Here is a 67,500-nt window from a genome sequence, read left to right on the forward strand (position 1 = left end):
TTACCCCTTGGACTCTTACCCCTTGGACTCTTACCCCTTGGACTCTTACCCCTTGGACTCTTACCCCTTGGACTCTTACCCCTTGGACTCTTACCCCTTGGACTCTTACCCCTTGGACTCTTACCCCTTGGACTCTTACCCCTTGGACTCTTACCCCTTGGACTCTTACCCCTTGGACTCTTACCCCTTGGACTCTTACCCCTTGGACTCTTACCCCTTGGACTCTTACCCCTTGGACTCTTACCCCTTGGACTCTTACCCCTTGGACTCTTACCCCTTGGACTCTTACCCCTTGGACTCTTACCCCTTGGACTCTTACCCCTTGGACTCTTACCCCTTGGACTCTTACCCCTTGGACTCTTACCCCTTGGACTCTTACCCCTTGGACTCTTACCCCTTGGACTCTTACCCCTTGGACTCTTACCCCTTGGACTCTTACCCCTTGGACTCTTACCCCTTGGACTCTTACCCCTTGGACTCTTACCCCTTGGACTCTTACCCCTTGGACTCTTACCCCTTGGACTCTTACCCCTTGGACTCTTACCCCTTGGACTCTTACCCCTTGGACTCTTACCCCTTGGACTCTTACCCCTTGGACTCTTACCCCTTGGACTCTTACCCCTTGGACTCTTACCCCTTGGACTCTTACCCCTTGGACTCTTACCCCTTGGACTCTTACCCCTTGGACTCTTACCCCTTGGACTCTTACCCCTTGGACTCTTACCCCTTGGACTCTTACCCCTCAAAACAAATTGTTAAACATTTTTACAATAAAAGAAAAATACATTACAATGCAGTTGACTGCATAAATGCAAAACATTTATTTTTCTCAAAACAAATTGTTAAACATTTTTACAATAAAAGAAAAATACATTACAATGCAGTTGACTGCATAAATGCAAAACATTTATTTTTCTCAAAACAAATTGTTAAACATTTTTACAATAAAAGAAAAATACATTACAATGCAGTTGACTGCATAAATGCAAAACATTTATTTTTCTCAAAACAAATTGTTAAACATTTTTACAATAAAAGAAAAATACATTACAATGCAGTTGACTGCATAAATGCAAAACATTTATTTTTCTCAAAACAAATTGTTAAACATTTTTACAATAAAAGAAAAATACATTACAATGCAGTTGACTGCATAAATGCAAAACATTTATTTTTCTCAAAACAAATTGTTAAACATTTTTACAATAAAAGAAAAATACATTACAATGCAGTTGACTGCATAAATGCAAAACATTTATTTTTCTCAAAACAAATTGTTAAACATTTTTACAATAAAAGAAAAATACATTACAAGTCAAGTCAACTGCATAAATGCAAAACATTAACATGTACAAAAGAATCCCACAGGAATACAAAACTGTACAAAATGGAACTACCACAAGGTTGAAAGTGCTATGAATAAAGAGGGAAAAGATGAGTTGCGGTTCGAAGATGTGGAGCTGGAGAAAGGCGTGACCAAGACGGGTTCTGACAGAGGGATCCACCACAGAAGAGATAACGGAAGGGAGCCCCAGCAGGATCACCAGGATGTAGGGCCAAGGCACAATCAATAAAAGGATGAGTGGACCTTTGGTGAATTGACCAGGCAGAACCAGGGGGACAACCAACTCAGATGGAGCCATTAGAGGTGGGGACCTAGTGCGAGCTGAAGACCCAAGGCAAGACCACAGCACTGGACAGCCAAGGCAGAATCATAGGGCCATGGAGCCAAAGGGGCACAACAAGGGTGATAACGGACCAAGGTGGAGCCAGAGGGACGAGGGAGCCCGATGTAGCTTGAGGGATGATGGGACAAAAAAGGGGCAAAACACAAAATGAGTATTAAGGGGGGATAAAAGGGACAAAGAAACGTCTTAAAGTGTATAAGTGGCCAAGCCATAAATACAAAAACTATGTGGTAAGGACAACAGACAGGACTGGGCTATCTAAACAGCTGGAGGGGACCAGCCAACACAGGCAAATGGGAACACACACACAAAAAAAAGAACATAAACCTGCCAAGTACTTTAAATTCATTCTGAAAACTTTAATAAAAGGGTTAAGATTTACAAATAGGGTGTTACAGATTACACTAAGGGTATATGGGCACAAGTACAATCATAAAGGGACAAAAATAAAAGGGTAGTAACAAAAAGTTGGTTAACAAAGGCTTTTAAAAAAAGAACATGGAAACATGGACTATATATCCAAAGTACAAAAGGGCTTTAAAATGAAAGCATAAAGAAAACAGTGTAACAAAATACAAGTTTGCAACTTTCATACAAAGTTGGATGAAAAAGGACCACATGAACGATCCAATCTCAGTGATAGAGATCATATCAGACCCCTTTAGATTTCAGACCTACAGAGAAAACAGAATAGTTAACATGATACACCAAATAAATGAAACAACAATAATAATTCCAAAATCTGTGAAAGTGGAAAAAGCGAAAGATACAAAAACTCTTAAAGACTAGCTCTACCTATACACATTAAATCTAAATCTGCATAACCTATTTTTAATGTTCATAAGAGCAGGGCACAAAAGGATTTTAAGAAATGAGATAAAAAGAATCACAATAAAAGCATCACATTACATAACCACATTACTATGATCAGAGGATCAAAGGTGCCATTACAGAACACAGATTTATCTTCTATTTTTAAAGACTTTTTTTCCTCTGATAAGATTCCAATGCCTTAATCTGGTTGACATTTTTTTAAACGTGCCACTTTTACTTGCTGTAAATAGCATAACTTACATCAATATTTTCCAAATGTTGTTTTCACCAAATTCAGTTTGCACAATTTCAGGGACAACATTAGTCAGGATACCTAACATCGAGGGCAAAATGGCTCTTTAGTCTGATTAACTGTACATTCAGCAATGCCATTAAAACACTGCATTCAGTCTGTATTGCAATTAATTTAACCCATTCTGATTCAACACTGTATAAAACTAACTATGTATTTAAATGAAAATATTTAAAACATTAAACAGAAATGAAATGTATGACACTTAATAAATTATGTGCTCGTAAATGCCTACTAAAAAAATACTACTTGGTTCAATATTAAGAACAAATAAGTTCTTAATTCAATGTTAAAATACTTAAGTAAATTGCACAGATCCAAAGTACTCATTTAGGATTAAAATAAAGCAAGTCCCTTTACACCTTTTAGGTACACATAGACAGTCCTTATTAGAAATGGTTCAAATTCAAATCTGAAGAGCTGTGTGATAAACAACCCACAAGCTTTGTGTGGGATGTAGCTGAATGTTACTCACCCTTTTCCAGTGACAATGAAGCATCTGAAAAACAATTAATAAAAACACCAGTGAAGACTAAAGAAATGCAAGAATGAAAAAATACACATATACAATATACCAAAACTAGACCGTTTCTTTTGAATCTCTTGACGCTCTTTACATCAGTGTCACACCATAAACTGTGTGCTCTCCACCTGCAAAAAAAAAAAAAAAAAAAAAAAAAGCTTCTGATTGGTTAATTACACTTAAACACAATATGAATATGTTATTTACATTAAAAATACAAATATAGGCAGGGTAAATTATCTACAAAACAAATTAAGCAAAGTGAAAAAGGACACAGACAGGGCTTAGATTAAGCCAGGATCAGGCCTTAGCTAAATTAGGACTTTTAAGTAGCTTTTATGAACATACATTAGGAAAAAAAAAGAAAAAGCATTACCATTTTGCATCTTGAAACAGAATAATGGTACTGACATTATGATATTTGTCAGTGCAAATTGCTTTCAGTTAAAACAGCACAAACATGCATTTAAGTCTGAGACTAGGCTTAAGGCCTTTCTGTGAAAGCAGAAAACATACAGATTGTCCACTCTCACTATTCCAACCTTCAGCAGCTTTCTCACTATTCCAACCTTCAGCAGCTTTCTCACTCTCCAGTTATCACCACAGACTGACCATCCTGTGCAAGTTCAGCTTGTGGGCATTTATACTCATGGGCACAACCATTGATAGACATACAAACAACCAGGAATTAAATTCACCAAACAACCAAATCTCAATATAAAAAGCTTTTTGTACATTCCCTAATCCACAAATTATTATTTAACAACCATTTATACATATTTGCTAATTGAAAAGCTTTTTTAATTTTTAAACAACAAACAACCCCCTTCATCTTCTACACTTGGTGTCTCCCACCTCCCATGATGCACCACAGCAAAGATATAAAAATGAATTGCATAAGCTGTTCTGGTTTTTCAGCTAGTACGAGCATGCTGTTGCATTTGGTGGTTTGTTTAAACTGTTTTTTTTTTTTTTTTTTTTTATTGTGCAAAGTAGCCAAGCTCAACTGACTGTAAGTTTTACTCTTAATTTGAAATTTAGAAAGATTTAATGTAAAAAGGAAGAAATTATTGTTTTTATCTTTTTTTTTTTTTTCATTCTCTTGCATCTCCTGAACCTGCTGCCCGTCCGTCATGTTTTTTCTCTGTCAGGATTTATATGAAAGGTAGGTTGGAACTTTCTTCATATATCTGATAAAGGGACTTTTGACTGTCCACATTCCGGACATTTACATATTAGGCTGTCCACAATGCATTTTGATTGAAATATAACACGGGGAGCATTAAATAAATCTTTGTGATCAGTTAAGATTTTAATTATCAATCACTCAAACCCCTTTCGATGGTCTTCTGATAAGAGCTCATGTTTATTGACTGATGATAGTGCACTGGAACATTAGCACTTGTGCTGTATAAGATTTGTCAGTAACTGTTGTAATTTGCCAGCTTTATGGATGCTAAAACTCTTACACAGCTATTTCACTTACACTGCTGACCATAAACAAACTATTTATTTTACTGCTTCCAGTATCACTCCAGAAGTCCTTCTGGTTTCCTTCCATTTATTTCTGGTCACTGAAAAATCATCACCTGGTTGATCCATCACTATTCGGTTCCTCTCTGCTAGAATGAGCTGAAAAACTCCAACAGATCCGCTGAAGCCATCACAACTTTCAACTTTCTGAGTCGCTTTGAATAAAAGTATCTGCTCAATGAATAAATCTAATTAGTTCTTCTATACTAAACTTTTTTATTTTTTAAGATTTGCACTGGACACAATTTAGTTTAGAATAATATAATCTAAACCAGTATGACTTTTTTTCTTCAGTGCAACACAAAAGTACAATAGGTATAATATTTCATTATGCAAACATGCTGCAGTTAAAGTGAACAGTGACTGAGGCTGCAAACATCTTTTGTGAAGGTCATATGGGTGTGGAATGATTTTTGAAAAATTACCATTTTTTGTTGGTGAATAATTGTGGAGATTTAAGTATTTTCTTTAAAAGAGTGGTGACGAGAATATGTAAGGAATATTGAAGTTCTCTTATTAGTTTGATCAATTCCTACTTTAATATTCTTAAAAGTTACATGCCACCTGAAATGCAAAAATGTACTGTGCAGCCAAAGAGGTAAATAGAACAAATGTATGCTAAAACTAGTTTGTCTTATGATTTAGTTGTCTAGAATTGGGAAGTGAAATGAATTTCTTAACACATAAATGTGTAATTGTTTGAGTCTCTTTGCTGCGGCTGAACTGTTTTTCTGCCGGCTGCTAATAAACATTCATGTAAAGATAAACTGGGGATTCAGGTCTGGTAATGCTGGGCGGTAATAAGAGAAGATCCAATTATTCACGGTGGTTAAAGCAGTGATAGTGACTTCTTGGAAGGGGCAAGGCCACTGTGTAATGAAGATGGGAGATCACCTTAAGTCAGATATAATATATACTTTTTGTATAAATGTATGTGACACAATCTATTGGGTCTGCCTCGTTGATCCTGCTGCAGCTGTTGCTTTGGTGTGCGTCAGAAAGCTTTGTATATCTTTCTGTTTTGAATCATTATTTACTATCATTCCTTGTTGTTGATACTGCTAAATATAACTTACTCAACATCACACATTAACCTGACAATCGCTAGCTTCAATCTAAATCGTTATTGCTAGCACAACACGCTAGTAATTCGCTAGCCTGTTAGCATGTCATCTGTGTGCTCTATATTTATTTATTTTTCTCGCTCGCCCTCACGCCTTTTACAAGTCCATCAAACAACTTAGATGAGTAGGATCAGTCAACAAACACGGTAAGTCATGTCATCTTCTCTTCTTATTGTTACTTGCACATCATGCAACATGTTTAGCGTATCCTTCTCTGTCTGCACAGGATTTACATGTGATTATGTTGTGGCCAATTCATGATCTTTGGTTCAGATCTTCAATGTCTGGTTCAGGTCTTCAAAAAATCTTTCAGAGTCGAAGTTTCAGGTCTCAGGAGAAATAACTTTATTGACAAGCAACAAAGTGAGAAGCCGGCTGGCCATCCGGACATCTGATCTTACAATGGTTTACACTTGGTCTTATACTTTTTTCTCATCACTTGGTGTCCAATTACCTCTCTTGGTGTCCAATGGGCCTTATGCACAGCTGCACTACTTCCTGAACTTCAGCCAGCTCCTTTGTTTCCTGTCTGCCATTATTGGACAAGCTGATTAATCCAGGTGTGTCTGATTATTGTTGTTGGTCAGACACACCTGGATTAATCAGTTTGTGCAATAATGGCAGACAGGAAACAAAGGAGCTGGCTGAAGTTCAGGAAAGAGAGAGAATATAGGGCGGCTTCTGTCACTTTGAGTGATTTATTGCCCCCTATAAAAAAGGTTCCCATGCTTGCCCCGCCCCCTTTTACCCCCTCCCTCCCACCTCCGGACAGGTCACGTGACCGTGGGAATTTTCCCACGGTACCCTTCCCTACAGACACCCCCACCCCACCCACTTCTGGACAGGTCATGTGACCTTGGGAAAATTTTCCCACGATCTGCATTAAAACGTTAAAACAACATGTATTAAAATTATATCAAGCAAATAGTTCTATTTTCTAATACATTTGAAGAAAAGTTGTACATTCACAATTACATAGTGTTTAAAGGTGTATAAAACGTTGTATAAAGTAAAAATATTGTAAAATTGTAAAAATACGTTGTTTTTACAAGTCCGTTTGTTGAAAGAAGAACAAAAGTCTTATCCAACTCAGCAATCTCCAAAGTTTAAAGATGTGTAAAAAAATTCCCTTGTGTAAAGTAACATCCTGGGAGCTCAATGAAACACGTCCGAACATGGGAGAAAGGAGTCAAGACTGGCAAAAGCTGCCACTGCACAGGACCCAGACCTAGGCTCCGCCCCCTAGACTCCTCCCACACTAAGACACTCCCACGTCAGGTGGTGAAGAGGCGTGGGAAAAGACGACAAACAGCTCCCACGCTTCGCTAAAGACACACACACTGTCTTTTACACATCAGTTTACTGTCTTTTTACACATCTTTAAACTTTGGAGATTGCTGAGTTGGATAAGACTTTTGTTCTTCTTTCAACAAACGGACTTGTAAAAACGTAAGTCAGTTTTTTAAATGTACGTATGTGTTTATGCGTTTGATATGTTTTAATATTTGTTTAATGTCTTAATACTAATACATTTTGATAGCTTTAAGATAATGCAATTTAAATTTTTTTATTAATGTTTTAACATTTTACAAATGTATGAACGCTAAAGACGTGTATTTTAACTTTATACAACGTTTTATACAACTTTAAACACTATGTAATTGTGAATGTAAAACTTTTCTTCAAATGTATTAGAAAATAGAACTATTTGCTTGATATAATTTTAATACATGTTGTTTTAACGTTTTAATGCGGATCGTGGGAAAATTTTCCCACGGACACATGACCTGTCCAGAAGTGGGTGGGGTGGGGGTGTCTGTAGGGAAGGGTACCGTGGGAAAATTCCCACGGTCACGTGACCTGTCCGGAGGTGGGAGGGAGGGGGTAAAAGGGGGCGGGGCAAGCGTGTGAACCTTTTTTATAGGGGGGCAATAAATCACTCAAAGTGACAGAAGCCGCCCTATATTCTCTCTCTCAGGAAGTAGTGCAGCTGTGCATAAGGCCCATTAGCTTTCATATAGTTATCTTTTTCTTCTAACTCCACCTCGTCCCTTCACCACGATTAGAAACACCTGCATTAATGTCCAATTCCTATTGGTGGCCATACTGGCGCATGCGCTTTATTAAATATGATTTCATATAGGGTCTTTTGGGTACTTTTCCACTCTTGTCCTCGCACAACCTTTTACCCAGTTTTCTGTCCTGTCCTCACACAACCCCTCTTCTCAGTTTTTTATCCTCACATGCTCTGCTGACTTGTTCACTGTGCTTCCCATCATCTTCTTTTGACTTGTTCTTCCTGTATCCCATCTCTTTGTCCTCTCATACTCCCAGGCCTAGTTTTTTCACTGAAATTACAGCATTTATTTAGGCCCATGTATAGGACATATAAAATTCTCCAACACATCCCCCTTTGGGACTCTCTAGTCCCACCTTCAAATATTTTCTTCCCAGAATGTACCTTCATGAGGCCACTCTTCTTTCTTCTATCCAATATGGTCAATATAGACCATCCATTTTTACCAATTAACCCCCATCACAAAGGTACACTCTGGAGGAATAATGAGACCAAACATCTCCACCCACATTTGGCTAGGGTGGAGTAAAAGATCTCACCTTCCTGTCATATCATCATTTTAAGGATGTGTTATGTCAAACATCAAACTTTCAATATTTTCAACCCATCTTGTTATATAAACTTGGAGTTTTATTATCTATCCATCGGTGCCAGAGGTACTGCGCAGGCGCTTCCGGTGGCCTGGGGTGCTATCTGGGTTGCTCCATCGTTGCCAGAGGTACCCCAGTTTCGCCTAGGGCGCTATCTGGTGTTGGAGCAGACAGCGGGTTTTTAAACCACCAGTTGAGTCAGCTCTTGTCTCTTCAACAGTTGATGACCTCGCTTACAAATAAAAAAGTTTCCTTTTTTTTTCTGCACCATACTATATACATGTTCCAATGGCCCAATGCATGCAATTTTCTGTCTTCTATCTTGTTACAGGAAGGCATGAAAACATATTCAAAATATAAAAGTAAAAAGTGAATAAAGTGCTTATTAGTAATAAAAACATTCTTATCTTTTCCCTTTATATCTGGTTGCATTACCTCGTACCACGGGCAATGACCTGCTTTAAACCTTCTATCGTCCCCTCTCATGCACAAATTATATAAATGAACAGTTGATGTGATTATATGTAGCAGCATTTTTATTAAGATTATATAGGTATAAGATTCAGAAAGATTATATGAGTAAATATTTTCAGGAAAAGGGCCCTTATGAAAAGAACAAAGAAATACAAAAACCCTTCTAACTAACTTCCTACTGTACCCATATGCTAATTACTCTTTCTATTTTACCCCAAAATAAAAGGGCTATCTCCCTCTCTTATCAAAAACAGAGTCATACATTTATTAAAAGTAATAAGGTACCCTTATTCCTTATTCTCCCATCCAGACCCTTACAAAAAGTCATCCAGCTCATCCAAACCTGGCCCAATTTGGTGCACTCTTGAGTTGGTGCATCCAGAGTTTAACTCCTGATTATCCTACTAACACATTGATTATCTGTTTGGCGGCCACGTTGGCTAGCATGGATCTGAGGAAAGGAACAACACAGCACAAAAGAAAACACCAAACACAAAATAAAAATGACAGCAGCCACAGCTATTATTATTCCCACCTTAATGAACCATTCTTTCCAGGACCCAAATATAGTCAAGTCAAGTCAAGTCACCTTTATTTATATAGCGCTTTTTACAATACAGATTGTATCAAAGAAGCTTCACATTGGTAAAATGAAAATAGTAGAACAAAGTTTGTTTCTAGAAGAAAATTGCATCAGTGTCCACCCTAATTAGGCAGATCAATAATATCGTTGAATATTAAATGTCCCCAACTAAGCAAGCCAAAAGCCAAGGCAACAGTGGCAAGGAACCAAAACTCCATCAGGTGACAGAATGGAGAAAAAAACCTTGGGAGAACCCAGGCTCAGTCGGGGGCCAGTTCTCCTCTGGCCAACGAGCGAACAGTGTATGATTATGATCCAGGCAGCATTACAGGTCAGAAGTCAGATTGGTTGTGTCGATGAGGCCGGCACTTCAGGGATGCGTCATGTTTGGGTCCACGTGCAGATCCACCATCTAATCTGGATACGGCCGGAGTCCACATCACTTCAGAAACGGAGAGACTGGTTCAGTTCTGCGTCGTCGTCGCGTCCAGGCGCAGGTCCTTCGTCTGATCTGGATACGGCCTGAATCCGGCGGACTGCGGTAAACCTCGGTATAAGCAGAGAGACTAATATTAACGTAGACGCCATTCTTCTTATGATGTAACGAGTACAGCAGGATTCATGGGAAGTGTTCCCGGTTCCGGCTGGCCTAATCTATGCAGCCTAATATGGAATTATAGAAGTCTATAATGTGTTATGTGAATGCTAGGTCAAAGAGATCTGTTTTTAGTCTAGCTTTGAACTGACAGAGTGTGTCTGCTTCCCGGACAATGTTAGGAAGACTGTTCCAGAGTTTTGGTGCTAAATAGGAAAAGGATCTAGCGCCAGAAGTCGATTTTGATATTCTAGGTATTATCAACTGGCCGGAATTTTGAGATCGCAATAGACGTGAAGGACTATAAAGCGGTAAGAGCTCGCTCAAGTACTGCGGAGCTAAACCATTTAGTGCTTTGTAAGTAATCAGCAATATTTTAAAATTGATGCGATGTTTAATAGGGAGCCAATGCAGTGTTGACAGAACCGGGCTAATATGGTCATACTTCCTGGTTCTGGTGAGAACTCGAGCTGCTGCATTTTGAACTAGCTGTAGTTTGTTTATTAAGCGTGCAGGGCAACCACCCAGTAGAGCATTACAATAATCTAGCCTTGAGGTCATGAACGCATGAACTAATTGTTCCGCATTTGTCAATGAGAGCATATGGCGTAATTTAGATATATTTTTAAGATGGAAGAATGCGGTTTTACAGATACTAGACACATGACTTTCAAATGAAAGATTGGTATCAAAGAGCACACCCAGGCTCCTAAACGACGACGAAGACTTAACACAGCAGCCATCAAGTGTTAGACAGTATTCTAGGTTATTACGTGAGGAAGATTTTTGTCCAATAATTAGAATCTCTGTTTTTTAAGAATTTAGTAGTAGGAAATTACTAGTCAATTTTTTATATCAGCTATGCATTCCGTTAATTTTGTGAATTGGTACGTTTCGTCCGGGCGTGAAGAAATATAGAGCTGAGTATCGTCAGCATAACAGTGAAAATTGATTCCATGCTTCCTAATGATATCTCCTAATGGTAGCATGTACAGAGTGAACAGCAGCGGTCCTAGTACTGAGCCTTGTGGTACGCCATACTGAACTTGTGATCGATAAGACATCTCTTCATTTACTGCTACAAACTGATAATGGTCAGATAAGTATGATTTAAACCATGCTAGTGCAATTCCACTAATCCCAGCATAGTTTTCTAGTCTATTTAAAAGAATGTTGTGGTCGATAGTGTCAAATGCAGCACTAAGATCGAGTAACACTAATAGCGAGATACAACCACGATCGGATGATAAGAGCAAATCATTTGTGACTCTAATGAGAGCTGTCTCGGTACTATGGTACGGTGTAACAGTATTAGCTGTTACTTTGGTATTTTTTCTTCTTACTCACCACTAGGGGGCGCATGAGCGTTAGAACCTCTTGTATTTAAAAGGGTAGTAGTATAGAAGAAGTCAGTTTGTTTGGAAGAGGGAAGCATGGGCTGCGTCCGAAACCGCATACTTCCCTACTATTTAGTATGGGAAAAAGAGTAGGCGAGTGAAAAAGTATGTACGAATTCAAAAGAGTAGGCGAGAATTACCTGGATGACGTACTAATTACCGCGAGATTCGGACTTAAGTGCGTCCGAATATGCCTACTTTCCTACTATATAGTTGGCGAAAACAGTACGTGAAGGAAGCAGTACGTCCGAAACATCAGTATTCATAAAAGAGTAGGCGAGAAGTTCCCGGATGGCTTACTGCTTTCGGCCAGATTTTCGAGTGCTCCACCGATGGATACTCTTCTATCCCAGGAGGCCACGCGAGAGGATACGTCATTATCAAACATCGCAGAGATCAGCGACGCGGTGCTTTCAAATGTGAGTAACACGGTTCCTTGTGCTAAAATCGCATGTGTTGAACTACTGTAGAGTAAACTGTTGAATTGTTGAAGGTGTAAAGACGTTACACAGTATAGTATAGTTGTGATTTTGCTGTAAAAACACGTTTTATTATGTATAACGTTAGCTAACAGGGGAGCTCCAGTAAGGACACGTAAGCTACGTCTCTAAAGTGGATTTACATAAACCATATACATCTTAAAGATGCTTATTTTAAATATCTATTTACATCTGACCGAAAAATCTTCAGTAAGTATTGCAGAAGAGCACATCACAACATGAAATAGACATCTGAGTGATGAATGTGTGCTATTATGTAGAATAAATCTATAAAGTAATAAACATAAGTTATCTATTTTATTTGTCCATTACTGTTGATAAATTGAGGAACATTTATGTTGGATAAAAAGTTAAAACAACCTCAACATGTAAATGTTGTTGAGTTCATAAATGGTAATGTGAATCTTGTCTGGATGTTACAGGGACAGATGAACAGATGTGTGTTTATCCGGTGGAGAGTGGCTCATGAAGCTGAATGCTGCCATCAAAGGCTTTGAGTGACACTACAGAAATGAATAACAACAACTATTTCAATATTAAGTTGTAGTTTATTTTAAGTAGTGTAATTTCAAACAGAGCTATTACAGCACTTTTCTGATTCTTGATTTCTGTGCATTTGCTGTAGATCTTTTGTGGTGGAGCAGGACCTGCAAGGAAAGATGATGGCGGCATTTGTGAAAAAAATCATTTTTGTCTTCTAATTAATACTGAAATCAAATGACATTGTGCGGTTAAAATGACTGCTTTTGTGTTATGTTTGTCAGCAGGCTGGTGTGAGCACTGAGGATGAGGAGCCCAGAGCTGAATCCTGGAGATGGTGCCATGGATGAAACCCTCCATCACTCCACCTGCCCTTATGAGACCCTCCACCTGTCCTTATGAGACCCTCCATCACTCCATCTGCCCTTATGAGACCCTCCACCTGTCCTTATGAGACCCTCCATCACTCCATCTGCCCTTATGAGACCCTCCACCTGTCCTTATGAGACCCTCCATCACTCCATCTGCCCTTATGAGACCCTCCACCTGTCCTTATGAGACCCTCCATCACTCCATCTGCCCTTATTGCCTCAGATTGTGAAGCACAACACATCACGCAGCAACCTCCGGCATGAAAGCACGGCTCACCTCTAGCGGTCAGCTGATTCATCAGAATAAAGCCGCAGAATGGGAACCGCTGTGTTGAGACGGCAGAAGGATGTGGTTCAGCGCCTGTAGCCTACATACATGATTGAATAAAGCTTTGTTTCATGTGTTGACTTGAATGCATTTGTTTATTGTGTGATGGTGACTTTCATTCATTCTTTTATTAATTTATTAATATTTCTCATTGTTGTCAGTAAATAAAATATAATAATTTAATTAATGCTTTATTTAATTGTTTGAATGAAAATGTAGATATGTTCACTATATACACATCTAGAGTGTATTCAATCATGCATAGCTATGTCATATGACATACATTACATTTTGTTTTATTGAATTATATCATTTTCAGTAAAAAGTAATATAATTAAGTATTGGTCAGCATTTATCGTTGTTATTATTGTATGTTTTGGGGTGGGATAGCAATGCAATTCATTCTGGGGTAATATTAATTTTTAATATTGATACTTAAATTTTTTGAGTAAAAAATCAACAGTTTTCTCCAAAGGCAAATCTCCGCACAGCTGCCCTTTGTGCAGACATTACAAACGCTGAGGAAAGCCGTTCTAGGTAGGGCTGTCGAGTTACTGATGTTATGAAGTGTGTATATATATATATATATATATATATGTATATGAAGAGTTTAGATGCAAAAGCCTCTAAGTGCCATCTGAAATTTTCTTCTAGAATGATCATTTTTATAAAGCTTACATAAGTTCAGTCATTTCACTTAAATGACAATTAATAGGTAATTTGCATTGCCATTTAAGTGAAATTATTGAACTTAAATATACAAGCTTGATAAAAATGATCATTCTAGAAGAAATTTTCAGATGGCACTTAGAGGCTTTTGCATCTGAACTCTTCATATATCATGGGTTTGCATACATAATATGAGATTTTTCACACAGGAAAAAAGAACCTAGTACAAGGTTGAATATCTTAATATATTTTTTCTTAAATAATTCATTATAATACATTTAAAAATGCATTTAAAAAATATATATATTTATTTATAGGCCTAGGCCTGAGGGATGAAACGAGAGTTAAATTCAACAAGAAAAAGAGGAAAACATAAAGCAGTTAGCCACTTTTGCTTGTGGATAAAAATGTTTGGATATAAAATAAAGAAATTAACAACATTCAAGAGATGACCATTTTGGGATTTCGTAATAAAAATAAATAATATCGTAAGGATAAAACGGTGGGTCACATTAGTAGGGTTAAATATAAGAACTTTAATCAAATGTATATAAATGTATTCACAAAATAAATGGGCAGCAGTTTCTTCAAAATAAGCAAGTTTAATCAATATCAAGATATTTACAGATAGATGAATTAAACGTGTCGTCTCAAATCTTTTAAGTTGTTGCGCGTGTGATAACGCGTCGTAGGTCACATGATAACGTCAACATGGCAGATGTCCGGTTCGCATTCATACTCAACGAGATTTGGCTATAAAGTACCTACTCTTTTAGCGCTCGTTAAGTAAGTACTCATTGAAATTAAGTACCTACTCATTGAGTATGCGGTTTCGGACGCAGCCATGGTTTTATCCAAGCACCTCCTGCAACACTTATTGGAGTCTTGATTGAGAAACTTTGTTTCCAGTTCAATCATGTAAGTTTTGTTCTTCCTAATGTTGTGCAATTGTTTCAATTTGATTTACATATTATATGATATATATCTTTTCTTTTTGTAGATGGACTCTTTATACGTTACTTTATATTTTGAGACTGTTTGAGACATGAGTTGCTAAGGCTCTACTGAAATGGACATCAAGTGGTTTCTAATGGATTGATCTCACTGCATTACCTTGTGGATTATCAAATATCCTAAGTACCAGAATGAGACTCTGTGGACTATTTTGTTTATTGTGGATTTTCTGTGATTACTGGAAGAGCATTTGAAGGTTTTTTTTGACTTGGACATCATACTCAAAATTGACTATTTCAACTTGCTTTGTAGTGATTCCATAATTGCTCAAAGAATCACTCAACTACAAGATTGAACTGATTAGATAGTTTTATTTATTTTCGTTTGTCATTCTTTTTCTATTGATTGAGTCTTTCTTTACAGACCATCTGTGTAGATACTGCTTTGTGTAGATTTGTTGAACTGGTTTCATTTCAATTCATTTTCATATAAATGCATTTTTCTGTTGTTTTTTTTTTTTTTTTTTTTTTTTGTTTCCTAAATTGATATAAAGGTATAAAAAGTGAATTCTTGTCTTTATTGTTGTGGCTACACACTGGGGAACATATTAAGATTTTGCAGCAATACATTCTTAGTTGGTGGGCCCCTCCTATTATTCAGATATATATATAGCTGCATGCCACTAAAGTGGACAGTGGTTATAACGGTCTAAATCCTGACTGAAAATTCTCGCAGATATCATTTCTTTCTAAAAAGGAACATAGTTGTGAAGATACTGCCTTTTCTAGTGTCTTTGACAGAAAAGGTAGATTCGAGATCGGCCTGTAATTGACTAATTCTGTAGGATCAAGTTGCGTTTTTTTAAGAAGCGGTTTAATCATAGCCAGCTTAAAGTTTTTCGGTACATATCCTAGTGACAAAGATGAATTAATGATATTAAGAAGAGGATCTGTGACCTCTGGAAGCATCTCTTTCAGTAGCTTAGTCGGAATAGGGTCTAACATACATGTTGTTGATTTAGATGATTTAACGAGTTTAGTAAATTCTTCCTTTCCTATAGCAACGAATGAATCAACTTTTTCCTCAGGGAGACTACAATGCACTGCCTGATGCGATACTGTAGTAGACGGTTGCATAGTTATAATTTTCTCCCTGATATTATCAATCTTGTTAGTAAAGAAGTTCATAAAGTCATTACTGCTGTGCTGCTTGGAAACTTCTGGGGTTGAAGCTTTATGTTTCGTTAGTTTAGCCACTGTTTCAAATAAATACCTAGGGTTTTGTTTATTTTATTCTAATAGGGTTGAAAAATAAGCAGATCTAGCAGCTTTTAAAGCCTCTCTGTACGCAATCGAGCTCTCTTTCCATGAAATGCGAAATACCTCTAGTTTGGTTTTCTTCCAATTGCTCTCCATTTTTCTGGCTGCTCTCTTAAGGGCCCGAGTGTGCTCGTTGTACCACGGTGTTGGACTATTTTCTTTAATCTTCTTTAAGCGCAACGGAGCAACTGTGTCTAAAGTGCTGGAAAAGAGAGAGTTAAAAGTTTCTGTTGCAATATCTAGTTCTTCAAAGCTATCCACGATGCTGAGATGATGAAACTGATTAGGAAGATTATTAATAAAGCAATCTTTAGTGGCAGAAGTGATAGGTCTAACATATTTGTAACACGGAGTCGGCTTTGCAGCCTTGGTTAAATGAAGTTTACACGAGACTAGATAATGATCTGAGATGTCATCGTTCTGCTGCAGAATTTCAACGGCATCAACATTTATTCCGTGTGATAATATTAGATCTAAAGTATGATTACGACGATGAGTAGGTCCTGACACGTGTTGTCAAACTCCAATAGAGTTCAGAATGTCTTTAAATGCCAATCCCAATGCGTCTTTTTCGTTATCCACATGTATATTAAAATCACCAACAATTAGGACTTTATCTGCAGCCAGTACTAACTCTGATAGAAAATCAGCAAATTCTTTGATAAAGTCTGTATGGTGCCCTGGTGGCCAGCACAAATGTTAAACGTGATTTATCATTTACATTAGATAGTGTTACATTTAGCAACAACACTTCAAAAGAATTATATTTAAAACAAGACTTCTCAGTAATTCTGAAGATATTACTATAAATTACAGCAACACCTCCCCCTTTGCCCTTCAGACGAGGTTCATGATTATAACAGTAATCTTGCGGGGTTGACTCATTTAAAGTAATATAATTATCTGGTTTTAGCCAGGTTTCTGTCAAACACAGCACATCTAGATTATAGTCAGTAATCATATCATTAACAATAAGTGCTTTTGAAGTAAGGGATTGAATATTCAGCAACCCGAGCTTTATCATTTGTTCATCCGCATTATATCTGTTTTTTATTTGTTGAACATCAATTAAATTTTTAACCTTAGATGGGTTTAGGAGTTTTTTGAATGTCCTAATTCGGGGACCAGACTTCGAGGCTTCGTTTGGCCATAGTCACGTGACATGGGTGTTTTGAATCACGCTTCGGATCAGTGTTTCGAAACATCTGCGCTTCGGGATCTCGCAAAGCTTCGGAACGACTGTTTCGCGTCAGCCATCCTTAAAAAAGAGCCGTTCTCCCGTTTTTGTTTTCTGAACCCAAAAACGAAAAATTCAAATAACGGTCTGATTTTTTTTTTTTTTTTTTTCCTTTTTTCATTTCTCCTTTTGAACGTAATAGTAAATATAGCCTATAAAAATAAAAGCCAAGCTTTTTAGAACGGCCATAATGCAGCACTAAGGTTTACAGTAAGAGTTACATTAGAAGAAAAAATCAATCAATCAATAAATAGGCTTATATTACGGTGACGCATTGCTGCCACATAGAATCAGGGTATCTTCCGTCCATTTCATTTCCTATTTGAAATGAAATAAGCAGAAACGAGAAACGGCGCCTTTATTCGTTTTTTCGTTTTTTCCAAAAAACGAAAAAACGAGATTTCGGCTTGATTTTTCGTTTTTTAGTTCACAGGCAAAAAACGAATAAATGACTTCAAAATTCGTTTTGCACATGTGGACGGTCATGAGGCGCCCCTGTCAGCCGATTGGTCAAGAAAATCTGAGCATGTGACGTCATCGGTAGTTCCCCAGGTTTATTCAACAAAATGATAGTCCTATGGCTCTGCGTACCGCATATTAAACTGTTCAGGGCAGGTCCTGGGCTTACTTATGTGCAACTTAACGCGTTTCAGAGAAATATTTATATATCAGAAATATTAAATATTAATCTGCACCCAGACGGTTTTATTAGCCTAAATCTGTCTGGTGCTGCGCTATAGGCAATGAAGCAATGTTCAGTCAAGTGCATACGCAGCAGTCATAACTCTTCTTTTAGACAATACGCTCAGTTTTGGACAAGGGGTGGTTATTGCAAATACTGTAATGCAAAACTGCTGATGGTGGTGGGTACCGCGATGATGGTAAATAACATTGTACTGTAACTGTAGCCGCGAGAGTGAGACAGCGAGATGATTGACAGGACAATAGGACATAGGATAGCGGAGGAAAAAGCGCAAGATTTTGTTAATAAAAAAATATTTATTTGTTTAATATAAGTGAGTTTGTCTTTGAAAACAACAACAAAAAGGTGAAATAACAGTGTGATCACAAAACTGAGCGTTCGTTTTAAAGGGAAAAATTTCAAATATATTTTATTTATTTGTTAGCCTATGCTCGCTGTTGTTATTCCGTCTTAATCGTTTTGTTAATTCAAGTTTAATACTATGCAGGAGTTTTTTTATTGTAGCCTACTATTTTATTGTTGTTGTGTTTTCATTAAAAAATAACAATGAACCGCATTCGTTTGAAAGGTTAATCCATATGTCTTTCATTTACTTGTGTTATCTCATCCGTCTTATTAGCTTTGTTAATAACGAATAGGCTAATGTTAATTAAAATTGTTCAAAGAGTGGAGGAAGATGTTGTCAAACATTAAACAAATCTAAAACAAGCGCTATATGCTGAACGTACCCTCGTGCACTGTTCGATTTCCGTGTAGGCTACTTATGGAGCGGGTCAAATTGACAAATTGTTTTGTAACCATTTTTAAAACCGTTTTCTTTTTATAAACAGTATAGGCCTACTGACTTTTTTGCATAATTTTTTTTTTACGTTTGAATTTTTTCTTATACATTTTATGCTTATAACATCATAACTGAACAATTAAATGTAGCTGTATAATGAAAATAATGTTTACTTTTCCTAACTTTCCCTTTAGTTTCCTATAGACATAGTTCCCTAGTTTCCCTAGTTTCATTCATTTTCTGTATCTTCAACAACATTTTCCTCAATCTCTGAAGCATCCTCTAACTCAGAAACATCTTCTTATCAGTATCATCAAAAACCTGTGAAATTACTTATTTAAATGTCAATCTTTGGGAGCTCATTTTTCCTGCTGTCTATGCCAAAGTCTGCCACACTAAGCAAAATTGTGGGAAAGCTCATTATTCACTCATATGGGAGTGAGAAACAAAACATAACAAAAACATACATCAAATAAATGTTTTTTATTTATTTATTGGCTCTGTAAAGCTGCCTTTGAAAATCATACAAGGTTAAAAGCTAGGTATTTCAGATATCTTGAATATAGAAATGAGAGCTTATTTGTTATCAAGCATGTTATCATCAGCAACTTTGCATGCATGATCATGATGATAAATGAAAAAAAGTCACAAAATACCAACAAACAAAGGTTTAATATTATTTCAGGTAGATTGAAACAATAAATGATGGCTCATTTTTACCATCTGTGGCTGACAAAATATTTTTCTGTGTTAAAATAAGTGTAAAAGCTAATTATAGCTTCATAAGGTTGTAAAAAAACCCAAAATAACAAAATATAACCAAGCAATTTTATTATTTTGGGTCAGTAGCCTACAGTTGCATTAGAGCGTTAAAATGTTTGGGTCAAATTGACCCGTGAACATCAGGAACGTAACCTATATTGTGCTTCACCACACAGATTTAACTCCGCACAGCTAACCGTCTGGGTGCAGATTAATATTTAACCCTTTCACGCATAGTGGTCACTGCAGTGGACAGCTATTAAAAAAGCATTTTCTTGAATTTGCACGGGTTTTTATGGCAAAGTTGCACATCAGCCTCTTCATTGGACCCTGGTGCATCATCCTATAAATTGCAATCAAGTGGCAAGCCTTTGTGTTTCGATTTCTTCCCCCTCCAAACCAAGATGGCCAAGGGTCAGTCAGACATGCCAAGTTGCTCCGGAATATCCACCCATTCCTTCTATCCTAGGAGACTCTTGTAGGTAAAAAAAATATTGCAACATCAAGCAATATCTAATGAGTCATATCACAGTAAAATTTTCCAAGTTTTGATTTTAGATTGAGAGAAAACTCTGATTAATCACATGTCCACTGTAGTGGATGTCATGCATCAACTGCTATATTTTAGCTACAATTCATAATTATAATGTGAATATTGTTTTTGAAATTTAAAACTTAAAAACTTAATCTGCAGTGACTTTTTTTACTGTAAATAAATGTACTTGTATTATTAGAATGTAATTTTCATTGACATCGAAAAAAGTCATGTGATTACATAATGTATGACACTTGTAATGCATTACTTTACTTGTTAGATCAAAAAGTAATCTGATTTTATAATGCATGTTATTGTAATGCGTTTTTTTACTAATAACATCAAAAAGTAATCTGATTACGTAATGCATGTTATTTTTAATGCGTTTCTTTACTCATAACATCAAAAAGTAATCTGATTATGTAATGTGCGTTATTGTAATGCGTTTTTTTACTCATAACATCAAAAAGTAATCTGATTACATAATGCATGTTACTTGTAATGTGTTTCTTTACTCGTTACATCAAAAAGTAATCTGATTACGGAATGCATGTTACTTTTAATGCGTTTCTTTACTCATAACATCAAAAAGTAATCTGATTATGTAATGTGCGTTACTTGTAATGCGTTTCATTACTCATAACATCAAAAAGTAAGCTGATTACATAATGCACGTTACTTGTAATGTGTTTCTTTACTCGTTACATCAAAAAGTAATCTGATTATGTAATGTGCGTTATTGTAATGCGTTTTTTTACTCATAACATCAAAAAGTAATCTGATTACATAATGCATGTTACTTGTAATGTGTTTCTTTACTCGTTACATCAAAAAGTAATCTGATTACGGAATGCATGTTACTTTTAATGCGTTTCTTTACTCATAACATCAAAAAGTAATCTGATTATGTAATGTGCGTTACTTGTAATGCGTTTCATTACTCATAACATCAAAAAGTAATCTGATTACATAATGCACGTTACTTGTAATGTGTTTCTTTACTCGTTACATCAAAAAGTAATCTGATTATGTAATGTGCGTTATTGTAATGCGTTTTTTTACTAATAACATCAAAAAGTAATCTGATTACATAATGCATGTTACTTGTAATGTGTTTCTTTACTCGTTACATCAAAAAGTAATCTGATTACGGAATGCATGTTACTTGTAATACGTTTCTTTACTCATAACATCAAAAAGTAATCTGATTATGTAATGTGCGTTACTTGTAATGTGTTTCTTTACTCGTTACATCAAAAAGTAATCTGATTACATAATGCATGTTACTTGTAATGCATTTCCTTTCTCATAACATCAAAAAGTAATCTGATTATGTAATGTGCGTTATTGTAATGCGTTTTTTTACTCATAACATCAAAAAGTAATCTGATTACATAATGCATGTTACTTTTAATGCGTTTCTTTACTCGTTACATCAAAAAGTAATCTGATTAGGTAATGCACATTACTTGTAGTTAATTACTTGTTAGATCAAAAAGTAATCTGATTACGTAATGCATGTTACTTGTAACACATTACTTTACTTGTAACATCAAAAAAGTAATCTGAATGCGTTATGCATGTTACTTGTAATGCGTTACCCCCAACACTGATCATTTCAGATGAGATTGAAAAAACGTATCGCTAGGTTTTCTCAGAGGAGGGCTATGATAGAAATGTGCATGTCCATCTTGAACATAATCAGAATTATAAGGTAATAAGGGTAAATCTCCATACTCTGGTGCACTGGAGGGAGCATCTGAGTGGTTTCCACAGTTGTACCTTGACAGACTGTAGAAAATTCTGATGGAATCACGTCCTCATGTTCTGATATCATAGATACGCGAAGTGCAACTTGTATGAAGTTGTATGAAGCCATTGCAATATTTTGCATTTATATTTTTTGTATATATTTTATAGTTTTCACATGATTTGATATAATTGCATTGATTAGTTTGTTAAATTCACATACTTTATCGGTTTGATTATTGTCTTATATTTAATACAGTATATCTTCAGTTTAAACACTCAAGTGGACATCTGAAGATCTCTTTGAAAAATTTGTAAAAAAATAAAATAAAAATCAATTCTTGTTTTTCATGCCCTAAGAGCAATAAAAACACATAGGAAAAAAATCCTGACTGAGGGTATCATAATTCATGCATGAAAGGGTTAATATTTCTGATATATAAATATTTCTCTGAAATGCGTTAAGTTGCACATAAGTAAGCCCAGGACCTGCCCTGAACAGTTTAATATGCGGTACGCAGAGCCATAGGACTATTATTTTGTTGAATAAACCTGGGGAACTACCGATGACGTCACATGCTCAGATTTTCTTGACCAATCGGCTGACAGGGGCGCCTCATGACCGTCCACATGTGCAAAACGAATTTTGAAGTCATTTATTCGTTTTTTGCCTGTGAACTAAAAAACGAAAAATCAAGCCGAAATCTCGTTTTTTCGTTTTTTGGAAAAAACGAATAAAGGCGCCGTTTCTCGTTTCTGCTTATTTCATTTCAAATAGGAAATGAAATGGACGGAAGATACCCTGATTCACATAGGCTACATAATTTTCCCCCTCAATTATGTCGTGAGATCTTAAAACGACATATTTTCTCGTAATAACCGTCCCAAATTGTGAAGCGTTACAGGTCCGTGTACTTTTTCGTTCATTCGTTATTCTATTTCGGAATGAAAGATGAAATTTAAAAAAGGGTGCAGCTTGGTTTTTTGTTTAAAAGAAAAAAGCAGAAATGGCTGTATTTTGTTTTCCAAATGTATTGTTGTCATCAAATAATATATTAGAAAATTGGACGACATTTCCGATAGTTGTTTAATTTGTAATATTTATTTGTAAGTTTATTGTATTTCATTTGACTGATCCTGATCCTGGTTTGAAACGACAAACGAAAAAAAGGTGGATCCTCCTCGTTATTTTGTTTTGTGGTTCAAACGAAAAAACAAACTATCAAAACGTACACGGACCCTATATTAGCGGACAACAGATTGCAGACTAAAACTGAACTAATATAACGTTTTTTAGTACAACTAAAGTAGCACTGGGTGTGAAAAAAACACTTTAGTTAACTGAAATAAATTAAAAATAATAAAATAATAACTCTGGCTCTTAGGGAGAATTAAACATTTGTAAGACCATTGGTGACCTGTAGATCAGATTAAGACAAGTGAACTCATTTTATCTTAGGATAGCAGGTAGCCTATTTATTTATAAGTTTCTATTATTTAATTCACATTTTAGTTTTGCCCTTCTTGCTATGTGGAAGCTCAACCAGCAGCTGAGATGAGCTGAGATGAGAACGACTGACATCTCTCTCTTTTCATACAGATTACATAAACTTAGAATATTTGTTTTTTTAGAATAATTACTTAATTTAAAAGAAGAGAATTCAAGCTTCATGCCGGTGTGTCAGTGTTTGACTGAGTATTCGCTGAGTTATTGTTCATTTTCGGACGCGTTTCAGAATGGACTACACTGACAGAGAGAAAGCAGAACTCACATCATGTTTATTTTTCTTTATTTGGCAAAAAGCACAACACTTTGTTTTTATTGTGAGTATACACAAAAATAATACAGACTTAACAGGATCGATTGATGTATGACACAAGTAAAAAATAAAGATAATTTTTCATCTCTTTTGCACTGATATGAACAAAACCGAGCCTATCGCGCCGGCATGATCGCCGACCTCAGGGGGTTAAAGTATAACTGTGCGTTCACACCGCCGTTCACAGTCTCTTTCACGGCCATCATTTGCCTTTTCACAAACTGTTTGCTCAAGCGTAGCGTTTTTTCGGAGTTCACTGTGTGCTTTCTACCATGCACAAATAAAAATGTCACTGAACTTTTGCTGTGTAATTGTAACAATGAGCACTCAAACACACCAAACCAACAATTACTAAAAACACACTCAAAAACTGATTTTGCACGGGCATTTTGCACGGTTTTTATGGTTTCTATGCTGTTTATTTGCCAGAAAATATGAGCATGTAACATAGACTATAGGCTTATTTATATATATATAAAAAAAATTTTTTCCCAAAACCTGTAGAGTAGTGGTCTGGGTTCAAACATTCAGACACGCAAAGTGAAGCATTCACGTGACTGGAAAGAAAGTGAGGCTTCGTTTTTCATTGATCACGTGTTTCTCTGAAAACAATATGGCACGAGCTTCATGAGAAACTTCACTGTGTACTCGATACGCTCTTTAAAGCTTCAGTGACAAATGTAACATCACTAATCCTCTGTAGTCTAATGATCATCTAATGTTAATTATTTATTGTGGAAAATGGTATGCTCTATTCCATTGTTAATGATTAATAATTGAAAGTTGATTAATGGTGTTGAAAATGGAGACAGTACCCAATATATTAAAAGTAGATCATGTTTAATTCAAGGGATAGTTCTCCTAAAAATGTGTTTCACACAAGAAAGTTATATGACTTCATGAAGGTGAGTAAATGGGTGGAGAGTCGCTTTACTAATGACCGAAATCATTTTGAGGTTGTTTTTTTTTTTTAGTCAAATGTTGAAATTTTAAAATTAAATTTTTCACGCTGTAAAATGTGAATGTCAATGAGTTGAGTACAATTCCTGTAAAACTGCTTTGAAGCAATCTGCATAAAGTACTATATAAATACAAGTGACGTGAGCAGGGAAGACTGAATCACTTGCAATGTTCAACAGTACAGTACCAATCTATAGTTAGGATTGGAATCTGGAAGTGGACCTTGATAAGAAGCTTGTGTTTCCCTCAGAATTATGAGAGGAAAAAGAACAAATCTTCCGACCTGGCAGCCGCAGCATCCCAAAACCGGCTGGAAGACCAGCTTCTTCCCAGTAGAGGTGGGATGCAGGGGATTTGTTGCCACATCTACCACCAGTTTGCTGAGAGAAATAGGAGTGAAGGTCGCTCTCTCCAACAGGCCATCAAGTCCATGTCAAGCGCTGCCGAAACAAGCAGTAACTGGCTCTGGGTCAGGCGTAAGGATAGGGTTAGGGTTAGGAACGGGAACACCTGATGACCCCAGTGACACACCTTACCCTCCTCCACACTGACTGCTGCTGTCAAGAGCTTCCTACTAAAGGGATTGAAACATCTAGTTCTATTAGCTTTACTTTACTGGGTTGCTTTAAAATATATATATATTTCCAGTTACTTTTGTCGAAACTGACATTCACTGTCAGGACATGAGTTTGCTGTACAGTATGAGTGTTTCTGAACTTTCAACATTAGCACACTAAAGTTTTTTTACCGATATAAGGAAGTCTTTACTGATCAAGTCTTGATAGAAAATCAGCGAATTCTATAACTAAATCTCTGTTTTTTAGAGATTAACCCTGCCTGGTTTAAATGTTTATAAAAGATTACCAGTTGAAAACTGGTAAAACTAGAAAAGTAATCAAATGTAATCAGTTACATTATGAAGCAGTTACATCTTATCCTGTTTAGTAAATTCAGAAATATAAAGCAAGTAAACATTTCAAATTTATTTCAAGAAACAACTGTACAGACAAGACAATAAACATTACCACAACAAATTTCAAATCAAGAATACAAGCACTCATACACAAAAACCAGCTTTAAATCTACAGGAAATGATAAGATGCTGATTGAGTTTCAGTGTTGATTGAACATGTTCCAGTGCTTTAGTTTCTGTACAGGAGCAGATGAATCTCTCGCAGATCATGATTCAGATTCTCCAGCGAAGTTCGGGTTAGTGAATGCCGGCTGTTAACAGATTGAATCTCTTATTCAGATTAAACTTGCAGAACATGGTTTGGTCACGTTGGCTAGAATGAGATGTCAAGTGGTCAAGTCAAAATTAATGAAACTTACCACATCGATATTCTTGGCTTCTTGTTTGAAGATGCTGATTTGTCCTGGTCTTACACCCTTCACACTGAAGACGTAGTACATGACGGCCAGTATCAGCGCCGCGCACACAATAGCCCCAATAACAGCCCCGGCGATCAGACCGCTGTCCGCTGCGCCACAAACAACAGATTCAGGTACAAAAACAACAACAACAACACAGTTTATTTCAAAAGCAGTCTGTGTATGAACTCACTGGCTGATGCGTCAGTTGGGATGACGATCCCATTATCATCTGTCACATAATCTGAAAGCAAAAGAAAGACAGTATGGGATCAGGTTGGTCTGGATGGCGTTTTCTGTCTCGTCTCTCTGAACTGTGTTTGTCAGCTCATATGAGCTAGGTCTATCTTAAGGTTTTAGATACATCAGAATTTTGATGAACTGGTGTCGGACTGAAAACTGATTCCAAGTCAGAGCGTGTGAATGATGTGACGTACACTGCCGGTGTCGGCACACGAAGCCTCTCTTCTGCACACAGTTGTTGTCATTCCAGGTGCCGTCGTGATACATCTCAACGCAGTTCTCTTTGCCAAAGTCGCCATCGTGAACGGCTTCATTGGGTTCTCCAGGAGCCCAGTTGGTGAAGCCCAGAGATGTCAGATCCGTCCAGCCCCATCCAACTACAATCACAATCATCAGCACATGATCAGCGTATCTTATACAGCATCTACAGCTCATGCACATCAATGAAAGACTCAGATAAACAGCTCTGTTGCGTACATGAGCGATCTCTGGTCAGGCCGATCCAAACATAGTGGTACTTGGTGTAATTGATATTCCTGATGAATTCCACCTCAGCTCGACTGTGAATTGAGGCTAATTCGCCCCCATTCACCTCTTGGCAGAAGTGTCTCGCCTCTGGCCATGAGAAACCCACTTTTCCGTTATATGCAAAATAGCAGTGACGTCCGTATGTCCACCAGCCTGGCAAACACTTCCCATCACCCGGAGCCGGCGTCGCCGGAGGCTTTTCTGCAGAGAGAATCCAGACAGACATTTGTAGTTGATTTGAAAGGCTTGACGCTTGTCTGTCAGCATCTTTTCTCAGCTTTACCTTTAGTGATTTTGCAGATGTAAGGCTTGGCATCATCGCAGGCCGTGTCATTCCAAGTGCCCTGGATGAAGTGTGAGGGCGCGTGCATGCTGACACACCCTTCTCCCTTGTGATTGGTCGGTTCTCCTGGACCCCAGTGAGTAAAGAAGACGGGCCAACCATCAGACCATCTGTACGAATCGCTGTCAGGCTGAAGAAGAAGAGCGACAGCTTGAGGTCTGCTCACCGTCTGCTGAGTAATGTAGTTACTGTATGTAATTATCATCATCTACTGTACCAGTCGGCGAAGTCCGATCCAGGCGTCCGTCTTGCCCTGCTGCACGGCTCCAGATATGAAGGCCTGGTCATAACTCATGTCCACACTGGCCAAGTTTCCACCCTCCTTCACACAGGCTTGCTGAGCTTCTTCCCAGGTCTTGGGTTCTGAAACAAGCTTATAGCAGTTGCTGTACCAGGTGATGTATCCGGAGGCACACGGCGAGCTTGTGGGCGGCGGGACGGGAATGCTGCTCGCTGCGGAAGACGGCAGGAGATACAAGCGTCAAAACTTAGAGGAGATCTACTGATATGTGAAACAATTCAGATCGCTAACTCTTTAAACTCTTGTCATGTTTCCCCGCCCTGTTCCTGGAGCCTGGAACACATGACTAGCACCGTTTAGTCTCACACAGTAGATTTGAAAATGAAGACATAAGTACATTTCTTCCTAGAGCACACCCATCCTCGCTCGTGGTCACATTGCTCATCGTTCCAGCGGCCCGTGACCAGGTGATTATGGGTGATTGAAGTACAGTGTTCCTGAGAGAAAGACACCAGAGTTCAGCATCATCTCCACTTCAGCTACCATTAAATACTATAATCATTGACATTCATTATATCATAGTTCAGTCATCAGTATCATTGAGATGATTGCCAAATCATTTTTGGGGAACAGAAGTGAATGGAAGTAAATTAATTGAAGGTTAAATTCAATTTAAGTAACTAACTATTTTTTAGCTGGAAAATGAAAGCTTACTGAAGACATATTTTGCAAGATGGGCTGAAAAGTTTTCAGGTTTTATAGGTTTTATTCAAATTCAACATCTTGTGGGATTTGGCAAATTTGATTACAAATTCCAACTCATGAACTGAAAGAATCCAGTTGTCAAATTCTGAATTTGGTCCCCATATGGATCTTCTCACCTTCCCGTCAGCGTTGTTTGGCTCCTTATCGGCCCAGTTTGTGTACAAGACCGGACTGACTCCATCACTCCAGGCAAACTTCCCTTCATGCAGCGAATCGGATAAACCAATCCAAACGGGCACAACCAGATCCCTGAGATAACTGGCCACAAAATCTGAGAGAAATTTGAACATGATCTAGACTTGAGTTTCCTGAAGGTTTTGCCATCATAATAAAAAGAGAAATTTTAATTTAGGGCTCACCTTGGAAACACTGTACTTAAAGCTCTTTTTATTACAATTGAAATCATATTAACAAATACTGTAGATTATTATGAGATCTCATGAAGTACCATTTTCGTTCTGATCATCGATGACGGCGAGATCTCCTCCCTGTTGTCGGCACCAGTCCCGCGCAGAAGTCCAGTTGGCCTTGATCTCAGACTGATGGTGGTGGTTTCCTTTGAATATGTAGCATTTGTTGCGGAATTTCATCCATCCTGGGAGAATAAAAACCACAACGTCTTCAAAAATCCCTGAACCATCACCAGATTAGCCTGTCCTTGATTCATATATGTTGCTTTATAGCAGATGTACCCTCGGGACAGTTTCCTTCCCATGATGCCGTTGGAGGTGGAGGCGTGTGGTCATTTCCTGGATATTTCTTACACACATAACCAGCGCTGGCACGTCCACAGTTCGCATCGTTCCATGAACCTATTGAAAAAACCGAAACCGTTCACATTTAAACCACTTTGATCTCGAACACTAAAAACATCATATGTGTTAATATACAATAAATAAATATACAGCTACACTTGATAAATGTACAAGTAACACAAGAATGAAGTCTGTGTGATCCACATCTGTCACTTTTTAAAACGAATCATGGTTCTTAAGCATCACACTCACACACACTCCTTTTGGATTGTGTTTTTTTTTCTTGTTGTTCATGCTGTATTTCTTGTACTGATTTCAGAAATAGTTTATAAATCTCATGTGTTACTTCTTTTGTCATTTGTTACAGAAGCATCCATTAAAAGAAACCAAGAAAAGGAGATGATGTTTGGGGTTTTCAGCCGTAAAATAAGAACATCAATAATAACAATTGAAGTTTTAGATTCTAGTAAAGTTCAGTATTCATAAGGCATGTCAAAATGAAGTACAATAGCGTGTACATTAAATGAAGGGTCTAGCATGAAATAATAATTGTGCATGAACTGCACCTGGATGTCTGTTCATCTGGACACACTGTTCTTCTCCGTTGGCGTCGTTGGGCTCTCCGGGACCCCAGTGCACATACGTCACCGGAGACAGATCAACCCACCTGCACAGAGAAACAGCTGACCGTCATGCCGAAGAATATGTTAAAGACAAGCACTAATAACACTCAAATGTTTTAAGGCTTACAGATACTCTCCACCCGCAACTCCGAACATTCTCATGCCAATCCAGGCTGCCGCCGCCTGACCGGTGCCAACCTGAAACCAACAACATCAAGCCAGACAGACCATTACGACCATCCAAACCTCACTAATGCTTGACAGAGAAGAAAACAAAAGCATTATTGATCAAACATTCAAAAGCCTGGAGCAATAGAACAAACTGAAGCCGTACCAGGCTGACCACGTAAGACTGCTCGGCTTCATCAGCGATAGACACCAACTGAGCTTTTTCTTCATAACATCTCACAAGAGCCACGTGAAAGTCCACGATATCGGTGTCATTATAGTAATAACAGATGCCATTGTTCTTCCTCCAGCCCGGGTTCGATCCACATTCTGGAGCTGAAAGAAAATAAACAAACACCTTTTTTACAATCAAACCGTTCTTTCTCAGATTTCACAAATTAATAGCTTCCAATTTCCTAAACATATTTTCCAAACACGAACTCCAGAAATGGAGCACACAAAGATTTGCATTGGTCAGAATAGCTTCTATAGCTACCTGGAACGGGGGACGGAGGCACCGGTGGTATAATCGGTTTCTTCCCTTTAGCAATCATGCAGATCCAGTCCTGGTGGGCGTCGCAGTTCAGGTCGTTCCACCAGGACGTCCCGTTGTCGGAGGTCACCATCTCCACACAGTTTTCCCGCCCATTGTGATTATTCGGTTCACCGTGGCCCCAGTTTGTATGACTTACAGGCGTCCCATCACTCCAGTGGTAACCTTGGAGAAGGAAGGTTAGACACAGGTCCGCTGCGCCAAACTAAGTATTATTTACAGTACTTGAGCGAATCAGCAGTAAGCAAACAAACCTCCCTCCACCAGGCTGACGCTCAGTCCGATCCACTTGGTCTTTCCCTTCGAATAGCTGGAGAGGAAAATTTCCTCCGCGGGATTGTGGATGCTGACCAGATCGGCGCCGCGGGCGAGACAGTCTTCTCTAGCCGCCTGCCAGCTCTTCTTCTGGGGAAAGTCCACTGTGAACAACTGCAGAAGCACAAACACAAATAGATCAACGAGAAGACAATTAAAACATGGAACTTTTAACATTCACCACGTTTGAAAACAGCTCATCCTGGACGTTCTCTCTGAAACACACCCACTCTCTCTCTCTGTCTAACCGGAGAATGTCGTTTATGTTATTTGATTGACAATGACAACAAAGGCACTAAAGATTCAATCTTGACCATCCAGACCATCGCATCCAATAAATGAAGGACCTGTTATACTAACTGTGGCGAGCACGACGAGGTCGAGGGCCGTGGGAGGACGGCGCGAGGCCGGTGGCGCGATTGATAATGAGCGACACGTGCGCGACGCACCGGTCTCGCATCTCTCACGGAGGAGCGGAAGCATAAAGGAGGAGCGACGACAGTGAAGAGCGAGAGAGGACAGGCCTGAATTTTATTTGATGTGTTGTTTCTGTTTTGTGTTTGCCAGCAGTCGTCCGTGAGGGGCTGCTGGCTTTTACTTTCATTTTTGTATTTGTTTATTTATTTATTAAAATGTTGAATGTTCGCCGGTTCCCGCCTCCTTCTTCCCATAACATCTGAACCCCGTTACACTAACATTATACACCAGTATCTTTAGCCCAATAATTAAAGGAAGGCCTTTGGATATCTTTCCAATTTAAGACAATTACACACTTGGCCTGCAGTAAACAAAGATTTATTAGCTTGCGTTTCTGGTGTGCATGTAACCATAGTCATTAAAAGACAAAACTGAATCACCCTGTAGCAGTTTCTGAAGTGAGGCTCTCCACCCCAGCCGCTCTCACATCCCGTCACCGGCGGCGGAGTCGGAGCGGCTGTCGGCGGAGTGATGCCGTTCCTGGGAGCTTCACACACAAATGGAAATGATTCTTCACACTGCTTGTTATTCCAGAATCCTGCCAGCGGGGCCGTCGTCATAGTGACACATGATCCAGCATGGTTATCTAGAGATACAATAAAGTCTGATTGGTTTGTGAATGATGATGTTATTTGTCTTGAAGTCTAAACAGCGCTCAGGTGTAACATCTAGGACAGAAAAGTTCAGCTGATTTACTCGGCTCGTTGCGGCCCCAGTTGGTGTAAGTTAGTAAAGCGTTGTTGTCCCAGTAATAGTCGACTCCCGCCTCGCCTCCTCTCGCCCGCAGCCCGATCCACCAGTCACCAGAGTATCGGCCCATCAGAGCTGTAAAATGAGCCTGTTCATACCTGTACAGAGCAACAGCAGCTTAGTTACTACAGCTATACTGGTACAGAAGCAGTTCATGCCTGTAAATGAACACACACACTCACTCACACACACACACACACTCACAGGTCCATGATATGCAGCAGAGTGCTGTTTCGACTCTCACAGAACACTTTGGCTTCTTCGCGGCTTCTAGCAGCTTCTTCAAACCAATAGCACGAATATTCAAAGACATCCCAGCCCTGCAGAACAGACACACACGGTCAGCTGGACAGGCCCAGAGTCACTGCTGTCCCCCCACGAGCGCACAGGACTGACCTGAGGACAGCCGTAGATGGTGGGCTGGACGGAGGGCAGAGGATAGTGACCTTTGGGCATTTTACAGATGTAGGTGTTTAACTCCGTGCAGGTGACATCATTCCATCGGCCCGTCTGAGACACAAAGCATTATGCTGACATTCATGCTCCAGTGTTTAATTCTAGAGGTGTGTTTGTCAGTGAACGGAGTGCAGTACCTGATGGAACATCTCCACACAGTCCTCGTTGAAGCCCAAGTGGTTGTTGGGTTCTCCGGGAGCCCAGTATGTGAACGTGACCTCGTGATGATCTGACCATGAGAACAAACCTGAGAAGCCCAGATCATTCAGACCGATCCACACGTCACTGGTGGCTGTTTTACGGAACAAAGAGGAAAGTCTTCACACACACACTCACATGTTTACTGGGTATGGTTTGCGCAGAGATAACGGATAATCGGTTGCACCTTCAAACCTATTTCAGGGAGTGCGTTCTCGAGTCACCAGGCACTGTTTTGTGCGGATGAGCGGCCGGAGCGCGATAAGGGTTTTCCTGTGAGAACGGTGTCGTGTTAGCGGCCCCTAAGTTAATAACTAATGATCTTCGCAACGGAAGTGAATCAATCAAAACTAACTTTATCTGGACAATAACTTTTTTCTAGAGCTGCTGTAAAGCCAAAACAATCTCTGTTACTCTAATCTCCTATTATCACTGTAAAGCTGCTTTGAAACAATCCATATTGTTAAAAGCGCTGTATAAATGAAGGTGACTTGACTTGACTACTGTATGTTGAAATGCGTCTCCTGTGAGCACTTGTGTATTTTGTTACAAGCTTCCCAGTACTTTGAACACGTGACGCAGCTTGCGAGCCAAAAAAGGAGGCTGAAAAGGATCCAGCTGCGATTTCAATCATAACTGGTGTTTATTTGTACCCAAACAAGCCAATAAACACATGTACCCAGATACAGGTAGCTCTCCAGCCAGCTCTGCTCTGTCATGGATATGATCGATGCCAGATCGGCTCCCAGCTGCCTGCAGGCCGTCCGCGCGCCATGCCACGTTTTCTTCTCTTCAAACGGCTTATAGCAGAACTCTCCAAACTCGTACCAGTCTGGACCAGAACACCTAAGCTCTGAAAGAGACACACCATTCAGAGCTGTGCAGTGTTTAATGATGTTAAGGCTAGTTAGAAGACTCTGTCTCACCTCCATCAGTAAAGTGGTAGGACACAGAGTAGAGCCCGTCAAACCTGAAACCCATCACACTGCATGTTTCACTCTATATCTGACTCGTCAGCAGGTGTTTCAGAGAAGGCTGAGGAGACTTACTGTCTGGATACGATGCCGTTCTTGGTGGATCCGCTGTAAAAGTTCTGACCGTCAGCTTTGAGCAGAGTACAGTCTCCTCCAATGTCATTCAGAACCACTCCAGCGTGGATCGCAGCCGCACAGATATTAGAGTCCTGATTCATAAGAAAAATCCTCAAATGAAACGCTTGGTTCATGTGTATTTAACGTGGTCAATGCTTACACTAGAATCAAGGGGTCAGGTTATAATTTATTATACTCATACCCCACGATACATATCTGTCCCAAACACAGAATACGTCTCTCTGGCACAACCAGCAGGGCAGTGAACCCTGGAATTAACAAGAACACAAAGAGAAATGCTTTTGAATGTGATTCAAAGTAAAACGTAAATCTAAAACATTTGCTCTTCAACATGCACTATTGAAGGATTTAGGTGAGTATTAGTTATTCCACAGCATTCTCTGTGTCCAGTGTTAGGGTTATCACTCTGTTAACAAGCTGATTATTTGAATCAGGTGTGTTAAATAATGGAGACACCAAATGTGCAATGCTGGAGGATGAACCAGGAGGACCAGTGTTTCAGACATTCAGAGACTCAATAATTACGTCATTCTGTCTATGGAGTGGTCCAGGTTGGGTTTTGCACTGCAAGAAACAGCATCTAAAGAAACAGCAACAACCCCCAAAAAAGAGGAAACAGACTGTTTTAATACACATTGAGAACATACAGGGATTATTCAGTTTAAAAGATTTTGTGTTGAACTCACAGTCCGGTACGCAGCCCAGAACGTCCAGCCGCAATCCTGCTTGACCGTTCCACTGCAGCGGCAGAATCCGAATGGACTGAGCGGAGATCGGCGTCCCTAACAAGCGCGTCTCTGGAGTCGTCCTGTCCACAGAACCCGGATACTCCTGTGACAGAATCACCATCAGCATTGCATGAACTCTATCTTTTCACAGATAGATGCATAGATGCTCCTCGGAACAACTATTAGTGTGTGTGTGTGTGTGTGTGTGTGTGTGTGTGTGTGTGTGTGTGTGTGTGTACGTGTGCACGTGTTTACCCCGCCGTCACTGCTGTAGTCATTCCAGTTCAGGCCATCTGAGCTGGTCTGGATCTTAAACTTAGTGACCCAGTGATCTGTTGATGGACAGCCCTGAATGACGACCCCGGTGATCTTCTTCAGCTGACCCAAATCCACCTGAATCCAGGAGTTGGCTGAAACACACAGGGTGAGCTTGAACATCAGACAGAAGTGGCAAAGGACTTCTTCAACTACCTAAAGCCTTATCATGGGTGATTCAAATGTTAAGGAGACAGACCAGAAGCAGAGGGCATCCAGCAGGAGTCCCCTTTCAGACGACCTTTATCTGGTCCTTTTCCACTGAGAGATGAGGATGCTGAGAGCATTGAATTCGAGATGTTTCCATCCTCCACACCTAACCCTCTCAAACACACTGGAAGCACACATACTCATCAAGTATATTGTATTAGAAGTTCTATTTCTCCCTCTTCACCTAAACCTCTTTTTAATTGGGATGATGTCACTTAAAAAATCAAAAAATGTCTTGTCATTTCGTTCATACACAGGTTTTCTCTCACCGTTCTGCTCGCAGCTGTAAACCACCTCCAGGTATTTGGAGACGGTGGGGCAGGGGTCAGTGTCAGCGTGTGCGAATAGGAAACAGAACTCTCTGTTATCGCAGCTCTTCCTGGCCAGAGCCAGCGTGCCCTCAACAGTGCACACACCTGAAAGTCCATCAGTACGTCAGAAATACTGTATTATTCAAACCTACTCATTTACACTCTTAGTACTGTGATTTACCAGAGGTTCCGTCTCCATACGGGCAGATCTTGTCACTGCGACGACCGTAAAAAGCCGACTGGATGTTGATGACACTGTTCTGGGAGCAGTGAAGGACCAAGCTGGAGTCCTGACAGGTGTATGCGGTGTAGAAACCTAGAGTAAGGCAAGCAAAAACTCAGAAAGGCTCTAGAGATGCGAGTCTCACAAAAAACAGAAGCCAAACATACCGTCATGTGGCGGAGGAGGCTCGGGTGTATTCCCTGAAAAGAGAGAAGACATATTTTCTAACTGGCATCAATACTTCACTACATATCATTTCTGTGGGCATGAACAGGGCAGCAGAACATACCACGACGCTTGCAGATATATCCTCTCTTATTCTCACAGTTATCGTCATTCCACGCTCCAGAGTTGATCAAAATGGACAGGCAGTCTTCATTGTAATAATCATCAGGGTTTCCTTTAACAGTAAATTAAAGTTGCAGATTATTTTCTCCATTTAACGTGAATCTGGATAAATGAAACAAAACTCTTTTGTCAGCATCACCTGTAGCCCAGTTTATATAGCGGAAGGGAGAACCATCTGTCCACGTCCAGCCGCCCTCGGTGATGGAGTCATGAGCTCCCATCCACAGAGAGACTCCCGTGGGAACCGCCTGGATCTGAGCTGAGTTGCGTGAATGTCAGAAGTGAGTGAAACGGATCTGTAAAAGTAACTCCAAATGTAACTGTGTCAGCTTACTTACCTTGGATGAAGCCCTGTTCAAACGGCTCAGTGATGCTGATCAGATCTCCACCCTGATTCACACAGTCTGCGCGAGCATCAGCCCACTTTCTCATGGACAGAGTAGTGAACAGGTAGCAGTAATCATTAAACGGGTCAGCGACCCAGGATCCGCACTTCGCATTCCAGCCTGACAGAGGCAGCAAATGAAATAACAAATTCAAGATCGGAACAATTGGACACTTACAGTCAGATGCGAAGAGACAGAAATGAACCGGAAGTAAAACTGAAAACAAGTGTGAAAACACTTCTCCAGCGTGATCCAAAGAGCATTTTTGTCATTCAATAGAAAAAAAAAACATCTTACCGTGTTGTGCACATTAGATTTACAAGCGGTAAATCTATAGTACCATTAGCTTTACATTTTTCTGGATCCTAAAATCCTGAAGATTAATGGGCCACTGTGCATACACTAAGGGGTTAACGATTTTCAGGATTTGAATACATTGATTATATAATCTGTACCTGGACCGGTAGTTGGGGGTGCGGGTGGCCCTTGACCTTTGGCTGCAAAAAAAAAAATCACAATAAATCAATATTTCACTAGAACAGTGCATTGAAAAATATGTGTAAACAATAAATTAACCAATTAATTAAAAGACTGATCACACAGGAAAAGCTCCCACCTTTCTGGCAGATGAAAGGGTAAGTGGCTGTGCAGGGCAGGTCGTTGATTTTCCCAGTATCGTGGTGCTCAGTTCCTCGAATGTGAACGCAGTCTTCATTACCCTGCCAGTTATCGGGCTGGCCTGTCTCCCAGGGAAGGAAGCCCTACCGAGAGCAGAGGAACTTCTGTTCACACATGCTCAAAATAAAGCTTTAAATTATTGCATCCAGAACCAGTGCTCGTTCTTCAGGGACAGGATTGAACTCAAATTAGTGTTTAGCATTTCTCAGGTAGGCACCAGAAGCTTTCTCAGTCAGACGTACTGGTTCATTTGATGAAGTTTAAGGTCTGATAACTTACTGCTTGAGTTCCGTCGGTCCACACATACGTTCCCTCTTTGTCGATGTCATTAAGACCCACCCAGGAAGACCTGCTCATGTGTGCTGTGAGATCAGAGAAACAAGACGTCATATACGGTGACGCTTCAACATTTGTCAATTCTCTCTATTTCGATATAAATTTGACCTACTTTGTTATTTTTTAACTAGATAACAAGAACCCAATGAAACAAATAACTCAAATACTTTATATTACCAACATTATGTTTTCACATATAATTCTTTTGTGAGCAAAAAACTGTGTTTTGGATGATCAATTGTTCTAAAGAGGTCCTTCTGTCTGCGTCGCACCTGTCAGAAAACTGACGGTCTCCTGGTCGTGGATGCTGACCAGGTGTCCGTTTTGAGCCACACAGTAACTTTCTGCGTTCTGCCAAGTCTTGACTGTTTCGGTCTCAAAGTGATAGCAGTGTTCGCCGAAGAGCAGATAGCCTTCATCACAGTGTGAGTCTGCAGAAAAACATTGAATGAACCTCCAACTTCACATGTATCAGGAAAAACACAACACTGACACTAATTATTATTCTAATTGAACTGCTTTCACATTTGATTTGACTGTTCAGACCAAAAACTAAAAAAACCGAAACAAGGGGTGCAAAACACAGTTCCTGAACGCCACAGCCCTGCAGAGTTTAGCTGTGTTGGACTTGAAGCGGTCGGTGTGTGACATCTCTTGCGGTACTTTAATGTCACACACCGATCGGCCTGTGCGGCGCCGCTTCAAGTCAAGCACACTTTTTAGCTTCGCACCGGATCCAGCTAATCAAGTCCTTCAGGGCCCAGTTTTTCAAAAGTAATCCAGTGGGATTTCGGATCACGGATTGGATCAAATCTTGGAAATGGGTTTTTCAAAAGCAAAAGAGGGATTCTGAACTAAGATCAGATCATGTAATCCGATCTTAAATTTGATCTGGATCAAACCTGCCCTTTGGGTTTTTCAGAACTTTGAACTCGGTTTGGGATCTATTTGATCCAAAAAAACAGGATTATCCTGATCCCATCAGAAGGGTGGATTCAGTTGTGATTTTTCGAACCAAATAAAACCAGAGAGGTTTTTTTTTTAAGTGAATGATCACAAAATCAATGTTTACTGATGATATATACATTTCTTCATATTTGAAGCATATATGAAGCATGTCACATCTAATGAGATATGGTAAAACAACAAAATCTGCAATTTAACATTATAACAAAATAAGGAAAGTAAAATGTTTCTGTTTATTACAGTGTTTCTGTGTCTTAAAATTAAAATAAACAATGGTTATTTGTGGCCACCGGTATTTTGCCAACTGTTGTTCTTTGGTAAGCCAGTAGGCTACACTGTTGGTTCCATTTAAGGCTCTAGTAAACAGGATTTGGTGATCCTGAAAAGTTTCTATCCAGATCAGATTGATCCAATCCAATGTTGCTTTGAAAAACTGGCTCAAAAGTAAGATGGATTACGTGATCACGGATCGCAAAAAAAAGGATTACTAAATCCGGATCAATTTTATCCGGATTAAACCTTTTGAAAAACCGGGCCCAGGTGTATCTGTGTTGGAGCAGGTTGGAACTAAACTCCGCACCGCTGACCCAGAGCCAAACACCAGTCGGTAAGTTCATCATTTCACTGCAGATCGTGACTGGATGACGTCATGCGAATGCTTGTGTCAGCCTGAACATACACAAACAGCTGTTCATTCAGATTAAAGGAGTGTGTGGGACTTTCACCTGGAGCTGAAGTGGGCTTCACATTCTGTCCTCCTGCCATCTTGCAAATGTATCCAAGATTTTTAAAGCAGTTGGTACTTTCCCACTTTCCAGCATAATTTCCTATTACAAGAAAGAAAAACTGATTCAGCTCAGATTTTCACTAACATTGTGACATTGAGTGTCTTCCTGACAACCGTGAATCTTACCGGTGTAAATCTGGCCACAGTCCCACTGGTTTGCTGTATTCTGAGGGAAATTTGGGCTCCAGTTTGAAAACTCAACTGCAGTTTTGTCCACCCACCTAAATGTCCCATCTTGGTCCTTATCTGATGGTGTTATAAATCAGAAAGATTGTTCACATACAGATAACTGATACAGATCATAGTACTTCTGATCAGAGACCATCTTTATTGTCTTTCAAGAACAACATTTTGGTTAAAATTCTCATTCTGTCGCTGAACTGTTTGTTTCTTTCTCCAGGGGTAGCATTTGACGAGCTTCGTTTGGATAAGGGTTAGGGTAAAATATTGTATTGTATGCATCACTCACCTGAAATCCCAATCCACAGATCAGGTAAATCTACCTGGTGAAAATCAGGCAACTGTGCATTAATGAAGAACTGCTCCGCCTCACTAGAGATGAAAACATACACTGAAAATGAGCAATGAATGTTACCCATTACAATCCAAGCAAATCTCCCTTAAACTTCAGCTAGTATTCTCACTTTTTGATGGTCACTAGGTTTGCACCCATGTCAAAGCACTTGGTCTGAGCCAGATACCAGCTGGTCAAGAGATTCTGGTTACTGACCAACCAGTAACAGTTTCCAGAGAAACTCAACCATCCAGGAGGACAAATGGCTGGAGGGACAGAAACAAAAGAGCATTTTTCACTCAACCCAAAACAGTCTAAGGCACATTTATAATGATTAAATGCCATTAAAAACAGAATTGTGCTAAATCCTTTATCTCGTGCACAACAGAGGGAATCTTACTATTCAAAGCTCTCTTGCACATGTAAGGTCGCTCATAACGGCAGGCGTGTGTTCTCCATTTCCCATAATCCTCTCCTGATTCTTTTATCATAGCAGTGCACACGCCGTTCGCTTTGTCACTAGATCCAACAGTGACAGTTTCAGTTATTAACATGAACATTTAGATGCTTTATTCATCATAGACAGACAGTGAAAAACATACTGATAAAACTAACCAGGTACCGTAACAAGTTTTAAAGTTGTCTTACGTGAGATCAGGTTGTCCCTCCGGCCAATTTAGGTACGTGGAAGTACTTGCATCAGACCAGCTAAAAGTCGTGGCATTTGGTTGAATTTGACAGGATAAAGTTGTGCATTTCTGTGAAAAGAAGGAGGTGATTGCGGCGCTGCTGTGCGTAAAACAATGCATCTATTTGAGCTATGATTATTTAGCATGTGACCGAACGCATGGCCCTTGTGTAGTCTATTTTTAAGAAATAAAATAGAATTGGTCAGGCTCTTTATTGTCTTTGTTGTTTATGGAAGACCTTGAGGTGCATGTGGTGAATTAGCTCAGGCGGTTCAGAGAAGATCTAACACGGACACTGATGGTTCTCACCATTGTGGAAAACCCGATCCAGAGGTCAAAGGCGGATGGGTCCAGACGGCTAGTGATGTACTGTTCCTCTTCAGAAGACGTGACCGACACCAGGTCTCCGCCTTCTCGGACACAGTCACTGCGAGCCGCCGTCCAGCTCTTCCGAACGCCGGCCCTTCGCTTGTAGCAGTTCGAGCCGAAGAGCTGCCAGCCGTTCGCCGTGTCACAGAGCGGAGCCGGGTTAGCTAGAGACAGACACACATATAAACTCAACATATACTGGGCATACATGTGGGTGATCTATGGAGCTGGTAAATACATTACACGTACGGTTTGGTCGTTTACAGATATACTGCCGTCTGGCGGAGCAAGTTTCATCGTTCCATTGGCCTTCACTGGCGCCCTGAACCTGCCCACAATCCTCATTATCTGCCCAGTTATCCGGCTGACCCTCCTTCCAATACCTGCAGTTCACAGAAGGGCTTTTCTGTCATGGTGGTGTGAACTGTTCAATCACATAAATTGATATAATATACTATAGATATTACTACTCTGTAAAAATGAAAAGATATTCGCTGGTCAGTGTGGGGAACTTCTGCATCCATTTCTCAAAACAGAAACAATGCGTTCCTGCAAGCACTCCCAAAAGCATGATCTTTTCACAATGCAGAGCTACACAACGAATACGTCAAGAAATGGGTTGAAAATGTGAATGTCTGACTTACGACAGGTAAGGATAGAAGACACTCCCGTCGCTCCATTCCCAGTTTCCCTCTGACGCCACGTCATTCAGTCCGATCCAGAAGATGGAGGTCCCGATCTGCGTCCGGACCCACATCTGAACACAACAGAAGTGTGAGCTCTCGAACGCATGTCAGTGTCATCTCTTCCTCATCTTACTGTGGTGTGTGTCTCACCCGCTCATGAATGTCCTGGATGCTCATCAGATTACTGCCCTTGCTGACACAATCCTCCAGCGCTTCGTGCCACGGCTTCATGTCGGAGGAGAAGAAGTAGCATCTCTCCTCATACGGCCGCCAGCCCTCCTCACACTCACTGAACCCTTCCACAAAACAGTGTGTTTCTCATTAAATCAGAAACAACATGAGGACAATGAGGAGAACTGAACGACTGAGCCTGGTTTCTCCCTGGTTTTTCTCCATTCTGTCACTGATGGAGTTTTGGTTCAACAATATTACTGATCTCCTGCACTGACACCATTATATGAGAACTGAACTGAGCTGGACGATAACATCACGGTTTACTCAGAGCGGCTATATATATATATATATATATATATATATATATAAATTAACTAAATTAATAACTTTTTTACAACAAAAATGAACCATCACTGAACTTAAGCTGGACTGAGACCATATTATATATATTTATATATTTATATGTTATATATTTTCTTATAAACAAACTTTGTTGCATTATTTTCCTGTTATCTCTGTAAAGCTGCTTTGAAACTATCTGTATTGTAAAAAAAAAAAAAACACTTTATAAATAAAAGGTGACTTGACTTGACAAGAATGGAAAAGAGAACAAAGGAGAGAATAGATGTGTTCCATACAGATTGAACTCGGTAATAAATCCATGAAACAGTTCCTCGAGGTCAAAGAGTGTTTTATAATATCCAGCAGAGGGAAAATTTCTGCTTGCAAAAAATAATGGTCAAACTTTCTATCATAAAAAGTCCCATGACTAAGATGTAAAGCTGAAACTTGAGTGTCATATGCACTGCTAATGTTTTACTGAAATGGTCAATATGTAAGTGTCATAATCACATGATTCAAATCAACTGTAGAAAAGAGTCATCATTTTTTCCATTTACTGTATTGTAAATGACCCTGAGAAATAAAACACAGCAGTAAAGACAGCACAAATACACTACACTTTTACACAACTACCAGCATTAGTTCTTGCTTAAAATGCCTACTTAATTTTGTTAAATTATTATTTAAAGTTTATTGGTAAAAGTTACATGGTTTTTTAAAAGATATTTAAGTACGTCTCCACATTTGGGAAAATGGTTGAAACATCTTCTAAATTATTTAGTTTGATGATTGTCAGAAAGTTAATTAACCTCTTTTCCACGTACCTTTTTTTGAAAACTGATTTTTTTTTTTGTAAGTTTCAGACCACATTTTGAGCCCTATTCATGGAAAGCGCCACATGTGGATCTATCGTTTATCGTTATATTTTTGTTATAGGCTTTAGCCATAATGTTAAATACAATTTTCAACAATTTCAGCAATGGTTCTATGATTCTGAAGGACGAGAGGAAATATTGCATTGATTTCCTTACATCACCTGAACTATTGAATTACAGAACCATTGATTGTGAGCTTTTGCCATTTCACAAATTGGTTTATTTGTTTTTTATTAAATTGACTATGAAAATTAGCGAACTTACCAGAATGGACGAGACCAAGGAGGGTGAAGACAAACAAAAACATTCTAGTTATGAATCAGTTTTAACCTGTAACTTGAAACAACATTACACGGGTTTATTTTCCTATCATTCCTTCTGTACGTCCATACGCCTGTTCTCAAAACATCTGCTCATCATCACACACCGAAGGATCTTTTCACCTTCATCAGAGTCCAAAGATTAAACTGTAAAACATACATGGTCATCTGATGCTGCACGTTAAAGTCCAACATATTCATTTGACATCAAACATCAAAAACACATGACATGTCATTATCTTCTATATGGTCACAAAATGGAATCCCAGAACTTCCTTAAAGTTTTTTCGCATTTCATGGAAAGAGAGCTCGATTGCATACAGAGACGCCTTAAAAGCTGCTAGATCTGCTTATTTTTCGACCCCCTTAGAAGAAAATAAACAAAACCCTAGGTACTTATTGGAAACAGTGGCTAAATTTACGAAAAATAAGACGTTTCCAAGCAGCACAGCAGTAATGACTTTATGAACTTCTTTACTTATAATATTGATAATTGTATGAAAAATTATAACTATGCAACCGTCTACTACAGTATCGCATCAGGGAGTGCATTGTAGTCTCCCTGAGGAAAAATTTGATTCAATCGTTGCTATAGGAGAAGAAGAATTTACTAAACTCGTTAAATCATCTAAATCTACAACATGTATGTTAGACCCTATACCGACTAAGCTACTGAAAGAGATGCTTCCAGAGGTCATAGATCCTCTTCTTAATTTCATTCATTCATCTTTATCATTAGGATACGTACCAAAAACCTTTAAGCTGGCTATGATTAAACTGCTTGATAAAAAAACGCAACTTGATCCTACAGAATTAGTCAATTATAGGCCGATCTCGAATCTACCTTTTCTGTCAAAGATACTAGAAAAGGCAGTATCCTCACAACTGTGTTCCTTTTTAGAAAGAAATGATATCTGTGAGGATTTCCAGTCAGGATTTAGACCGTACCATAGTACCGAGACAGCTCTCGTTAGAGTCACAAATGATTTGCTCTTATCATCCGATCATGGTTGTATCTCTCTATTAGTGTTACTCGATCTTAGTGCTGCATTTGACAACATCGACCACAACGTTCTTTTAAATAGATTAGAACATTATGTTGGCATTACGGGAAATGCACTAGCATGGTTTAAATCATACTTATCTGACCATTATCAGTTTGTAGCAGTAAATGAAGAGATGTCTCATCGATCACAAGTTCAGTATGGCGTACCACAAGGCTCAGTACTAGGACCGCTGCTGTTCACTCTGTACATGCTACCATTAGGAGATATCATTAGGAAGCATGGCATTAGCTTTCACTGTTATGCTGACGATACTCAGCTGTATATTTCTTCACGCCCGGACGAAACTTACCAATTCACAAAAATAACGGAATGTATAGCTGATATAACAAACTGTTACTGGATGACTAGTAATTTTCTAGTTTCCTTCTATTTAAATCTGAAAAAAACAGAGATTCTAATTATTGGACCAAAAACTTCCTCACGAAGAATACTGAATACTAGAATACTGTCTAACACTTGATGGCTGCTCTGTTAAGTCCTCGTCGTCGGTTAGGAACTTGGGTGTGCTCTTTGATACCAATCTTTCATTTGAAAGTCACGTGTCTAGTATCTGTAAAACCGCATTTTCCATCTTAAAAATATATCTAAATTACGCCATATGCTCTCATTGACAAATGCGGAACAATTAGTTCATGCGTTCATGACCTCAAGGCTAGATTATTGTAATGCTCTACTGGGTGGTTGCCCTGCACGCTTAATAAACAAACTACAGCTGGTCCAAAACGCAGCAGAACCAGAAGCCAAAAGAGAAGATTGTCCATGGCAGAATCTATCAGTAACTCCTGATCACTATAAGACACACCATCGTCCTCGGCTAGACCTGGAGAAACAGATCACACACACACACACACACACACACACACACTCTCACTCGCACACACACACACACACACACACTCTAATGAATAGTTTGCGCAGTAAACGCAGTTACAGATGTTTTTTAAAAGCACTAACGGAGGAAAAGACGGAATTGTTGGGTCAGGAATAATTTCACAATTGCAGTGACACTAATGCAGAAGATCAAATGTTGAACGGTAAATCCAAATGTTCATTCTAATGACAGTTCTGGATCTCAAAATGATCACATAAGCACCACAACCAAGATTTGATGATGCTGTACACATTTGTTAATTCTGTTTCCTTTGTCATTGTGAAAATACTCTAAAGTCCAAAGAGGTTCTTTCATAACTCTTACAACAGCACATATTTTAGGACAATATACTTTGAATAAAATCTTTTACTTCTGTGTTACTCTTTAACCTTTTTATAGCTGCAAAATTGTCAAAAAACAATAAAAAGCAGCAAATACAAAACTAAAATGCTAATTACTCTACACTGTCCATTAAACTGCAGTCGTGGACGTTTGGGTTGATGTTAGATAATCTGTTTAGTGCTGCTAAAGGTATTACAGGAAAGAATGTAAACAAACACTTCAGATTATTATATTCACATTTAAACTAAATGGAAAGCTCATGAAACGGAGTTCTATTTCTTACCCACTTTTGGAGCTTCACAGGGTTTTAGAAAGAGAAGAAACAGAAAAGGCGACTGGTTTTCTGTTTTTATTTAATTGTTACAAAGACAAAAGAAAGTCACACAAGAAAAAACTGAATGAAATAAATAAATGGTTATTGAGCAAAACAGTAAAGCATGGGTGAATATGCTATAAAGCGTCATTCCTCAGACAGGTCACGTTTGTTTAAGATAAATATCCATCAAATACACTGCATTAAAATCAGCAGGTACAGAAATGCAGTTAAAATAGTCTGTGCTTCTGTGGATCGGCAAGGATGTTATATAAATCACTATTTGAATATTATATTTGTTACAGTTACACATCACTGAATGCAACATGTTAAACATCTCTGACACCAGTATAATGTAAAACAGTTCAACAATAACAACATTTTAACAGCAGTTCATAAATATGATCAGATGTTTTTTATGCCACTGAAAACATGAACTCAAAAGTAAAAAAAAAATGCATTAGACAAAATAAATATTTCATATTCAGAATTCAGAGACTCAAACCAAACACTTCATACATACATATAAAAACTCAATGTGTGCCCTCATTGTATAAACTGATCTGTTTCAAAGGCAAACATTGTTTCACGTCGAACTAAATCATGTATAACGATGAACGCCACAAAACCAAGCCAGAAAAAGCTTTAAATTTGTAATACACATCGGTAACATATAAAAGTGTCTCTGAGCTTCTGTCTCGGCTAGCTGTTCAACTTCACGTTTGGCAGTGAAAAGCACAAGCCTTAATCACGTTAAACTGTTGAGCACAACCTAAAGCTGAAACCAGTCTAGATTCAGTTCTGTTGAGGATCTGCTAGTGCTCACCAATCTCTGTGATTGTACGCATGCAAACTAACACAGAACCATCTCTTTTTGATTGTTCTTTGGGTCCTGAAGTCACAAAATAGTGATTTTTAACCTTGTGCATCAAGTATCTGATGTCATTCAACGCTTTACATGAGGAACTGCTAAATTGCTGAATTCATGTCATGGATATTCAGAGACTGAACCTCAGCTCTGATTACTGAACACCGTAGTGTAGTTTACTGAACATTCCTTACTTCAGCAGAAACATCAGATCAGTGATCAAAGGGAAACAAACGTCTCTCGTTAGGAAACCAGAAAGCCACGGTAAAGCTGAACGTGGGTGTGTGGAGTGTGTGTCTACATGCAGTCGGCGACGTTACTGGAGCCCTGGCCGACGTCCCGAATCTGACTGATGTGAGTGGAACACACTGCGACTCCGGCTCCGGCCCGACAGTGAGACACCGAGCCAACCAGCTCCCATCTGGAGGAAAACACACACACACACACACACACACACACACAGCAGCTGAGTCCACCTGATTCAGGAAATCACACCCATGCCCGGCTCTATCTCTCACCTGTTCATGCGTGGCTCGAAGGCCTCCACTGTGTTCAGGTAGATGTTTCCGTTGTGGCCCCCGACGGCGAAGACACGCCCCATCACCGTGGCGACGCCGACTCCGCCCCTTGGTGTGGTGAGCTCTGCCACATACTCCCAGCGGCTCGTCCTGGGGTCGAAGCGCTCGACGGAGCTCAGCGGAGAGTTATCGTCAAAACCCCCTTCACACACACACACACACACACACACACACAGCCCGGGTCACATGAGGTCGAAAATTCAGATGATCAAATACACATTCTGATCTTTACCGACAACATAGAGGCATCCGTTGAGTTCGCTGACTCCGTTCCCAGCACGCCGCTGTCCCATTTCCCGCACATCGGTCCATTTGTTCAGATGAGGGTCGAAGCGCTCAACGCTGGACAGCGACGCCACGCCATCATTTCCCCCGACAGCATACACAAAACCCTGACCAACACAGCAAATCAACACATCACATCTCAAACCTGCAACACTCATGAAGAGAAGGAATAAAAACATTGTATAACGCGGGTCGAGGCTAACAGCGGGTCAGTGCAGGCCGAGGCTAACAGCGGGTCAGTGCAGGCCGAGGCTAACAGCGGGTCGGGGCTAACAGCGGGTCAGTGCAGGCCGAGGCTAACAGCGGGTCGAGGCTAACAGCGGGTCAGTGCAGGCCGAGGCTAACAGCGGGTCGGGACTAACAGCGGGTCAGTGCAGGCCGAGGCTAACAGCGGGTCGGGACTAACAGCGGGTCAGTGCAGGCCGAGGCTAACAGCGGGTCAGTGCAGGCCGAGGCTAACAGCGGGTCGGGACTAACAGCGGGTCAGTGCAGGCCGAGGCTAACAGCGGGTCAGTGCAGGCCGAGGCTAACAGCGGGTCGAGGCTAACAGCGGGTCAGTGCAGGCCGAGGCTAACAGCGGGTCAGTGCAGGCCGAGGCTAACAGCGGGTCGGGACTAACAGCGGGTCAGTGCAGGCCGAGGCTAACAGCGGGTCGAGGCTAACAGCGGGTCAGTGCAGGCCGAGGCTAACAGCGGGTCGAGGCTAACAGCGGGTCAGTGCAGGCCGAGGCTAACAGCGGGTCGAGGCTAACGGCGGGCCAGTGCAGGCCGAGGCTAACAGCGGGTCAGCGCAGGCCGAGGCTAACGGCGGGTCAACGCGGGCCGAGGCTAACGGCGGGTCAACGTGGGCCGAGGATAACGCCGGGTCAGCGCGGCTCGAGGCTAACGGCGGGTCAGTGCGGGCCGAGGATAACGGCGGGTCAGGGCGGCTCGAGGCTAACGGCGGGTCAGCGCGGGCCGAGGCTAACGGCGGGTCAGCGCGGGCCGAGGCTAACGGCGGGTCAGCGCGGGCCGAGGCTAACGGCGGGTCAGCGCGGGCCGAGGATAACGGCGGGTCAGCGCGGGCCGAGGATAACGGCGGGTCAGCGCGGCTTGAGGATAACGGCGGGTCAGCGCGGGCCGAGGATAACGGCGGGTCAGCGCGGGCCGAGGATAACGGCGGGTCAGCGTGGCTCGAGGCTAACCGCGGGTCAGCGCGGCTCGAGGATAACGGCGGGTCAGCGCGGCTTGAGGATAACGGCGGGTCAGCGCGGCTTGAGGATAACGGCGGGTCAGCGCGGGCCGAGGATAACGGCGGGTCAGCGCGGCTTGAGGATAACGGCGGGTCAGCGCGGCTTGGAGGATAACGGCGGGTCAGCGCGGGCCGAGGATAACGGCGGGTCAGCGCGGGCCGAGGATAACGCCGGGTCAGCGCGGGCCGAGGATAACGGCGGGTCAGCGCGGGCCGAGGATAACGGCGGGTCAGCGCGGCTTGGAGGATAACGGCGGGTCAGCGCGGCTTGGAGGATAACGGCGGGTCAGCGCGGGCCGAGGATAACGGCGGGTCAGCGCGGCTCGAGGCTAACGGCGGGTCAGCGCGGCTTGGAGGATAACGGCGGGTCAGCGCGGCTCGAGGATAACGGCGGGTCAGCGCGGCTCGAGGCTAACGGCGGGTCAGCGCGGCTTGGAGGATAACGGCGGGTCAGCGCGGCTCGAGGATAACGGCGGGTCAGCGCGGCTTGGAGGATAACGGCGGGTCAGCACGGCTCGAGGATAACGGCGGGTCAGCGCGGCTTGAGGATAACGGCGGGTCAGCGCGGCTTGGAGGATAACGGCGGGTCAGCGCGGGCCGAGGATAACGCCGGGTCAGCGCGGGTCGAGGCTAACGGCGGGTCAGCGCGGGCCGAGGATAACGCCGGGTCAGCGCGGGTCGAGGCTAACGGCGGGTCAGCGCGGGCCGAGGATAACGCCGGGTCAGCGCGGGTCGAGGATAACGGCGGGTCAGCGCGGCTCGAGGCTAACGGCGGGTCAGCGCGGGTCGAGGATAACGGCGGGTCAGCGCGGGCCGAGGCTAACGGCGGGTCAGCGCGGGCCGAGGCTACAGCATTTAGAAAAATATTAATAAAAAATCTTATTTTTACCTCACATTTCTTTAGAAAGAGTGAACATTTCAATTAATTTTCTAATAGGTTTTTATCACATGCGACATCAACAAAGGTACAGAGAAGAGACAGATAAAAAGCAATCTGGTTAGCATAAGTAGCCTTTAGCATCGCATATAAATATAATTCTGCTTCATATGATGATCAGAAGTTATGTCAAGCACTTGCTGGTGTCTGAAAGTGAGTTTTGAGCCGAAAATTGTTTAAAATGACTTGACTGTTGAAGTTAGCTGGTAGCCTGATAACATGGGAAATGAGCAGAGGTGCTGAGCATCTTGGTTTGTAACAACTCCTCAAGCCCCAGTTGGCCTGCTTTGGACCAAGGTATTCGGCAGGCCCAAAAGCACTGGCCGTTGGCTCGGAAGCCCCGACGAGCCACAGAAGTGAGAGTAGAAAGCACCTCGCTTTTGGCCCGACAGTGGAAACACGGCTGTCATAAACTTGTGTTGTTGCGGCTTTCGTACCCCGAGCGCCACAGAACCGACACCTCCTCTGGGCGTGTTCATGGGGGCGACGGCGCTCCAGCGGTCAGACTCGATGTCATAGCGCTCCACATCACTGAAGCAGGAGTTATCATCCAGACCACCGATGGCGTAGATGGGACCGCCGAGAGCAGCCAGCGCAATCCCCCTCCTAATCACAGAACACAGCATTACCTCTCATTCACCTTTGTCAATTGATTCAAAACTTACAATACATTCATTTTGCTAGACGGTTGGATAAAGCATATTTACAGATTAACACCATGAGAATAAAATGATAACTATAAAAATGAATTAAAACTATTTATTTTACGAATAGCATTCAAGCAGAACATTAGGTCGGGTTGTTACCGTTTTGTGTTCATGGACGCTTTCATCATCCACTTGTTGGTGAGTGGATCAAACATCTCCATGTTCCCGAGGTGCTCATTGCCATCATGGCCACCAACAGCATAAACTTTCCCTGTAAATTGATGAATGTGAAGATTTAATCATAGGTTTGTGTCATTTGTTGTAAGCAGGAATTTGATTTTTCCATTTTTGTTTTACTTGCATTCTGCTTCGCCCAACATTGCCTAAAAATGGAGAACAAAATCTGATTCATTTCTAACAGTGTCGGAAGGTGCAGATGTTCAGATCCACTAATAACTAAGTTAATAACGTTTTTACAACGAAAATGAACCATCACTGAACAAACTTAAGCTGGACTATGACGCTATTTTCTTCTAGATCTGCTGTACAGCCGAAACAAACTTTGTTGCATTATTTTCCTGTTATCTCTCTAAAGCTGCTTTGAAACAATCTGTATTGTAAAAAGCGCTTTATAAATAAAGGTGACTTGACCCTAACCCTAACCCACGCTAACCATGAGGAGTGAGATATAATCGCACAGCCCTAGTCAGGCATGAAAACAGGTCAGGGGTAAAAAAGGTGAGAAGGATGCGGCAGCAAAAAATCCAATCCAATCAACTTTATATATATATACAGTCGTGCTCAGAATTAATCATACCCCTGGTAAATATGATCAAAAATGGCTGTAAAAAATAAATCTGCATCGTTTATCCTTTTGATCTTTCATTCAAAAAATTGGCAAAAATCGAACCTTTCATTGAAGTAAAAGAATTGAAAGTGGGGGGGGGAAATCACATTATGAAATAAATGTTTTTCTCCAAAACACGTTGGCCACAATTATTCATACCCCTAGAATTTTTTATGAATAAAATATCTCTGCAGTATATTCCCATTAATATTTACCTTTTTTAGCACACCAGGGTGACTTGGAACATGAAATTGTCCAGCTATGACTTCGTGTTTCACAGGAGTTTAAATATGAGGAAGCACAAAGGCCAAATTCCCTGAATCATCCATCACAATGAGGAAAAACACTAGGGCTGTACTGTCCTAGTCGATTAGTCGATTAGTTGGTCGATACGTTCTGGTTCGACCAAAATTCTGATTGGTCGATTTTCTGCCGCGTTTATTTCATCAGTTTTGCCGCGCTGAGGCGCGCTCATTTCATCAGGTGGAAAGCACTAACTGCTAATGGGGGTGTTTTCAGAGTACCCTTGTTTCACTGTAACAGTCTGTCTTCAAAACACCCCCCTTGTTTTCACCTTTTTTGGATTAGTTCAACCCAAGAGAGAGCGTCGAGCGTAGAAGGTTTGATGCTGAATATTATTTATTTAATTGTGAGAGCGTTTAATAGTCAGTCCTCTTCTAACATGTCAACAACAAAGAAATCGACAGTGTGCCAGCATTTTGTTAAAATTGATAACAGGAAAAAGGTCGAATGCAAAGTTTGCAAGCAACAGTTTTCCACAGCTTGACGACAAACATGACATATCATCTAAAAGTGGTAAGCTCACTTGTCTGCGTTAGCTTGCCCAGTCTGTTTTGAGTAGGCTATGAACATATCAGAATTTGCATATTTCAATGTTTTAGTGTGATAACCTAACTTTTTTATTTTTTATTTGGAGCCTAATGCGCAATTGCGCTGTGCTGTTGGTTGTGTTAGTTTTGAGCCTAGGATGCTTTATTTTTCAGTTATGCACTTTATTTCGTTTCTGCTCTTGATCTGGTTTGTTTAATAAATATTTTTTTTTTATTAAAGTGGACGTGCCTTTTGTGTTTATTAAGAGTAAAAGCTTTAAGTTAATAGTCTATTCGTGTCTCAGCTGCGAAGCTGAGCTCATGTTCAGCCTCGCTCGGTGCGAGGACATGCACGGTGAAATGATAGTGTCTGACAGTTATAACTTATTATTATAACATATGACAAAAATAATTGTCTAAATTATGTTGCATATTCCTCAACAGTTCTTGTGATGATATCACTAGTTGACAACATAGTACTATTTTCGGAAATCATAAGCTATGATATTGCGCAGGTGCACGTGATGCAGCGCTGTCAGAGCTGACAGACTCGAGTGTCAGACTCATTTCAGTGCAAAATAATTAGGTCAAAAACGATTTAATATACTGCAAATAGCCTACTAGTTGTTTATGTTTATTTATAATTCATTTAGGCGGACAACAAGGCTACCAAGTACTGCGCACAGTGCGCATCTAATTAATTTAACGTTTTTTTTTCTAACATCATTTTTAGTCGATTTTAGTCGATTTTTAGTCGAAAATTTCAGGACTTCAGTCGACCAAGATTTTCTTTGGTTGAGTACAGCCCTAAAAAACACAGAATATAGTTCTGATGTGCAGCAAAAGATTGTTGACCATCACAAAATAGAAAGTGGCTGTAAGAAAATAGCTAAAGAATTGAAAATCCCCATTTTGACCATCAGGGCAATAATTAAGAAGTTATAATCAACTAAAGATGTTACGAATCTGCCAGGAAGAGGACGTGTGTCTATATTGTCTATATTGTTTGAGTGGCCAAAGACTCTTCAAGGATCACAAATGGAGAATTGCAGAGATTAGTTGAGTCTTGGGGTCAGAAAGCCAAAAAAACAACAGTTAACATTGTAAGCTAACTTACCTCAGGCTTGCTTTCCGACGTGCGGTTCTTTGTTCGGCAGTGTGTCCGGTTGTCAGACTTGCGGTGTAAAAGACTTTGAAAACAATTCTGCCCTACTTTGACTCAGATTGGCTGTCAGGTTTCGGCATTAGAAATGATGATTGGTTTTTTAAAGCTGCAACGTTTATGGTAACTATAGAGATATAGCTGGTAAATGCTGGCCACGACCACGAACCCCCCACCAATAAATATTTTCTCATCGGATCAGCACAAATCACGTAGGTGACCCATTTTGGTTTTAAAACGGCGAATTTCGCCGAAAGGTGAGGAGTTTTCATGCCTGCCTAGTTCATATAGCCTCTCTCTTAAAATACTTCTACGCTGATGTTTAAACCTACAAATCTAAAGGCCACCTGAAAAAGGATGTTAAAAGTGAAAGTGTCTCTTAATAACAAACAAAATATTTTCATCTTTGAATCATTCTTTTACAAACTGCTTTTCTCTATAAATCACTGCTTCTTTTACTTGCTTTTCATATCTCTTTCTCACCTGCCACTGAAATCACTCCCACGTGTCTCCGTCTGCTGTTCATTTCAGGGCCGAAGAACCAGCTGTTTTTACTGATGGAGTAACACTCGATACTGCGGAATGGGTCACCGGATCCCCCCCGTCCCCCAACACAGAACAACACACCTGTCAAAAGTACAGCAGGTACCCAGAGGTTTAAATGTCGAATGACAGAAAAGAAAGACTAAACTACACAAGTGTGAAAAAGAAGCAGGGCCGAATGTCCAGACCTGCGGTGTGTTTGCGGGGTGTCATACGGATTGAATACTCAAAGTCAGGAACGCTCTTGTTACTAAGGTGCAAATGATAGTTGCGAGCCTCATCCAAAAGATCTCTGCAGTTCAGATTGGCCTTGATCATCTCCTCTTTGGCAACAGTGGATGTGAGGAAATCCACCGGCAGCAGAGGAAGACGCACCTGTGTGAGAAAAACCCATCAGATCAGGATGCTTCTATCAGATTAAGAAAAAATCTGAAAAAATAAACTAGCATGAATACAAGTGCCTAAATAAATAAATTTGCTAACAAGACCTTAAAAAGATCCAAGCCTGTTTCTGAAATGCGATTCTGAATCTGTACATGGTTACATGGGGAAACTGGACCGTGCGGCACACTTCAACATTTTACCATGTTTCCACAGATCCAGCCATACTGACACTTCTGTTGGACTTCACAGGGCTCTAGACTGCGACCAAATGTGATAATTTGAGAATGTGCGGGTCGCATTTGTACGAGCGCATGGTCACGCACTCAATCGATGTCTGGCTACCTATACTTTCATTTACGGCCGTCCGCGAGCATGAGTGATGCATGAGCAGCGTGTAATTTTTTCTGCCGTGCATTTTAACCAATGAGTGCATTCACACTGGGAGCAGAAGCAGCGTACATGCATCAAGCAGGAGCAGGAACAGTAGCAGGAAATGGAACAGGAACAGCAGCAGCAGTAGGAGCTGGAGCAGGAGCAGGCGCAGGAGCAGGAGCAGGAACAGGAACCGGAACAGGAGGAGAAGCTGGAGCAGGAACAGTAACAGGAAATGGAACAGGAACAGGAGCCGCAGCAGGTAAAGGAACAGGAGTAGCAGCAGGAACAGGAGCTGGAGCAAGAACAGGAACCGGAGTAGCAGCAGGAACAGGAGCTGGAGCAGGAACAGGAACGGGAGCTGGAGCAGCAGCAAGAGCAAGAGCAAGAGCAGGAGCAGGAACAGGAACAGGAAAGGGAGCAGGAACAAGAGCAGAAACAGGAGCAAGAGCAAGAGCAGGAGCAGGAACCGGAACAGGAGGAGAAGCTGGAGCAGGAACAGTAACAGGAAATGGAACAGGAACAGGAGCCGCAGCAGGTAAAGGAACAGGAGTAGCAGCAGGAACAGAAGCTGGAGCAAGAACAGGAACCGGAACAGGAGCAGGAACAGTAACAGGAAAGGGAGCAGGAACAGGAGCAGGAACAGGAGCAGCAGCAGCAGGAGCAGGAACAGGAACGGGAGCTGGAGCAGCAGCAAGAGCAAGAGCAGGAGCAAGAACAGGAACAGGAAAGGGAGCAGGAACTGGAACAGGAGCAAGAGCAAGAACAAGAGCAGGAGCAGGAACAGGAACAGGAACAGGAGAGGGAGCAGGAACAGGAATAGGAGCAAGAGCAAGAGCAGGAGCAGGAGCAGGAACAGGAAAGGGAGCAGGAGCAGGAGCAGGAGCAGGAACAGGAGCAGGAGCAGGAGCAGGAGCAGGAACAGGAGCAGGAACAGGAGCAGGAACAGGAGCAGGAATAGGAGCAAGAGCAAGAGCAAGAGCAAGAGCAAGAGCAGGAACAGGAGTAAGAGCAGGAGCAGGAGCAAGAGCAGGAGCAGGAACAGGAGCAAGAGCAAGAGCAGGAACAGGAGCTGGAGCAGGAAAGGGAGCAGGAGCAGGAACAGGAACAGGAGCAAGAGCAAGAGCAAGAGCAGGAACAGGAGCTGGAGCAGGAAAGGGAGCAGGAGCAGGAACAGGAGCAGGAACAGGAACAGGAGCACGAGCAAGAGCAGGAACAGGAACAGGAACAGGAACAGGAGCTGGAGCAGCAGCAAGAGCAGGAACAGGAGCAGGAGCAGGAACAGGAACAGGAGCAGGAACAGGAGCTGGAGCAGCAGCAAGAGCAGGAGCAGGAGAAGCATCAAGAGCAGGAGCAGGAACAGGAACAGGAGCTGGAGCAGCAGCAAGAGCAGCAGCTGGAGCAGGAGCTGGAGCAAGAGCAAGAGCAAGCGCAGGAGCAGGAGCAAGAGCAAGAGCAAGAGCAAGAGCAAGAGCAAGAGCAGGAGCAAGAGCACGAGCAGGAGCAGGAGCAGGAGCAGGAGCAGGAGCAGGAGCAAGAGCAAGAGCAGGAGCAGGAGCAGGAGCAGGAGCAGGAACAGGAGCAGGAGCAGGAACAGGAACAGGAACAAGAGCAAGAGCAAGAGCAGGAACAGGAACAGGAGCTGGAGCAGCAGCAAGAGCAGGAATAGGAGCAGGAACATGATCAGGAGCAGGAAGAGGAACAGGAGCAGGAACAGGAGCTGGAGCAGGAACAGGAGCTGGAGCAGCAGCAAGAGCAGGAACAGGAGCAAGAGCAAGAGCAAGAGCAGGAGCAGGAACAGGAGCAGGAGCAGGAGCAGGAGCAGAAGCAGAAGCAGAAGCAGGAACAGGAGCAGGAGCAGGAGCTGGAGCAGGAGCTGGAGCAGGAGCTGGAGCAGCAGCAAGAGCAGGAGCAGCATCAAGAGCAGGAACAGGAGCAGGAGCAGGAACAGGAGCAGGAGCAGGAACAGGAGCTGGAGCAGCAGCAAGAGCAGCAGCTGGAGCAGGAGCAGGAACAGGATTAGGAACAGGAACAGGAATGGGAGCTGGAGCAGCAGCAAGAGCAAGAGCAAGAGGAGGAGCAGGAACAGGAACAGGAACAGGAAAGGGAGCAGGAAAGGGAGCAGGAACAAGAGCAGGAACAGGAGCAAGAGCAGGAGCAGGAACAAGAGCAGGAACAGGAGCAAGAGCAGGAGCAGGAGCAGGAAAGGGAGCAGGAACAGGAGCAGGAGCAGGAGCAGGAGCAGAAACAGGAACAGGAGCTTGAGCAGGAACAGGAGTAGGAACAGGAGAAGGAACAGGAACAGGAGCTGGAGCAGCAGCTGGAGTAGGAGCAGGAGGAGGAGCAGGAACAGGAAAGGGAGCAGGAACAAGAGCAGGAACAGGAGCAAGAGCAAGAGCAAGAGCAGGAGCAAGAGCAGGAGCAGGAAAGGGAGCAGGAGCAGGAACAGGAGCAGGAGCAGGAGCAGGAGCAGGAACAGAAACGGGAAAAGGAACAGGAGCTGGAGCAGCAGCAAGAGCAGCAGCTGGAGCAGGAGCAGGAACAGGAGTAGGAACAGGAGCAGGAACAGGAACGGGAGCTGGAGCAGCAGCAAGAGCAAGAACAAGAGCAAGAGGAGCAGGAACAGGAACAGGAAAGGGAGCAGGAACAAGAGCAGGAACAGGAGCAATAGCAAGAGCAAGAGCAAGAGCAGGAGCAGGAACAGGAACAGGAACAGGAACAGGAAAGGGAACAGGAGCAGGAATAGGAGCAGGAATAGGAGCAAAAGCAAGAGCAAGAGCAGGAGCAAAAGCAGGAACAGGAAAGGGAGCAGGAACAGGAGCAGGAATAGGAGCAGGAATAGGAGCAAAAGCAAGAGCAAGAGCAGGAGCAAAAGCAGGAACAGGAAAGGGAGCAGGAACAGGAGCAGGAATAGGAGCAAGAGCAAGACGCCGGTTTCACATTGCACGCGTTAGCAGATCGTAAGCAGCGCAGGAGCAGTGCGTATGGTGAGCGGGAGCAGGACACACGCGTTTTGCTTTCACACTAGCAGCGTTTGTCACGTGCGGCTGAACCGCAGCGTGTGTACAGACAGAGTACTATATAATGGGTAAGTTGGCATTGCTTTATTTCATTTTCAAATACATTTAAGAGAAAAGACTTGTCAAGAAGCTTATTTTATTAATAATTTCATTTATATAACTTTTGGTTCATCTTTGTTTTTATTGTTCGGGCAACAAGTTTGTTTTTGGACATTTGGTTTCTTTTTAAATTGCTGTTGGCCATTTGTTTGACTGTTTAAAACACAACAGATATCATCAATGCGCTTTTTGGGTAAAACTGCGGTGTATTTTGGCCATGATCAATGCATTGTCACTTTAATTCAGCGTAAGCGGCGCAGCAAAAATAGACTGGGCGCCGAAACTATCGTGGCACTGCTGCTCCTGCTCTGCTACGCGCTGCCGAGCCGCCTCTGCGTGCGGTGTGAATGCTCTAATCTGTTAACATGGGCGGCGAAACAAATACACGCTGCTTACGTTCTGCTAACGCATGCAGTGTGACGCCGGTTTCACACTGCACGCGTTGGCAGATTGTAAGCAGCGCAGGAGCAGTGCGTACGGTGAGCGGGAGCAGGACACGCGCGTTTTGCTTTCACACTAGCAGCGTTTGTCACGTGCGACTGATCCGCGGCGTGTGTACAGACAGAGTACTCTATAATGGGTAAGTTGGCATTGCTTTATTTCGTTTTCAAATAGATTTAAGAAAAAAGATTTGTCAAGAAGCTTATTTTATTAATCATTTCATTTATATAACTTTTGGTTCATCTTTGTTTTTATTGTTCGGGCAACAAGTTTGTCTTTGGACATTTGTTTTCTTTTTAAATTGCTGTTGATCATTTGATTGACTGCTTAAAACACAATAGATATTATCAATGCGCTTTTTGGGTAAAACTGCGGTGTATTTTGGCCATGATCACTGCATTGTCACTTTAATTCGGCATAAGCAGCGCAGCAAAAATAGACTGTGTGCCGAAACTATCGCGGCACTGCTGCTCCTGCTCTGCTCCTGCTACGCGCCGCCTCTGCGTGCGGTGTGAATGCTCTAATCTGTTAACATGGGCGCCGGAAAAAATACGTGCTGCATACGCTCTGCCAAAGCGTGCAGTGTGAAACCGGCGAGAGCAAGAGCAGGAGCAGGAGCAGGAACAGGAGCAGGAGCAGGAGCAGGAACAGGAACAGGAGTAGGAGCAGAAGCAGGAGCAGGAGCAGGAACAGGAGCAGGAGCAGGAACAGGAACAGGAGCAGGAGCAGGAGCAGGAGCAAGAGCAGGAACAGGAGTAGGAGCAGGAACAGGAACAGAAACAGGAGCAAGAGCAAGAGCAAGAGCAAGAGCAGGAGCAGGAACAGGAGCAGGAGCAGGAACAGGAGCAGGAGCAGGAGCAGGAGCAGGAAAGGGAGCTGGAGCAGCAGCAAGAGCAGAAACAGGAGCAGGAACAGGAGCAAGAGCAAGAGCAGGAACAGGAGCAGGAGCAGGAGCAGGAGCAGGAGCTGGAGCTGGAGCTGGAGCAGGAGCAGGAACAGGAACAGGAGCAGGAGCAGGAGCAGGAGCAGGAGCAAGAGCAAGAGCTGGAGCAGGAACAGGAACAGGAGCAGGAGCAGGAGCAAGAGCAAGAGCAGGAGCAGGAGCAGGAACAGGAGCAGGAACAGGAGCAGGAGCAGGAGCAAGAGCTGGAGCAGGAGGAGCAGCAAGAGCAGGATCACGCCGGTTTCACACTGCACGCGTTAGCAGAGCGTAAGCAGCGCGTATTTTTTTTGGCGCCCATGTTAACAGATTAGAGCATTCACACCGCACGCAGAAGCGGCGCGGCAGTGCGAAGCAGGAGCAGAGCAGGAGCAGCAGTGCTGCGATAGTTTCGGCGCCCAGTCTATTTTTGCTGCGCCGCTTACACTGAATTAAAGTGACAATGCATTGATCATGGCCAAAATACACCGCAGTTTTACCCAAAAAGCGCATTGATGATATCTATTGTTTTAAACAGTCAATCAAATGACCAACATCAATTTAAAAAGAAAACAAATGTCCAAAAACAAACTTGTTGCCCGCACAATAAAAACAAAGATGAACCAAAAGTTAAATAAATGAAATGATTAATAAAATAAGCTTCTTGACAAGTCTTTTTTCTTAAATGTATTTGAAAACAAAATAAAGCAATGCCAACTTAGCCATTATAGAGTACTCTGTCTGTACACACTAGGGGTGTAACGGTACACAAAAATCACGGTTCGGTACGTACCTCGGTTTTAAAGTCACGGTTCGGTTTATTTTCGGTACAGTAAGGGAAAGAAATGCAAACATTAAACTGCAGGTTGTTTATTACTATAAACTTTTTTTTAACAATTTGTTTACACTTTTTTAAACACTTTTTAATAAAATATAATAATATATATAAAATAAAAAAAAAGAATAAGAAATAAAATACTGCTGCAAAGTTCTCCACTAAATAAAATACTCTCAGTCTCAAACCAATATGACATAATAAAATATAATGAAAAATATAAATAAATAACTATGATTACAGTGCAGCATACCAATCCCAGCTTGTAGGCCTGCTCATATTTAAAAATTAATGCTGGGAATCAAAAAAAAAAAAAAAAGAACTAATTAATTGCACAATTTGCTGTAATTAATTGCAATTCCTCCAAGCTTGTAATCATCAATAATTAAACTTATAAATCACCTAATTAAATGAAACACGGGGAAAAAAGTAACAGAAAATAGCCCTATATTAAAATAATATTAAACATAAATATATCAATGTAGTATTATTTTTCAATAATCAATCAACATAATCAATTTAAGATTTTTACTAGTGATCGGAGCAGGTCATTTTACCATTGTTGCCAGCATAACTATACCAGCTCAGCAAACAGAAGTGTACTACAGAGAAATTTCACCTTATTTGAGCGGACTTTGCTTTTCCAGTGCGTGATCGGTACATGACTGGAGTGTTTGGGCCGTTAACGACAGAGCAGAACGCGCAGCGCAAACACGGACTCGAACACTGAGCAGACAGCGCAGCGGGCCGACACACACACACACACACACACACGCGCGCGCGGAACGGAGAGTGCGGCGGCGCACACGGAGCGGAAAAGTTTTTTTTCGCCCTGCAGTCTATTTCATTGGTTTAGTTTACAGTGACGACGGGTGGGTAAAACACTGGTAAAACTTTAGAATCAGCTGCAGGGCGGGATTTGCGCTGAACGCGGAGACTTCCGCCACTTAATATGTTCGTGTGGAAACACGAAAATGTACCTATGTTCCGCACACAAAATATTGCATTCAGTCATTCGGTACACACGTGCACCGAACCGAAAGCCCTGTACCGAAACGGTCCGGTACGAATACACATACCGTTACACCCCTAGTACACACGCTGCGGTTCAGTCGCGCGTGACAAACGCTGCTAGTGTGAAAGCAAAACGCGTGTGTCCTGCTCCCACTCACCATATAATAATAAATATTTATAGAAGATTTACCCATTTAAACTAGTTTTTAATTATTCAGTTTGTGTGAAGATATGGTGTATTAAAAAAACTACAGCCATAAAATATATATTAACTTTCTTTTAGTTTATTAATACACAGACTTTAGTTAATTAATACACAGACAGAAAGCCTATATAGGCTCTAGCTCAACCCAAATCAAACCCGTGTCATGAAACAACATGATCGGAGATTTTTTCTTGGTTGTGTTTTTGGTTTACCAATTACATGCGATTGTACACACCTCATATTAATAAACTTTTGAGATTATCAAGTTTATAAGTGACCAACTTCAAAAACAGATATAGTTGTGTTAGTAAAGAAATGCTCATTTATGTAGCTTTAAGCTTCTGCTGCTGTACAAACGCTTCCAGTGTGAATCCTCTCGCACGTCTGCAGTGATGATGATGTAGTTACGCTTGCGTGAAGCTCAAGCTTGCGGCGTGAAACGGCCATTTTAGGGACTTATCTAATACATTAAACTTGTACAATGTGTGTTGGGATCTGCTGGATTTGCATGGAAGCAGGATCTGGCAGGATATTTCAGCAGGTCAAGTTTACTTATTGAAAAAACCTTGTAAAACATGAGCGGCTCACCTGAGACAAGATCTGATCCAGCCAGATGTCGTGGTGCTTCAGATTAGCTTTCAGCCACTTGACCGCGGCGTTGTACACTTGAGTCTCGGACTGAATGTTGAGGTCGCTGGAGGCCAGCAGTGTTTTCAGGTGCTGTGGTGAAACGCAGATGAAATCCTCACACTCCACCACTTCGCTAAAATGCTCACACGCGTACCGGTCGGCCATGTCCATCAGATCCACCCTGTTGTGACTCTCTGCAAACGTGCGAACGGCCAGGCAGTTGGAGGGGTGGAAGTGCGCCTTCATGTACTCGCAGCAGGCGCGTGCGATCAGCTCCACCTGCAGGATACAGGCGGCGTACAGCAGCGGCTGAACGTTATCCACCGTCAGCGTCAGCCGCGACGAGTATGCGAATCCCACCAGGTCCTGGATGGCGTCAGCGTCAAAATCCCGGATCTCAATCAGGTCCTGTTTGGCCTCGGCCATGTCTGAGAGGAACATGGCACGGAAGTATGGAACAACGCAGGCCAGAACTAGTTTGTGACATGGTATGAGTCTGTTTCCAACCTTCAGGAAAAAAGAAAAGGGAGACATTTAGGATGAGATGATTGTGACACGGACCTCACGCTGTTTCGTACCTTCAGAGTGACGTCACACAGTTCTCCGTTCTCATAGAACTGTCGGAGCGAGTTGTGGAAGTCCTTCCAGGCCTCTTGGGCTTCGAACACGAACGACCCGTCCACCTCGCCCTCGCTGTTCGACGAGCATTTCTGCTGCTTCCCATGTTCAGGCACCATGTCTCGCTCACACACGCCAACACCTGCAGACACACACATGCGTTTACTGTCTGTGGATGGACAGAACACTTCAGTTAAAGACTGGCAGACAGAATCTCCTCTGAGCACAAAATACACTGAGACCCAACACAATAACATTCATCACAAATGAGTCGAGTGTTAAATCCTAAAACTGACATGCTGTTCGTATAAACGGCTCCTCATAACGGACCTCATAATAGACACACACACACACACACATACACACACTAGGGCTGCACATAAACTGATTTGGCTTATCGCGTTTTTAAAATCGCTAATGCTGTGATCATTTGTTATGCGTGTCAGTGATGATCGGCTCTGTAAACGCGGCTCACTCTGAAAGCACTGCGACTTTGAGTCACTTATAAACGTGCATCTGAAAAAGCAACACGCGTTAAACATCTTTCCAAACATGAGAAGCATTTATGAACCTCTTGTCCAACAAAAGACAACATTTAATAACATGCATTTACTCCAAACTCACTTCATAAGGACAGTTGAGCTCCTCCTTCTGTGAGATGATGAGCTTCTGACACAGAATAAGGCAGTCGTGTGTTTATTAGTCGTGTTTAATCAAAGCGTTTCAATCTTCTGTTTATTCAGATACAGCGACAGAGGTTTCCTGGAATGATGTGTGTTATCATACTTCTGCGGCGTGTGAGACGCCCTCTGGTGTTCAGAGGGATATGTGGTGTGTGTGTGTGTGTGTGTGTGTGTGTGTGTGTGTGTGTGTGTGAGACGCCCTCTGGTGTTCAGAGGGATATGTGGTGTGTGTGTGTGTGTGTGTGTGTGTGTGTGTGTGTGTGTGTGTGTGTGAGACGCCCTCTGGTGTTCAGAGGGATATGTGGTGTGTGTGTGTGTGTGAGACGCCCTCTGGTGTTCAGAGGGATATGTGGTGTGTGTGTGTGTGTGTGTGAGACGCCCTCTGGTGTTCAGAGGGATATGTGGTGTGTGTGTGTGTGTGTGTGTGTGTGTGTGTGTGTGTGTGTGTGTGTGTGTGTGTGTGTGTGTGACGCCCTCTGGTGTTTAGAGAGATATGTGGTGTGTGTGTGTGTGTGTGTGTGTGTGTGTGTGAGACGCCCTCTGGTGTTTAGAGAGATATGTGGGGTGAGTGTGTGTGTGTGTGTGTGTGTGTGACACCCTGACACAATAGACACTCATTCACACACACACACACACACACACTCTCACTCACACAAATTCAGACATAATTCTTTGTTCAAGAGTCACAGTGCAGTGACTTTTAAACTGAGAAACAGACTATTTTAACAGATTCAAATAGATCATAACTATATCAATCATAAACATGTTCAGATGACTATCACTGCTCACACGACATGAAAATGACCGTCAGAAAGATTTAAGTACAATAAAGATGTCATGCCATCTATTGTTTCATGCGGTCTTTTGAAAGCTGGGATTTGATAAGATATTACATAAATTACACGTTATACCTTCAAGGAATAACACTACACACATAGATATACAGATATACAAATATTTGAATTGAACGAGATCATCATTGTCAAAGACACTGACTGTTATCAATGAATAACCCATTTTATCTATTTTTTATTGTACGAGTAATCACTTCAATGTTGTTGGTCAATTTTCGTGAATATTCCGTATAAAAGACATTCATTTTAACAAGTTTTTGTTTTCTAAAGTAAAACAAAACACGGCAGCACGAGCTAAAATATCAACACATCAAACAAGACGGATTCAAGTACAGGAACTGACAGAGATTAGCCATTCTGACGATTCGACGTTAAAGAAATTTGAATTAGCTGTGTGAATTGTAATGTTTTTGTCAATGTTTTACCACATTTTCAGCAGCAGCATCCGCACTCAAGACGAACCACGGCGGAACTTCCGCGTTCTGAAGCGCTATGAACTCTGGGAATTGAAGTCCAAAGGAAACGTCAATCAAAATCGTCCGTTTGAGAACCCATCTGACAGCTTGCTGGAACCAGAGCCATGCAGAGAAAAGATGGACGACGCACATTCACTCCCTTCCAATGTAATTAGTGATGGGAAACTTAAGCTTTCCCCTCAACTGTATCGTAAAATGGTTCATTACTCGAAGCTTTTCAACACGGTTCACACTGACGACATCTGGTGGTCAAAGCGTGGAAAATCGGCCTTTTGCGTCCCAGACATTTTTTATTGTTTCAAATAATAATTCAGTTTGTGTTACGAAAACCATATAAGGTAATACAAATATTTAATCTAATAATAGTCTTTCAAATGTCATTAGCCTATAAATGTGAGGCTGAGAATAAATGCATGAAAAAAAGAATACATTTACAAATTAATATTAAAAGAATGTGTACTGTTGTGTTCTACACAGTGTTGGGAAGGTTACTTTGGAAATGTAATAGGTTACAGATTTCAAGTTATCCTATTTAAAATGTAATAAGTAGTGTAACTATTTCAATTACTTTACTAAAGTAAAATCTAAAGATAAAGCATCTTTGATTGGCAGCTGGTGGAGGCGTTGCTGAATACACGAACACAAAACCACTTCAGAAAACACAAATCAATCAAACGTCTCAAGCCTGTGTGTTTACATGAGATCCACAAACTCTGAAGAGCAACAGTGACACATCAGCGGTCTATGACGGAGTTTCATGATTGTAGTTCAGTATGTTTAATTCTAATACATTTTATTTCTGCAACAGGGCCTTATTAACTGGCCATTAATGTAGACTATAGATTTCTTATCAAACAGTGTTTTGGTTAGAGATCTTCCGTCTGAAAGAATCATTGTAAATGTTTTCGTTCTCCGCAAACTAATGAAGTGCAGATTCATGTTAGATCAGATATGCTGATTCTGATGGTCATGTTGGTCTGGTTAATGCAGAGAGATGTGACTCTAATTAAGACTTTAATCATTGAAGCCATGAGTGAAAGTGCCGTCCTGTTATCAACAATCAGCTCGTTAAAAAAGTCAGGAAAGGTGAAATATCTTGGATTTGACTTTTATTTCAGATTAATAGTAAATAGCTAGTAATCTTTGGGGAAATGGCCGTTTCTGTCCTCGAGATGGATTATTCAAGTCTGAGGAACATTACGAGCTGCTCTGTAAATATAGGCGAAGGCAATAAAAGTCACTGAAGTAGGAAAGACTTCACAGATCCAGCAAAGCTTCCCAGTCTGGGTTAGTAAATCATCTCTCATTTCAGGAAGGCACATGAGACGGAGAAATTCATTTTAAGAGATCCTTTATCTCACTGTCAGTTGGTTTATTGAACGATTGTTGATATTTTTATTTTTGTGATTAATATATTTCTGTCATGAATAACCTGTGAGGTGCCAAAGACAAATGAGAACAAATAATAAAGGATAATAAAGATTTATTCAATTCATATCCAAATGGATCCTGAGAAAAGGATCTTCAGTCCTCAATATAAGTCGACTGAACTCAGAACCCGAAAAAAAGGGAACAAGGCACCAAAACTACAGTTTCTTTTCTTTTTTCACAAACACAATGTGACACACAAACACATTTTCAATTAAGATTTGGCAATTAATCAAATCAGACTTTTGCCCTTTATGAGTTTGATAAGGTAGTAGAAAACCAAGCGAAACTCCCACTGCACAATCATGGGGTATAAAATAAATAGACATAGTTTCACACTGATGGTCCATTTCGACAGTATCTTAATCTTCCAGAGTTGTCAGAAAATAAAACGAATCATCATCATCTGGGTGTCAATCATCATCATCTGGTGTCAATCATCATCATCTGGTGTCAATCATCATCTGCTGCTCTGGACCCAAGACTGAGAGGAAAAGGAAATACTTAGTGCTCGAGTTAAAAAGTGCCGAAGGATTTGACCAATGAGGAGCCGCTATCGAGAACAAGCGGCCAACCAATCAGCTGTTCTGAAAATCATTTCTGCACTTGATCAAAAATGATACACGAAATATCTGCTAACACAAATAAATACAATAATGCCTCACTGCAAAAAAAGGAGAAAAAAAGACAAAATCACATATTTGTCCAAACAGATTCTCCCAACATCTGGATCAACATTAAAGAGAGACAATCATGAGAAAAGCTCCAGAGGGTCAGAGGTCAGAGGTCAGGCCCATCGGCTGTATATGCAAACAACTGTGACACTGTTTCTCTAATGGGTCACAGGTCACAGGTCACATGTGATGATATAAATACTAGAAATCAAAAACATTTGCATTGCAATTCTCGACACTCATCTGATCAACTAACCGTAAGCAAATACAAAATAAAGGCACTTGCTGCTCTTACAGTGTCACTGTACAGTGTGTGTGTGTGTGTGTGTATATGTGTCACACACAGTCATACAAAGCAAGTGAGAAGAGAAGCTGCTGGACTGTGTTGGAGAGGAAGAGGAGCAGTGCTGGATGAGCAGGACGACCCGTGGGTTTGAAGAACATCGCCATGATCACGTTTCAGAATGATGAAGAGTTTCAGACGACACGATCAATCTCTCTTCATCTTCCCAGAATCCCTCATCTCTTCCTCTGGGAATCAGGTGATCAGAGCTGGTTCTGGTTCTGTGTCGCGTCTGATCCGGTGGAGCCCGAGACGAATGTACGTCACTAACGAGATCATGGAGGCCGTCAGACTCAGAGGAGCGACGGATGAATCCAGCTCTCGCAGCAAACCTGCAGAAACACAACACTGATATCATGAACCACACACACACACACACACACACACACACACACACACACACACACACCAGAACCACACACACCAGAACCAGAACCACACACACCAGAACCAGAACCACACACACACACCAGAACCAGAACCACACACACCAGAACCAGAACCACACACACACACACACACCAGAACCAGAACCACACACACCAGAACCAGAACCACACACACACACACACACCAGAACCAGAACCACACACACCAGAACCAGAACCACACACACCAGAACCAGAACCACACACACACACACACCAGAACCAGAACCACACACACCAGAACCAGAACCACACACACCAGAACCAGAACCACACACACACACACACACCAGAACCAGAACCACACACACCAGAACCAGAACCACACACACCAGAACCAGAACCACACACACACACACACACACACACACACCAGAACCAGAACCACACACACCAGAACCAGAACCACACACACACACACAAGAACCAGAACCACACACACCAGAACCAGAACCACACACACCAGAACCAGAACCACACACACACACACACACACACCAGAACCAGAACCACACACACCAGAA

General features: G+C 41.4%; 3 protein-coding genes across 8 annotated transcripts in view; all 3 read right to left on the minus strand.

The window, feature by feature from the left end:
- Positions 1–25,838: 25,838 nt before the first annotated feature.
- Positions 25,839–39,042, minus strand: LOC307144747 (macrophage mannose receptor 1; the record flags this gene model as incomplete). The annotated part of the gene is made up of 40 exons (XM_079847308.1): positions 25,839–26,102; positions 26,211–26,359; positions 26,443–26,493; positions 26,687–26,869; positions 26,970–27,221; positions 27,304–27,493; positions 27,581–27,816; positions 28,002–28,101; positions 28,486–28,640; positions 28,818–28,964; positions 29,062–29,181; positions 29,691–29,791; positions 29,875–29,945; positions 30,082–30,251; positions 30,412–30,633; positions 30,723–30,897; positions 31,641–31,846; positions 31,957–32,108; positions 32,215–32,330; positions 32,407–32,520; positions 32,604–32,758; positions 33,344–33,517; positions 33,591–33,634; positions 33,714–33,847; positions 33,958–34,024; positions 34,302–34,356; positions 34,463–34,607; positions 34,760–34,914; positions 35,019–35,153; positions 35,299–35,445; positions 35,522–35,656; positions 35,731–35,763; positions 35,853–35,963; positions 36,051–36,170; positions 36,250–36,417; positions 36,753–36,794; positions 36,914–37,058; positions 37,255–37,337; positions 37,584–37,742; positions 39,003–39,042. 40 exons carry the CDS (start codon positions 39,040–39,042, stop codon positions 26,058–26,060), a joined length of 5,202 nt encoding a protein of 1,733 aa, XP_079703434.1. The 3' UTR covers positions 25,839–26,057.
- Positions 39,043–45,644: 6,602 nt separating this feature from the next.
- Positions 45,645–64,124, minus strand: klhl8 (kelch-like family member 8). The gene is made up of 10 exons (XM_079898394.1): positions 64,053–64,124; positions 62,051–62,232; positions 61,431–61,979; positions 53,742–53,928; positions 53,494–53,637; positions 50,331–50,442; positions 49,962–50,130; positions 47,305–47,464; positions 47,013–47,214; positions 45,645–46,915 (listed from the first exon to the last, which is right to left on the minus strand). Exons 2-10 carry the CDS (start codon positions 62,207–62,209, stop codon positions 46,792–46,794), a joined length of 1,806 nt encoding a protein of 601 aa, XP_079754520.1. The 5' UTR covers positions 62,210–62,232; positions 64,053–64,124; the 3' UTR covers positions 45,645–46,791.
- A 1,232-nt stretch (positions 64,125–65,356) lies between these two features.
- The window catches only part of aff1 (AF4/FMR2 family, member 1), a 35,308-nt gene continuing 33,164 nt past the window's right edge, over positions 65,357–67,500 (minus strand). For 5 of the 6 annotated variants that reach the window (XM_079898476.1, XM_079898475.1, XM_079898474.1 and 2 more), the window contains exon 19: positions 65,357–66,880. In XM_079898476.1, coding sequence (XP_079754602.1) covers positions 66,744–66,880 — 137 coding nt within the window. In that variant the 3' untranslated portion in view covers positions 65,357–66,743. The remainder of the gene's footprint in view (positions 66,881–67,500) is intronic. The other variant, XR_013824011.1, reaches the window with a different exon arrangement.

This window comes from Squalius cephalus (genome assembly GCF_949319135.1).
Source record: "Squalius cephalus genome assembly, chromosome: 17".
Lineage (NCBI taxonomy): Eukaryota > Metazoa > Chordata > Actinopteri > Cypriniformes > Leuciscidae > Squalius > Squalius cephalus.

What these genes read in the sequence shown, in the direction of transcription:
- klhl8 (XM_079898394.1), bottom strand. Translation starts at nt 62,209, where the DNA reads ATGGTGCCTGAACATGGGAAGCAGCAGAAATGCTCGTCGAACAGCGAG. An exon ending in TCGGTTCTGTGGCGCTCGGG is followed by an intron (nt 47,465 to 49,961) that starts GTACGAAAGCCG and finishes TGTGTTGGTCAG; the next exon opens with GGTTTTGTGTATGCTGTCGG. An exon ending in CGGATGCCTCTATGTTGTCG is followed by an intron (nt 47,215 to 47,304) that starts GTAAAGATCAGA and finishes GTGTGTGTGAAG; the next exon opens with GGGGTTTTGACGATAACTCT.